General features: G+C 35.3%; 5 protein-coding genes and 1 long non-coding RNA gene across 7 annotated transcripts; 3 read left to right on the top strand and 3 right to left on the bottom strand.

Moving 5' to 3' along the window:
* Positions 1-30,043: 30,043 nt before the first annotated feature.
* LOC113727762 (importin subunit alpha-2-like) lies at positions 30,044-34,373 on the top strand. Its single transcript, XM_027252095.2, has 11 exons — positions 30,044-30,338; positions 30,834-30,930; positions 31,022-31,113; positions 31,212-31,343; positions 31,499-31,684; positions 32,032-32,195; positions 32,275-32,353; positions 32,943-33,071; positions 33,207-33,334; positions 33,427-33,801; positions 33,938-34,373. The coding sequence occupies exons 1-10, from the start codon at positions 30,132-30,134 to the stop codon at positions 33,797-33,799; spliced, it is 1,587 nt and encodes a 528-aa protein (XP_027107896.1). The 5' UTR covers positions 30,044-30,131; the 3' UTR covers positions 33,800-33,801; positions 33,938-34,373.
* A 2,624-nt stretch (positions 34,374-36,997) lies between these two features.
* Positions 36,998-38,272, top strand: LOC113723720 (GATA transcription factor 15-like). The gene is made up of 3 exons (XM_027246697.2): positions 36,998-37,257; positions 37,366-37,485; positions 37,596-38,272. The coding sequence occupies exons 1-3, from the start codon at positions 37,240-37,242 to the stop codon at positions 37,956-37,958; spliced, it is 501 nt and encodes a 166-aa protein (XP_027102498.1). The 5' UTR covers positions 36,998-37,239; the 3' UTR covers positions 37,959-38,272.
* Positions 38,273-43,209: 4,937 nt separating this feature from the next.
* LOC140035419 (uncharacterized) lies at positions 43,210-44,404 on the bottom strand. Its single transcript, XR_011839628.1, has 2 exons — positions 43,639-44,404; positions 43,210-43,507 (listed from the first exon to the last, which is right to left on the bottom strand). It is a non-coding gene; the product is annotated as an uncharacterized lncRNA (long non-coding RNA).
* Positions 44,405-45,675: 1,271 nt separating this feature from the next.
* LOC113727761 (probable galacturonosyltransferase-like 6) lies at positions 45,676-47,724 on the top strand. Its single transcript, XM_027252094.2, has 2 exons — positions 45,676-46,752; positions 47,257-47,724. Exons 1-2 carry the CDS (start codon positions 45,963-45,965, stop codon positions 47,598-47,600), a joined length of 1,134 nt encoding a protein of 377 aa, XP_027107895.1. The 5' UTR covers positions 45,676-45,962; the 3' UTR covers positions 47,601-47,724.
* A 2,080-nt stretch (positions 47,725-49,804) lies between these two features.
* Positions 49,805-56,801, bottom strand: LOC113727759 (uncharacterized). Its single transcript, XM_027252089.2, has 9 exons — positions 56,491-56,801; positions 54,978-55,079; positions 54,782-54,827; positions 54,478-54,553; positions 53,568-53,934; positions 52,299-52,548; positions 51,759-52,001; positions 51,558-51,677; positions 49,805-50,548 (listed from the first exon to the last, which is right to left on the bottom strand). The coding sequence occupies exons 1-9, from the start codon at positions 56,560-56,562 to the stop codon at positions 50,091-50,093; spliced, it is 1,734 nt and encodes a 577-aa protein (XP_027107890.1). The 5' UTR covers positions 56,563-56,801; the 3' UTR covers positions 49,805-50,090.
* A 1,762-nt stretch (positions 56,802-58,563) lies between these two features.
* LOC113727758 (tlg2p-like protein a) lies at positions 58,564-65,167 on the bottom strand. Of its 2 annotated transcripts, none has more exons than XM_027252088.2 (8): positions 64,523-65,167; positions 61,540-61,813; positions 60,930-61,019; positions 60,196-60,273; positions 59,517-59,594; positions 59,359-59,424; positions 59,194-59,274; positions 58,564-59,075 (listed from the first exon to the last, which is right to left on the bottom strand). In XM_027252088.2, exons 1-8 carry the CDS (start codon positions 64,726-64,728, stop codon positions 58,965-58,967), a joined length of 984 nt encoding a protein of 327 aa, XP_027107889.1. In that variant the 5' UTR covers positions 64,729-65,167; the 3' UTR covers positions 58,564-58,964. The 2 variants fall into 2 exon arrangements, with proteins under 2 accessions (XP_027107889.1, XP_027107888.1); XM_027252087.2 differs by having other exon boundaries at positions 61,540-61,816; positions 64,523-65,165.
* Positions 65,168-71,444: the final 6,277 nt, after the last annotated feature.

The following is a 71,444-nucleotide window of genomic DNA, read 5'->3' as shown; positions in this document are numbered from 1 at the left end:
GGAGTCCTGCAGCTATTCGATCTGCCATGATGATCACAGTGACAATACTCGCACTCCAATCAAAGACATGGGATATGGCTATGATATTGCTACACCTCTTGCCGTGGGGGAGCAGGACATGTTAATCCCAACAAAGCATTGGATCCAGGTCTCATATATGATGCTACCCCACAAGATTACACAAATCTTTTGTGCTCTATGAATCTGACTCATAGTCAAATTTCATTTCATCAATCACAAGATCAACTAGCTACAATTGCTCAAACCCTTCATCTGACTAAATTTATCCATCCTTTATTGCTTTCTACGACGAGGGTAGTATGAAATTGTTAGCGAAGACTTTTAGGAGGACACTTACAAATGTTGGAAGTGGTGCTAGAAAATATAAGGCCATGGTGACTGCTCCAAGAGGTTCCATTGTTGATGTCAATCCACAGAATATTAGCTTTTCAAGAGGCAAATGATAAACAAAGCTACTCCCTCACCATACAATACACAGGTGACAATAATGGGACGGTTAGTTTTGGCTCATTGACATGGACTGAGGTGGGAAGCAATCACACTGTGAGGAGCTCTATTGTAGCCTCTCCATATCAGATGTCCAATGGACTTAATGAACGATTCCGGGGAGGGTTAAGTACACTTATTTTGTCAGAATTTCAAACTGATTCCAGGATTAAGTACACTTATTTTGTCAGAATTTCAGTGATACGGTACTGAAAGGAAAAGGATGCTGCTGTCATGCAAGAACAGGCTTGTTTAACTATATTCTCATTGCAAAATGGGAACCAAAAAAAGAGGAAAAGAAAGAACAATCGAATGCTCCCTGTCATTTTCGTTTTGTATATTTGAATGTTTAATTAGCTAGTCATTCAGATTGCAGCTCTACTTCTTGTGAAAGTTTTCTTATGAAGTATTATTTGTTTCATCAAACAATACAAGCGATATTTACTCTCCTTCATGCATAGAAGCTTGGTACATTTCATTATAGCCTTTCTTTTCCAATTACCAATTACCCTTCACTGGTATGCTGCTTCTCAGGTGCTTTGCTCACTTCTCCATTTCACTTTCTGGTATGTCACAAATGTCAGTTCATTTCACTTTGCCCTTTTTTCTCAGATTCTTGTTTTTTTTTAATCTTGTTTTATTTGGGATGCCATGCAGTTTGCTCAAATTGATTGTATATATGCTTTTCTTGCACTCTTTTTGTTTACTTAAGATCACAGATATTCATGTTCATGGATCCAATTCTTGATCCACTGCCAATTATAATGGATGATGAATTCCTATTGTCTTTTCTTACTAGTGTAATAATAAATTAAACAAATAATTCTACATTTTTCAGTCTCCAAGCAAAAAGAATCACCACAGAGGCCGTCAATGCAAAATCTTTTATATTTGTTCTACTTTTGCCTAATTGAAACCCAAAGCTTTTTATTTGGACTATGCAGGTTTAAAATATTAAGCAAAACTAGGGGGAGTGCCTGCGCATCGCGCGGGTGTTTGGTGCCTGTGGGAAAGGAGATTTTTTTTGTTGAACAAACAATAGTACATTGTGAGAAGAAATAAAACTTAGTATGAAAAAATAAACGATATAATCAATCAATTCACACAGCGTTACAATAAAACTATGTCAAATTGAAGGTCGTTGATAATGCAAAAAGGTAGAGCAACACAGAAAACTAACCTTATTCCAAAATCTCCACCGAGAGCTCTTTATTGCTGTTACTCCAAACCTATAAGATTATAATCAACCAAGACTAATTGGAGTTAGGCAACGCGAAAAATACTATTTTGCAGCTAGACAATGCTATAAGAGTCGCTGATTGTAAGTACTAAAAACACACCGACAAAATTAAGGGAGGAACTGAAAAATTGGGGGGGTGAAATCTAACCTCACGTTGAACCACCAGGAGTAGTTGGGACTGAAAAGCATTCTGAACTGATTAGTATGGAACCAGATAAAATTATCCCAATCCAATGCTAACAGAGAGAAACTGATAATAAACTGTTTAGGTATTAAAATACAAACGGTTTGGTAATTGAATTGGGCGTAATTAATGACGAAATAATAAGTAATTTCAAAGTTGAGCTCAGAAGGAAGAGAAAATGATGAGGCAAATTGTTGTAGACAAAGGTAAAAAAGGAAAACTTAACTCCTCAACCTGAAAGGGAATAAAATGACCAACGTTTGTGGTTCATAAACGCAGATTATAAATGATATAGAAATGGCTTCTTATCATTGATAGAAAAATCGTTGGTTCATTTCCTAAATCCGATTGCCATTCAAATGTTTCAAACAAAGCAACATCTCAAACGGTTATCTGCGGCTGAAAATGGGAATTATTGATAGTTAAGGGATATTCTGGTAATTATACCAACATACAAGCATATATGGGTTGTACAAAATGCAAAAAAAGTTGCACACTAATTACACATTCCATCAATACCCAGATGGCTCATCAATGACAACTTTAAATGTATTAAAATGGGGTTATTTCAATAAACATACCCAAATACATGTTTCTTTAACTTGTACCTAAAGTTTTTAAACTAATATACAACATTTCACATTTCTAGAAAGCCCCCACCTATGCGGTTGAAATTCAACCTATTCTTTGACCAAAACTCAATCTTATATAGTATAAGGATATGTTATCCAAAAAAAAAAAAAAAAATAAGGGGCTGCCCCCCTTAGACTGCCATTCCTTTACCAATTGATTAACCCAAAAAACAAATCTTTGTATCATTAAAATTCATGCTATTAACAAATCATCTTATGTAGTGTTACTATATATGGAGAGTCCCGCTGCAAAAAAAGTTGTTTGTGTTATGAAACAACTACAATGTGGATGTCCCTTTGTATTTTCAAGAGAATTAATTCATGATTTATGGCTACATTATGTATAGAAGTTACAATCCATAAATCTATTCATGTAGTGGAGAAACCATTTCATAAGTTTTTTCATATTCTTGTAGTAGTGGGTGTTTAATAGAATTAATGTACCTTTACTCTTGTACTACCTATATATAGAGGTACATTGACACCCTTTTGGAAAACTTTTGTACTTGTTGGAATATAAGAATATCATTCTCTATTTTTCTACTTCTTTCTCTAATATCTCCATTCATACTATAGTAGTTTATTAGTTTTACAATATGTTATCAGCACGAGTTTCTACTTTTAAGTAAAAGGTGAAAAAGAAGGCTCTATCTTGAACAAAAGTGAAATACAAGATTTTGCTGAAATTCTGCCAGTATTTCTTCAAGTGACTTCTGAGGTAAATTTCGAACTCAAAACTTATTTTAATTTCTAATGGCTAATCTTACAAAACAAGAGTTTGTACCTCTTGATATTTTTGAAAAAAATTATTTATCATGGATGGTGGATGTTGAAATTCATCTTGAGGCAATGGGTTTTGATAACACTATTGTTAAAAAAAATGAATTCTCAAATCAAGACCGTGCCAAATCTATGATTTTCCTTCGTCAACATTTAAATGAAGGATTAAAAATAGAGTATCTTACTGTTAAAGATCCTCTTGTCCTTTGGCAAGATTTAAAGAAAGATTCGACCACCTAAAGTTGGTCATTCTTCCAAAAATCCGATATGATTGGCTTCACTTACAGCTGCAAGATTTTAAATCTGTTAACGAATATAATTCAGCCATGTTCAAAATCACTTCTCAATTATCATTATGTGGCGAACAAGTTACTAATAAAGATATGTTAGAGAAGACATTTTCTACTTTTCATATCTCTAACATGCTCCTGCAGCAGCTATATCGAAAGAAGGGATTTAAAAATTATTCTGAACTTATCGCATGTCTTCTCTTCGCTGAACAAAATAATTAATTATTGCTGAAAAATCATGAGTTCCGACCAACTGGTGCAAGTCCATTTCCTGAAGCGAATGCGACTCAATTTCAAAATTATGGTCGAGATCGTGGACGTGGCCTTAGAGGTGGCCGTGGACGTGATCGTAGTAGATTTGTACCACGTGAAAATTATAACCGTGGCAAACAAAAAAATATTTTCCAAAAGAGAGAAAATAACTATGATCAGAAAAATGGAGAAAACAAAGTATATGAAGAAAAATGCTACCGATGTGGTATGGAAAGTCATTGGTCCCGTACCTGTCATACGGCTGAGCATCTTGTTGACCTCTATCAACCATTATTGAAAAAGAAAGACAAAGGTGTTGAGACAAATTTTATTGATCAAAAGAATGATTATGATGATGCTGATATGACACACTTCGATGTTGCTGATTTTTTTGAACATCCTGAAAATGTCAACAAATATCCCATTATTATTTAGATATTTTTTGATTCTTTATATTTTTCATGTAATTTTCTTTCTATTTAATATTTATTTTCACATCTTTATTAATATTTATTTTTGTTTGAAATTTTCTTCCTGAAGAAGAAATGGATGTCAAATATTTGGGATTAAATAATGATGATGATGACATTTGTCTCATTGATAGTGTTACTACGCACACCATATTGAAAAATAAAAAATATTTTTTTGTTTGAAAATGGGAGAAATAAATGTTAATACCATCAATGGTAGTGCAAAATTGATTGAAGGCTCCAGAAGAGCCATTATATTTCTCCTCGAAGGGATTAAAATTATCGTAAATAATGAACTATTTTCTCCCAAATCTCGAAAAAACTTATTGAATTTTAAAGATATTCGCGAAAATGGATATCATGTCGAGACAATAACTGAAACAAATGGTGAATTTTTATTAATTACAAGTATCATTTCTGGGCAGAAATGCGTAACACAAAAATTATCCTCTTTTTCTTTTGACTTATATTATGCACAAATTAGTGCAATTGAAATTTATCACCTAGTAGACCAGAAGTCTACTCTTCCCAATAATTTTATGGTTTGACATGATCGTCTCAACATTCCGGATCTACAATGATGAGACGAATAATTGAGAATTCACATGGCCACTCATTGAAAAAATAAAAAAGTATTAAAAGCCAATGAATTCTCTTGTGTTGCTTGTTCTCAAGGAAAATTAATTATTAGACCATCACAAGTTAAAGTTGGGACTGAATCCCCTACATTTCTAGAACGAATTTATGGTAATATATGTGAGCTTGTAGACCCACCATGTGGACCATTTCGATATTTTATGGTGCTAATTGATGCATCAACTAAATGGTCATATGTATGTTTATTATCTACTCGCAACTTGGCGTTTGCGAGATTGCTTGCTTAAATAATTAAATTGCGAGCACAATTTTCAAATTATCAAATAAAGAAAATTCGTCTAGATAATGCTGGCGAATATTCGTCATATGCTTTTGACGGTTATTGTATGTCCATTGGAATAACTGTTGAACATCCTGTAACTTATGTTCACATATAAAATGGCCTAACCGAATCATTTATCAAACAGCTACAATTAATTGCTAAACCATTGTTGATGAGATCTAAACTTTCTTCATCTGCTTGGGGACATGCCATTTTACATGCAATAACACTTGTGAGAATTAGACCAACAAATTATCATACTTATTTTTTCATACAATTAACTTTTGGTTATAAGTCCAATATTTCTCATTTTCGAATATTTGGTTGTGCGGTGTATGTTCCAATTGCACCGCTCCAACGTCGTAAATTAGGTCGCCAGAAAAGATTGGGGATATATGTCGGATATGAATCAACTTCAATTATTAAGTACATAGAACCATTGATAGGTGATTTATTTACTGCGAGATTTACAGATTGTTATTTTGATGAATCACATTTTCCGACATTAGGGGAGATAAAAATCAATCGAAAAAGAAAATTACTTGAAAAATATTATTGAATTTTCTTGATTCTCATACTAAAGAACGTGAACTAGAAATTCAAAGGATTATACATTTGTAAAAAATTGCAAATCAATTGTCGGATGTATTTAATGACTCTAGAAGAGTTACTAAATCACATATTCCTGCTAAAAATACTCCGATTAAAATTAATACCCCTGAAGGACAAATTACAAGTGCTAATGAGTTTAAAACACGCCTAAAACGTGGGAGATCTCTTGGTTACAAAGATAAAAATTCTCGAAAGAAAAGAGAAGTAGATGAATCAATAATTAATGGAAAAATTCAACATCCTGAAGAGGTCTCTCTTAAAGAACCAATTTTTGAAGAGAATGAAATTATAGAAAATTCAATAAATTTTGTCACCTCAAGAAAAAATTGGAACTGGAAAGAAATAATTATTGATAGTATTTTTACATATAATGTAGCACTTGATATTATGGCAGAGGACGAGAATCATGAATCTAGATCGGTTGATAAATGTCGATGTAGAAATGATTGGCCAAAATAAAAAAATGCGATCCAATCTGAATTAGATTCCCTGGCTAAAAAAAAAAATTTTGAACTTGTAGTCCAAATACCTGAAGGTGTAAATCCAGTAGGATATAAATGGGTATTTGTGGAAAAAAGAAATGAAAAAAAATAAAATTGTAAGGCATAAAGCAAGACTTGTAACCCAAGAATTTTCACAAAGGCCTGGATTTGATTATAATGAAACGTATTCACCTGTAGTGGATGCTATTACATTTAGATATTTTGTGAGTTTTGCAGTACATGAAAAACTAGAAATGCGTCTAATGGACGTCATTACTGCATATTTATATGAAAATCTTGAAAATGATATTTATATGAGAATTTTCGAAGGATTCAACATGCCTGAAGCATGCAAATCAAATTCTAAAGATATTTATTCTATTAAATTATAAATATCTTTATATGGGTTCAAACAATTTGGACGTATATGGTATAACCGCCTCAATGAATGTATAACTAAAGAAGGTTATACCAATAATCCATTATGTTCATGTGTTTTTATCAAGAAAAATTGATCAAATTTTGTGATAATTGTTGTATATGTTGATGATCTAAATTTGATTAGAATTTCTGAAGAGATTCAAAATAGTGTTGAATATTTGAAAAAAGAATTTGAGATCAAAGATTTTGGAAAGACAAAATTCTGCCTTGATTTACAAATTGAGTATTTGAAAGGTGAAATTTTTGTCTACCGAACTGTTTATACTCGGAAGGTATTAAAACGATTTTATATGGATAAGCCACATACATTAAGTATCTTAATGGTCGTCAGATCTTTATATCCTAATAAGGATCCTTTTAGATCACGAGAGGATAATGAAGAGATACTTGGTTCTAAAATACATATCTCAGTGCAATTGATGCACTAATATATCTTGTTAATTGTACAAGACCTGATATATCATTTGCAGTGAATTTATTAGCAAGATTTAGTTCCTCGCCTATAAGACGACATTAGAATGGTATTAAACATATTTTCGCTATTTTCAAGGAACAATTGATCTTGATTTATTTTATTCACATAAATCCAAATATGAATTGATTGGTTATGCTGATGTTGGGTATTTATCTGACCCGCATAAAACAAGATTTCAGACTGATTATCTATTTACATATGGAGGTACAACCATTTCTTGGCGATTTACAAAACAATCATTAGCTGTCACTTTATCGAATCATGCTGAAATAATAGCAATTCATGAAGTCAATTGAGAATGTGTTTGGTTAAGATCAATGACCCACTATATCCGAAAGAGTTGTGGATTATCCTCCGAAAAAGAAAATTCTCCAACTATATTATATGAAAATAATGCAACCTGTATAGCCCAATTAAAAGGAGAATATATTAAAGGAAATAGAACGAAACACATTTCACCAAAAAAAATTTTTACTCATGATTTGTAAAAGAATAATGAAATTGATGTGCAACAAATCCGATCAGATAATAATTTGACGGATTTATTTACCAAGGCATTGCCAACTGCAACATTTGAGAAATTGGTGAAGAGTATTGGAATGCGACGATTAAAAGATCTCAAATGATGTTTGCATCAGGGGGGAATTAATACACAGGAATAGTGTACTTTTTTTCATTCACTAGAGTTTTTGTCCCGATGAATTTTTTCCTAATAAGATTTTAATGAGGCATATTCTTTGTATAATAGACATCCAAGGGGGAGTGTTATGAAACAACTAAAATGTAGATGTCCCTTTGTATTTTTAAGAGAATTAATTCATGATTTATGGCTACATTATATATAGAAGTTACAATCCATAAATCTATTCATGTAGTGGAGAAACCGTTTCATAAGTTTTTTCATATTTTTATCGTAGTGAGTGTTTAATAGGATTAATGTACTTTTATTCTTGTAATATCTATATATAGAGGTACATTCATATCCTTTTGAAAGACTTTTATACTTGTTGGAATATAAGAATATCATTCTCTATTTCTCTACTTCTTTATCTAATATCTCCATTCATACTATAGTAGTTGATTAGTTTTATAATAGTTTGTACATAATCTGTGCTCTTTTTTTCACATAATTTGTACTCTTCTCTTCTGATAAAAATAATTTTTTTAAAATGAAGTGTCTATGAGTTAAAAAACGATTGAGCCAAATCGTCCTCTCCCTAGAAAAGTATACTAATAAGGAAGTAGAAAAGATAACAAGGGAAATTAACCAGCTTTTGGTTTCATATTTGCTCTGCGAATTATGAGTCATATATGAAGACTAGAGTAAATGAATAATACGAAGAATTAATACGAAGAGTTTTCCTGCTTAGATTTCTGGGTTTCCCTTTCTGCTCAGAATAGTTTTCTACAGCGGCTAAATAGACTACAGAACAGAAGTTAAAAGAGCTTGTCTGATCGGCTAAACTAACTCATAATAGGTATATAGAAAATTGAGAAAGACAAGCAAATGAAGAACTTTGCTAACATATACTGAGAATTTCACTATGCTTCCAACAAATAACTTTGCTATCAACGACTGAGGTTGGTTTTGCAGGACGTTTATGAAACTATCCATGCATGACACTGGGAAACATCTTGTTCTTGTAGTGTACACCACTAAAAACTCAAAAATTGATCTCCCTAGAATGAATCACTCATTTTACTTGTAATATATATTTTGATGATTTGTAACTGACAGATTGTGGGTTCGAGTCATCTAGGGGGTAAGTAGAAAATCACTATTGATTCTTTTAAGTGAAAAAGAAAAAAATACTTTCACAATTTGATAGAATTCCTAATTATTATAATAATAAAAATATTTGTAACCAAATACATGACACAAATGCTGTGCATGACTAAGATCAACCATAAAGTGATTATCTAGAATTTTTCAACAACAATTCTAAAGTTGTATTGCAATTGAAGTAGTTTTTAATAATAGAAAACACAAATAGAAATTACAAAAATAGTAACTACAATTGAAAATAAAAAAAGAAACATATAGAAATAAAAGGAAAGAATAAAAGATAAATCCACCGTCTTCACTAACAAAATTCCAATTATGAAAATCAATAGCTAGCTAGAAATAATTTAAGTATGGTGGATTACTTACATCCCATAATTAACATAAATAGCACTAAAAAGACTACAAAGCATTCATATTCAAAGAGCACACATCGACTTTATTGAAAAATGTATATTCAATTATTGAATAGTTGCTCCATTCTAATCCTATATTACAAGTTGTTTGTCTTGTAAGAAATAATAAATATGCTAAAGTTGAGATTAGGGCTCGCTACTTCAAGTAATTTCCCTAATCCAGTTCTCAGCACAAAATATTGAGAAGATGTGCTCGATTATGCTTCAAAGGGTGTCAATCCTTCTGCTAACATAAAGATTTCAACAAACCATTTTGGGAACAAAGCCTGCACCAGTTGTGGCTAATTACAGTGCAAGAGGCTCTGCATCTTAGTTAAGCAACATCTTGAAGCCTGATCTGATGGTACCAGGAACATTGAGTTTGTTTGGATATGCTATTATTTGGGTTTTTTTAAATAGTGCTACAGAAAAATGTTTGGATAACACTTCAAATAACACAAATAATTGAGGTTCTATCCCAAAACTTTCCCTGCACACATGGAATCGGCTTGTCAACGCTGGTGCTAAAGCGTGCATCTGTATGTGGAAGACGGGAATTTGGAGAACACTGTGCATTTTTTACCGTTGGTGCTATTGAAGAAGAAGAGTAAAGGTAAAGCTGCTCTGGTTGCTTCCAAACCTGCACAGAATTTATTCTCTTAGCTTTTCTCCTCCATTTATGCACTGACTGTCTTCTCCCATCCAGAAGTAATCAGATACGCCTTTTATCTTTTCCCACGGGCAGATAGCTAGCAAATTCGGATCTTGGATTCGATTCGCTACTATCACAATCCAACTGAAACTAGGAGAGTAACCTACTGAAAGTGCTATTTTGAAAGCTATCCAACATGATACAGTACCTCTCCCTAAAGGTACTTTTCTCACATAAATCGAGCTGCTGGTAAATAGTTGGAGCAGTATTTTGGTGCCGGGTTGCATGTTGCACGGTTCATTACCATCTTCAATTGTTTTTTCCTTGTCATCAGCGGCGTTCGAGCATGAACACAAAGCTTGAACAAAGTGCTGTTATTTGAGGGGGTGTGAGAAATTGAATTCGGTAAGCAATCATTCTCCTTACCGACTGCAATTTTTTGTTTGACTTGTGTCTCTATTTGGAAGTCTGGACAAGTTACCATATGTACCAAAAATTGTGAACACGAAACTATAATCTGATGAAATTTGAGCTCTCTATGTTAGGATTTTGTCAATTTGTTCTTTTACTCATTACTTTCAAATTAATGTCAGTGGTTGTGTGGAAGAACACTTTCTAGATTTATGAAATAAATAACTAGCAAGCATACACTGGACTCTCTTCTCTAACCGCTGGTTCTTTACCAAGCTTAGGTTCTGAGGAAGTGAGGATCTCCCCCTTTGCTTTCTTCCTACATCATTGCTTATTTTGATAGGACTTGAGCAGAATTGTTATCTATGTAGAAGTTATTTAAATCATTTCCCTGCTCTGCTCGGCTCTGTTCATGAATGATTTTAAGTTTGCTTTGTAGTATAAACATTTGGTTTCTTAATTTCCTTGAAATTCTTGTATTCTGATAAATACTACTACTCCCTGTTTTAGAATTATCATTTCCTGAAAATTGTCATCATGCTCGTTTGGTTTGTGGGCTAAATTCCTATTACCTATTTTAGTACGTGAATTATTAGGATTCGTTTGAATATGCATTACTTTCTCCAGTTAGTACTCTCTCTATTTTATTGTTGATAGTCTTAACTGTATTACGGGGAAATAGTCATTGTACCCATAGTCCTGTGTTAATACTATTATTGTGTTTCCTTTCTTTGTGCATGATTCATGAAAGTGGTTTGATTGGCTTAAAAAAAAGTTTGTACTCTCTCGTGGTAGCCCTCAAATGACATTTACATATCTCAGTACAAGCACCTTCTACAGCTTGCATTGACTGATGCCTGCATTTCTAGCAATATGGAACGGTAACCCATCCTGCACTTAGGAGTGCTTCTATTTTTACATGTTTTGTGGTCCTGAAGTTGAATTATACCCCAAGAAGGAGCATCTTTTTTTGTCAGTTTCTTGCTTTCTTGAGACAACATGCTCTGCTCTATGTGTATGATGTCGATGAGAAAAATATTTGTCAATAACACAGTGGTTCTTCTGATAATGACTGACCTTGATGTTGAATTGGTTTAGGCAGAACTTTTGTCTAGCGGGGTAGATTTTGAGATTCTGCCTCTGGATTTGAAATTGTTTGGTCTTGATCCTTGTGAACGAGCCTACTGGTATCGTGGTTGCATACTTTTTAAAACTTTATAATCCTTAACCAGCTCATGTTTGATATGTTGAGATCAGGTTGTTGAAGGATGGTCATTGATGGCTGTTATCCAAGTAGGAGAGTGCTTCATTCCAGCGTAGCAACTTTTTGAGTAACTCATTGGGTTTTTGAATGTACAAATGCTATATCAAGTTTCCTTGCCTGTACTTTCATTACCCCAAGGTGTTTTCTTTTATATAGATAGGCTCTGTCCCTTTGATTTCCTGCAGCTTTCTCTAAGCAGCTGTCTTGTCTTCAAGTGCTTGTATGGGTACTAAAATTAATGGGTTGGGCGTCTTAACTTTATATAACTACATTTATTTCCCCGATAATTTTATGGACTAAAAGTATTAGCTTTTCAGTAGCCAGATATCCCATATAGAATGGACTAAAGCTTGTTTTTGTATACAAACCGTAGTTCAACACTAGAATCCCAGAAATATGTTTGATCTACTACTTGTTTGCGTTCTGCCTTTGAATCTTGTTCTGTTCTAGGAATACCATCTTCACGTGTTTCTTGTCATCAGCTTGCTTATGCTCCTTCGAATTATTATATATGTCACATTTTTGCAGAGTTGAAACTACAAAGTTTTCGAGAAAATAGATTTGATTTAAAAAGTGTTAATGCCCACTAGAAAAAAGGATAAAATTAAGTTCAAGTCCAGGTAAGCCATTTCTTTGTGACTTAACCATCTTTTTCGGTTTATCTTCCATTTTGAATTTATGTAGTTAACTCTTGTTAAATGCTTATTCTGTTTCTCATTTCCTCAGAATCCCCATCAAGTGTGACTAGTTCGGTCAGTGTAAAGTCTTGTTGCGACTCAAATGACTTTGAAGAAAGCCTAATCAACTACTTTGAGGTGTGCCCATAGTGTGCCCATAAATTCTCACCTGACATCTTATACTATCAAAATGAAAGCAACTTTGTTGTTTCCTCGTTATTTTGCATCCTGTGACTATTGAGTTTCCTTTTCTTGTCCTCAATCATAGATGTCTGAAAAGAAGCACTGGGAAGACTGGGAAGAGGAGATGTACATCCGAACGTATGTTGAATTGCAGAAAGATGGAAGGTGGGAGGCAACTCGGACCACCTTGGCAAATCACACTACATTGGCTGTCTACTTGACTCAAGAATTGGGGGTTATTTGCACTGGAACTCAATCCCAATCCAGGTTCTATCATGTGGTCGAGAAATGGAGACTTTTCACACACCTCCAAGGTGATTCTACCAAGCCAGAGACGGGGATAGGATGGGACGATAAACATAGATGCTTTGTAGTCAAAAAAGAGCAATGGGGATATTTGTACAAGGTATGTTGTTCGACCTCTAGATTCTACTATATTTGCAATTAAATTTGTACCTTTGTGCCTCGAAAGAGCTAATATGCCTTATGGTATTACACATTTTGGTTTAGTTGAAGTGTGTGTTTGTTCTTTATTTTGTTCATATCAGATTAAGTTTGGTGTCCTGTTTTAATGGTTTTAGTGCCATTAAGACAGGTTTTTTTGAAGAGTATGTATTTGCTTCGAAATACTACGCCGTTTGAAATACATTGGTCTTAACCTTGGAGTGATCTGTTATCACTTATTCAATCCAGTAGGTTATTAATGCAATACACCACTTTCTCACTGACTCACATTAAACTGTCTTTTCTTTGTTATGGCTTCTATTAGCAAGTGTTATGGTATTTTAATGAACTGTCTTTTCTTTGTTGTTTGTCTAATAGTTGGACAAAAGCTATATGGACTTCCAGCACCCAAATAGTGCTGATTTGATGATCCTATCGGATGAGGTGATGGACAGCAAACATGTCACAGGCACCTGTACTCAATCTTCGGCCCAATATGTAGCACCTCAATTTGTGCCTCCTCGTGCCCGTAGACGTAGGGGTGATTCGATCCTCAAAAGCAGAGTTGCCTCTAGTTCTGTCATCAATCCAGCAGATTCTAAGGGCACATCGGACGATACTGGCAGCCCAATTATGCGTAATCTTGGCAAATGACCGCTGGGTAGTGCTCCACAAAGTTCAGAGAATGAAGGCTAAAGAGAAACCAAGTCCTGAAGGTCGGATTCGGAGAACTACCAAGAGGCACTGAGCAACTTCAATAGATTTTCTTTGATTGCATGTTCCGAAAAGAGAATCGAAGGAGAAATATTCAATTGAGTTGCCAAGAAAGCAGTTGAGAGGGTTCAGTTGAACGATACTGTACGCATGTATGTCTTGAAAGAATTGTTGGATGGGGAGTTTCGAGCTTTATTTATTAGCTTCAGTGAGAGTGAGCGGATGATATGGATTGAGTTGTTCATCGTGCCGAAAATCGTCGGGAAGTAGGGGACCTCAATCGCCCGGGAGTTACTCTGATGTGTTTCTGCTGTGCCTCTATTATTGCTAATTTCGGACAATTGGTTTCCCTGTATTTATTCATTATTATATATTGTTGTAACAAGTGGTGGAATTTTATGAAGCTTTGACCACCAAATTCCTTGTGTGGTCATTTGTGTCATTTCGGATGACTTCCAAGCTGGTTATGTACACTAAGTATATATTAGTTTCAGTAGTGTTTAAGCAAGATGTCACATTTTCTTAACTGTTGTTAGCAGCTAATAACAGGTTTAGTTATTTATTGAGTGAGCTATTTTATATAAATGTCTTAGTTGGATTCAACGTGCATGTCGCTATATGTTAGACATCAGCTTACTCTGCAATTAGTTGGAAACTACCCAAGTTAACTTCCTGCTTGAGCCTCTCTAAACTTTCCCCTTTTTGGAGGTACCATTCTGATTATTTGCATGTATTTGTAGTTCTCACGGCCAGGCTGCATTTAGTTATTCCATGGTGCAGTTTGAAAGCAGGCAATTCATATGCTCAATACATGTTAGTGACTGAGCTTTTCACTTGGCTACCGTCTTTCTGTCTATTTCTCTTTTATGTTATTACAAATTTTTCCATTTCCCAATGTTTAATTACTAGCTATTTCTTTTAGTTCTGTCATGTGCAATTCCATTCCGTGAAATGCGAACCCCCCTTATCTTTAGAATTTGGAGTTCTCTGCCATCATCAGTGACTACTACAGGAGTTTCTTTTTATTTTAAGAGTTACTTAATTACATTTGAATTGGTTTAATGTACCCCCGCATGTGAATTGTACGACTGCAATGTCTTAGTTGTAATTATTTTCTAGTATTTGAGTAGCTAGTAATGAACCCAACTTCCATTATCAAATAAATGATTTAACGCAAATTAAGTGACATGGTTTGCAAAAAAAACTAAAAATAACAGTTTGTAGTAAAAAATCAAATTTCCAGTTAGCAAATTAACACCAAATTCCTTCAACCGAAACTTCAAAAGGCAAATTTCACACTCTATAAATTGCCGGCAAATAAATCCCGGGAAATTAAATCCTGAGAAAATTAAATTACTATAAATTATATATTTTGCAACCCAAATAAAAAATTATGCAAAATAAATGTACAATTACTGAAATTAATTATCAGTATACATCAGTTGAAATTAAATTAAATTATAAATATTAGGCTCAAAAACTTAATCATTAACTACCAAATTAATTGAAATCTTTTGATTACGGGAATTGCAAATTACTTTCAGTAATTTTTCTCATAAATGTTTGACATAAAAACTAAAATTAGCCTTTCATTTAATTGCTGAAAGAAATTTTTTAATAATAATTTAATACTCTGCATCTATTTACCAATCGCGGGTTTGTGAAAATCGAATAAAAAACATTCCATTAGTTGAACGCTTAGTCCAAAAAAGCAAAACAAGTAACTGTTCCTTATTTTCAAGAGGCCTTATCAATCACCTTGTAATGCTCGCTTTTCGTGCATGAATGTATCTAGACGGCAAACTAGAACACAGTCCTGCAATAAATTGCTGTTGGAATCATTAAAGAAAGCAATGAAGAAGAGGTTGCTTCATGCAGCATTACCTGAGGATTCAACAGGAAGAAAAGTCACGCGTGCTATCTTAACATCTCCTCATACACACATAATCCAAAATATGCTCTGCAGATGCCTTGGGTCCTACTACATACATATAGTCCTGTGTTTGTCAACAAAGTGGGATGAGAGGTGCAAACGCATCTGGGCAATTCAATAATAGAATGATTTTACCTCATGCATGTATATTCGACAACCTTTGTTTCAAATCACCGAAAATGAGCAGGCCTACTACCATGCCTACAATAATTAGAGCAAATATACAGGGGATTCCAAAGAAGGCACAAGTACTATGAACAGATTAGGCATCTCTTTCTCTGTTAGACATGGGAAACTAGTACAACTTTACAGGGGATGACAAATTTCTATGCAGGCCTCCGACTAAAGCTTTCAACCTACTAACTCAACCCTATATATATATCCTAACATCAAACCATATTCACACCACCTTTAGTTCGCAACATCTCCTGCAAAACGTTACAAGGCATCCAAGTTTCTTATTTTTTCAAAAGAAGTGCAAGCCCATTCCCGACCACCGTTACTGAAACCACATAAGGAGTAGGTTTATCAGCTTTTCCCTTCCCCAGCAAACAAGGGACTACTGCCACTACAGCTAACATAAAGTCCTGTCGTGGCTTAACGCTCCCCCTCCTATCATTCGGCCTTCGATTTTTTCTTGCATTCATATGCTCTATTTCCACAGTCCTGACAATTGCAACTGATTTCACTTTGCATTTTAATTAAGTAATAACACTTTATTATACAATTGCAGGATTTTAGCTACTTTTCGTGTATGCCAAACTTCAATCCGTACTTCGCTTCCTCCTCTTTTGACTCATGCTCTGAAGAAGACGAAGAGGCTATTCTCAATGCTGCAGTTATGATACTTTTTTCACCGAAAGCAGAACGTTACGATGGGCCTCTAATAAAAATACCTTGCCACAATTCTGACTGCCTGGTTGGAAGTGGGTTCAAGAGCTAATAACAGGTCACCCACTACGTATTTTGGAGAATTGCCGAATCACAGTAGACAATTTTATGCGGCTTGTGATGTTCTAGTAGGCAATAACTATGTACCTTAGAATCCACACAAGCATATCTCGATCGAGGAATCGCTAGCCATGACTTTAGTTATGTTAAGTCATAGCACGCGAACTCATGTAGTAGTTGAAAGATTTCAACATTCAACGGAAACCATCCATAGAAATGTAGCGGAAGTGCTGTTAGGGTTATGTCGATTTGCACAAAGGATTATTAAACCAAAACAAAGTGATGAACTACATCCAAAAATAAGATATAGCACCAAGTATTATCCTTGGTTCAAGGTATTCGATTTTTTTTCCACGTAGTGTAACTTTAAATTAATCTGATTTTTGGAATTAGTCAAAAGAATATTTTCTGGAAAATGAAATTTTTGGAAATAGCCAAACTCCACAAATAAATTCATCATTCACACCCGCATTTTTTCACCACCCATTGATTGAGGTAAAGCGAGGACTCAAAAGCAAAAAACTCCATTTGTTCCTCTTGGTGCAACCCCACATCAGAAGCTACGATGATTCAAGGCATATTTTGAAATAGTCTGGACAGTTAATTTATTGCCATATTATGGCCTTTTATAAACCATTTTTTGCATCTGAAATTTATGATCCTTTGCTTAATAAATGCAGGACTGTGTAGGTGCTTTGGACAACATACATATCCCTGCTCCAGTTCCGGAGCACGAGCAGATGGCCTACACAAATAGGCATGGGACTCAAAGCCAGAACGTATTAGCTGTATGTGACCATGATATGCGGTTCATATATGTCTATGCCGGATGGGAAGGCAGCGCACACGATGCACGGGTCCCAGAACATGCAATGAGAATGTACACCGATTTTCCATTTCCCCCCTAAGGTTATAAAAAATTTGATTTTTAATAATATGCCTCAAAAATTTTTTTGAAAGGGTAATTATTGAAGGTTCTCTGATGTCCTAAACTTCTTAATTTGGATGTAGGCAAGTTCTACCTCGTCGACGCGACTTATAGATGGTGTCCGATTTTTTAGCACCGTTCAAGGGAGGACATAACATAAGAGTTGGACAAGGAAGTGGTCGAGGACAAGGGCCGAAAGAGCTGTTTAATACTCGTTACTCTCAACTTTGTAATGTAATTGAACGATCCTTCGGTGTCCTGAAGCAATGGTTTGCCTATTTAAGGGGTCTGATTCCGTATTTATATATGCAAACACAAATCAATGTCGTTATTGCATGTTGTGCACTACACAATTTTCTTAGGAAAAATCAGCTTTCGGATGATCACTTCATGATGTACAAGCAAGAGGACATGCAATTCGAAGGGGAATGTGGAGCTCCTCCATATCCACAAATTCAACCGTTGACGCCCTCATAAGAAATAGAAGAATGGAAGGGAATGAGAGAAGAAATGGCTAATCAAATGCATGCCGCGTCACGAAGGCGGATGTAGACACCAAATTTTGAATAATTTTATGTAGCATCTATTTCATGATTTTTATTTTAGATTGCTTGCATTTTAGTTCGTTATTGTGTGTTTTGCACTATTAGTTGTTATGATATTTTAGTTTTATTCGTTTTCGCCCTTTTAGTTGACCTATTTCTTTTGCTGTTTATTTACTTTTAGTTTTAGTTTTTAGTTTTAGCTTTTAAGTTTAAGATTAGCATAGAAGTTTTTAGAAAAAAGAAAAGGAAAACATCAAAAACATGTTTTAGTCATTTTTGCTTTTATTCAAGGCTTTCTTGAAGGAAAAATGAAATGAAAAATCATAAAAAAGAGAAAAAAGAGGAAAAAGAAGAAAAATTCAAAAAAATAAAAATAAAATAGGCTTTAGTTGGATTGGAAAAATGGAAAGAAAGAAAAGGGAAAATTGGTCACAAAAATACGTTCAAATTCAATCTTTTGGCATTTTGATTTTGAAAAGAAAGAAAAAAGGAAAAATAGCGAAAACTGAGAAAAATGAAAAATGGAAAGTTGCGTTTTTGTTGTTTCTAGTTTATTTTTTATCTAACGTTAATTAAGTTATTTTCGTTATTAATCTTTATTGTTTATTATTATCTTTTTTTGTTGTTTAATTAATTAATTAGTTTCAAAAAAAAAAAATAGCGGAGCATGCACGCTGCAATTTTTTGCAGCGTGCAAAGGACAGCCACGGATAGCCATCGGATGGCTGGATGGAAAGGGAAGGACAAGCCTTCATCCTCACCATTGGGGTGAGGGTTTAGTGGCCTGGGGTTCCATATAAAAGGCAACAAGAAGGTTCAGCCGTGGAGGTGGGGATGGAGAGCACGGCTGAAAGAAAAATTCTGAAGGAAACCAGAAAAAGAGAGATTAGGGAATGACGACTATGCCTGGAGGCCGAGAGATAGAGAGAGCATAGAATCTGGATGGCGGAGGTTTAGAAAAGAAAAAACAGATTGAGGGTTAGAAGAAAAAGGGAGCCCGGAGAGAGAGTTTCAGACGGCTAAGAGAAAGAAAGCAAGGTTGAGAAAGAATTGAAGGGTATTAGGGAGGAGAGATTACAGAGAGTCGGAAGAACAGCAAAAAGGAAAACCACGAGGGAAGGAAAGGCAGAGTGTTCTCATCTGGAGGGCTTGAGAGGAGAGCAACAAAGGAGCATCGAGGATTTTATCGTCAAAACATTGGCTGAAGTGGTGGCGCTGCCGTTGCTGGTGCTGCTATTTTTCCACCGCCGTTGGGCCTGTCGCTGAGAGTACGGGTTAAACAGGTAACTCTGCAACCTTTTCCTTCTTCATTTCCTACCGCTAAATGGAGCCAAATTTGCTAAGCTGAAACTGGGTTTCGGTTCATTTGTTGGATCTATGTTAAATTAATATGCCTATTGCGTCTGTTTTGGCTAAAAACTGGAGATCTGATTTGGTTGAAGCCCTAGTTTGGTCTGTTTTCTTTTGTTCTATTTTGTTTGGGGTTCGTTTGTATGTTGATGGAAGAGTTTGCTAGATTTGGAAATCTGTCCGATGTTGAATGCTGTGAGACTGAGAGTGAATGTGGGCGTGTGTTTGGCTGGAAATGTTTCGGTTCCTCCTTGTTTCGCAGTTTGAACTTTGATGAAACTGGTTTCATCCTCATCTCATGGCCGAATAGGAGGAATGGCGAATGATCATGTCGCTTGGATTTTGTTTTGCCTTGAGTTTAAATATTCATAGTCACTTTGTTTTGCTGCTGTTTTTTCGTTTGGGATTAGAAGAACCTGTTCCATTACCTTGTTTGCGTTTCATGTTCACAAGTCCTATTGAGTCTTTCCTCTACCCGTTATCCTGAATTTTGCGCTTTATGTTTGTATAAGTTAGAGCTTGTATTGGGTCTTCTTAGTTGAATTTGTTGGAACTCTTGTCAGGACCGAAAGTTCTCCACTTTGTTGCAGCAATTTTGATAAAAATTTGATCTTTGAGATTACTGAAGCTTCTGGAGTGACTTGAAGGCTCTTTTGAGTTTTGCTTATTGCTTAATTGTAGTTGGGTTCGAAGCTATGTTTATAGTCTTTGTAACCCTCCTAGGTTGTTAATAAACGGCGAAGTTGCAGAGAAAAATTCCTGCTGCACTTTTCCCATTCTTTTGCTGATTAGTTCCTTTTATCTCTGACGGTCTGTTTAGATTTTTGTTTTGGACCTGCAACAAAGTCTAGCTATTGTTTTAGTTGATAGCTGAGAGTTAAAATCCTGGTATTCTGTGAACCTGCTTGCATGATTAAATGGAAGGAAGGTCACGGCTGAAATGGTGCAGAAATCGCAAAAGAGATTGCAGCAGCCTTTTGTTTTCTTTTCCTTTACATGTTTGCATGATTTTTCAGAATTTGGCATGAAATATTTCTAATTTTTTTACCTGATTGGATGGTGTGAGTATGAAGTTTGGGTCTAGATTAAAGCTGTGTGTTTGGGTTTGAAATCCGAGCTTGAACAATAAGCTGTGCGTTTGGTTTTGTCTTGGAAGCAAAAGAGAGCATGTTGCATTTTTAGTTGCAGTAGTCTCACGTAGCTTGCATGGCACAATGTTTGCATGAAATACTTTTGAACTTTGCATTTCTTACCCCTCAAGTTCCCCCTTGACTCACTATGGCCCAAGTAATTTGAATACTTAATCAATTTAATCCCTAAAGCTTCTTCATGTTCCACAAAAGCCCAAGCATGTTCTCATTTCTTTACAATTAGGTCCTAAGGTGGGTATATTTTGAGTCATCATTTGGCCTTTCATTGTTTTTGGGACTTTTGAAGCTCTTAAATTTTTCAATTGGTTTTATTTGGTTGATTAATGGTTGCTATTGAGTTTTAAAAAATGCATGTTTAAATCATTCATGGACCCTTGTTCATTCTTGGACCTTCGAGTTTCCATAAATGTTTGCTTGGATCTTGTTATTTACTCGGGGAACTTTTTGTGTTTTTAAATGTTTCAATTAGGTTCAAATGATTGAGTAGTGCTTGCTTTTGGGTCTTTAGTAGATGTTATGCTTGGGGATTGGATGATCATGCCTTTGCCTTGGTCTTTAAGTAGTTTTGACTTCATTGAGTTGCAATTGAGGGAAAGTTTGATGTTTTGGTGGATCCAAATTATTTAGTTTATATCTTATCGCTAAATTGGTGCATTAATCTTTTGTTTTTGGTGATTTTAGCCTAAGCTAGTCTTTTCTTGGGTGATTCTAGCCAAGTTGAGTTTGTTTACTTCCTTAGTATCACCAACGGGGAGGTATAATCTCTTTTACCCCTTTTGTTTCTCTCCTGTGTGGACTAATGTGCTAAGTGAAATTTGCATGTCTATTTCGCTTTCCTAGTTTTATTTTCATTACTTTCATTTATTTCATTTACTTTTGCTTTTCATTAAGTTATTCTTATAATGGGGTATGTGTACACCTCTTGGCTTGTAATAGATAGGGCTGTGGCGAGCAATTTGGTCCATTTCCCCCTTCCCTTTTGTTTTAGTTAGTGAATGTAATAGGTTCATTAGTTTGGTTGCATGCCTACGTGTTAAGTGTTTAATCGCTTTATTAGGTCCTTGCATCTAGTCAAGCATGCTAAGTGTTATGTGCTATGTGTTTATAAGTGATTCGCATGTCTACTCGCTTTTTATAGTGTGGATGAATGGAATGGATGAATGTGCGTCACCACACTAGTCCGACGCTAGTTGTGACTTCTTTTATGGTTTCCACTAGTCCAACGCTAGTCGGAATTCATAGAATGGGCTAGTCCAACGCTAGACCCTTAGGGATTTTCCCTCGTTAGTACATATTTGCATGTTCATTACATATCATGCATTTTTTTAGTTTTATCATTTTGCATGCCCCTCGAACCCCTTTTCCCTCCATTTTAGGATTTTTGCATTTCATGCTAGCTATAGGGTTCATTTGCTTGAGAGTCCCCTTAAATATGGGATATAGACGAGTGTGGCTTTTTCTAAGCCTTAGCACGCTTGTATTCCCTCTATAAAAGGGCAAATTAAGTCACGATTTAGGTCTCCCCGTACCCAATATGCATGAATTCCCTAGGCTCATGCATTTTTTAATCCACTTTATCATTTTACACTTTCACTTTGTCTCATTTTGCACACGTACACCTTTTATCCCTTCACTTGCACACTTTCACTTTTGTCTCATTTTGCACACGTACACCTTTTTATCCCTTCACTTGCACACGAACACTTTGTCTCATTTGCACATATGAATTTTTTATCCCTTTACTTGCACGCGAGCACTTTTGCCTTCATTTGCACACCTCTCATATTTTTCCTTGTTTGAGCATTCCACTTGCATTATTCGTGACTTCTTCGAAGGATCGTTATTGGGCTTCACAATTAATGTGATTGGCACCACTCAACCTTTGAAGAGAAATTTCCCCCAATACCCCTAGGTCTAGGGTTTGCATTCATGTAGTGCATCCAAATGTAATAAATTCTTTGGTTAAAACAAGAAAATCTTTGATTAAATCATGCAATTAGCCTTGGCTAGGTCAAAGGGGTGCTTTGGATTTTATTCTTGCCTTCCCCTTTGTCAAATGTGACTCCCGAACCTTTTTCTTTGGTTTACGTGGACTAGGAGTCGTTCAAAAGGGTTTCTTACTTTTTTCCTTAAAAAATTCACTTTTTGGGTGACTTGGTACACCCTAACTCTATACCAAGTGGCGACTCCATTTTTCATATAAAAAACCCTTTTTGAACTATTTTTTGGGTCAAATCGTCGCATTTTCAAAAGTCCCATTTAGACCCATTTTTATTTTTATCAAAAAATTCACTTTTTTCCAAACCAATAAAATCACAAAAACAATCATTCTATTTATTTTTCTATCAAAAAATGGGGCGCGACAGCGGAGACAGTAAGTGAATAAGAATCAAAAAATCTAATACCTACAGAGGTATTAGACGATGTGAGGGCCAATGGTGGAGAAATATTCAATAGTGAGGCTTAGGGTAGCAGTAAACTATTGAATGCGTTTCGTTTTTAACTCTCTGTAATCAAATGGTGGTTCTTAGTCTAAGTACTATACAAGTCTTCGTACAATAGGAGAAACTCTTGTTTGCAATAAATTGTGCTCCTCCGTGGCTTTCCGATGAATTTTGCATAACTTAAATCGGCAAAAATTTGCATGTACCTTCCAGAAGTCCTGGCCAATAATAGATAGCCACCGTAAGTAGCAAATTTGAAAATGGGTAGATTTTATGACTTTGCATTCCCACGTTAGTGCTTAGTTCTCCCAGAAGGACTAGTGGGCCTCGAGCGTATGTTTTAGGAATCCCAGCCTTCAGCATGCTCGTCAAAGTTACCAAGCACCTGTGGTTGTCCAAAAGAGAATAGCCAGCAAAGTTTTAACCTTACATCAACGTGGCAGCCGGGTTTACTGTCTATCGTCAGAGTAAATTCCCACGTCAGCAAGTAGCACCATTGACTTCTTTGAATAGGATGACTTCATGGTCCAAACATTGGGCCTGTTTGGAAGCTAGATTTTTGGACAAGTTTTTTACCTACAAGTTTTTTAACAACTTTTGCTATAGGAACCCAAAAAAATCTTCTCAAAGTTTTTTATTTACACACTTCAAAATACCTAAAACACAAAAAAAAAAAATTTCCTTCCCTTTTTTTCTTCTTCCACACCAATCCCAACCCACCACCACCGCCATTTCGTCCCTCATCCTGCGGAGATGCGTCTGGCTTGTTGATGGCTATGAAGAAGGCGCAAGCTGGGGAAAGGGCAGAAAGTTGCGCCTGGGTCAGGCTAGGGGAAGGGCAGGGGGTGGCAGAGGGAAGGGGTCACTGGCAGAAAGGGGTGGCGAGGGAAGGGAGTCGCGCTGGGGAAAGGGCAGGGGGTGGCGGTGAGAGGGGGTCGTGGGCAAAGGGTGGTGGCGAGGGGAGGGGGTCACTGCAAGGAGGGTTGGCGGGGGGAGGGAGTCGTGCTAGGGAAAAGGCAGGGGGTGACGGGGCACAGGGGGAAGGGGCACAAAGTAGGAGGGCAGAGGGAAAGAGAAGGGGAAAGAGAGGAGAGAGGGTGGCGGGAGGTGAGTTGGTGCTGGGAGGTAACGGGAAGGAAAGAAAGAAAGAAAAAGAAGAAAAAGGAAGAAGAAGAGAAGAGAGAAAAGAAAAGAAAAAGGAAAGAAAGAAAAAGAAAGAGAAAGAGAAAAAGAAAAAAAAAAAAAGGAAAAAAAGTTTTTCACCTTACAAAAATTTCTACAAAAAAATTTTTTACCTTACAAAAATTTCTACAAAATTTTTTAAAAAACTTCTACAGTGCACTACAGTAAAGTTTTAGACAAACTCCCAAAAAATTCAGGTTCCAAATAGGCCAATTATTTCAGCCATGTCTCATTATTTGAGGAAAAGGCCAATATTATTTGAAATATTATTCCAAATATCACCTGTCCAAACACCTCCATTTATATTTATCTTAGGTGCATGGCTTTCCAAATATTCCAGCAGCAAGAATTGGTACAAAAATTGGCTTGTCAAGTAATTATAAATTCTAATGTTCAAAGAGGCACATCAGTGGCTGCTCTACATGTTTCTGACGCTACAGCACTTCTTAAAGGTGCACATCCCAAATGGAGTCCTTCAACCATTCGATCTGCAATGATGACCACAGCCGATGTCCTTGACAATACTCAAAATCCTATCAAGGATATGGACTGCAGTCTTGATTTTGCTTCATCTCTAGCCATGGGAGCTAGACAAGTCAATCCCAATAAGGCATTGGACCTTGGTCTTGTATATGATGCTACCCCACAAGATAACATAACCTTCTGCACTCCATGAGTCTCACTCATAGCCAAATTCCAACCATCACACGGTTAACTAGCCCTGATGCTAACAAATCCTTCGTCTGATCTAAATTATTCATCCTTTATTGCATTGTACAATAATGAAAGTATAGGCACGTTAGCCAAGATATTCAAAAGGACAGTCACAAATGTTGGATATAGTGCTTCAACTTATAATGCACGCAATAGTGACAGCTCCGAGTGGTTCTGTTGTTGAAGTAAACCAGTAGATTTTGAGTTTTAAAGGGATATATGAGAAGAAAAGTTGTAGCCTAACCATCCGCGATGCAGGCGACAAAAATGGAAGGGCTACTTTTGGTTCGATTCGATGGGCTGATGCTGAAGGCAGATACTTTGTGAAGAGTCCAGTTGTCGTGTCCCCAACAGTCAATGCTTCAGCTTGACGAGCATACTCTGATTTCAAGAAACTTCTTTTTCCCTGTCAAGTTCCTATATGGAACACAGAATCCTTCGATTCTATGAACCTAATTAAGTAAGTCTGAATACCATCTTCAAATCCATTGAATAAGTATGAGAATGGTTTGGCTTTTTTCTGTTCCCCTCAAAAAGTTTCTGGATGCCTAATTTCTTAAAAAAGTTGTTTCAATTCACATCTGATTTCTCCCAACAAGTTTCTGGGTTCTGACCTTGCTCATTCCAACCCATAGTGATACAAAACAAAGTGGCTTTAAGACAACAAACTCTGAAACCAGTATATATACATTTTACCTCAGGCGCCTTCATCCTTGCACATCACATTCATTATTAATTCTTCTTTTCAAGAGTTCTATTGAACTCGTTGAATCAATGCTGAAACTGACCAATCACCTGATCCTCATCCCTAATATGACACTCAGTTTGACAACTAAGAAGACTTTTTTCCAAAGTACATTAAATATCTACCAAATAATTACAATTTACAATGATTCCTTTGTACTGACATGTCAAATAGTCAAAGACAAATTATTCAGATTGAATGATTCACCTTACATAGCACAATGAACATTGACAATACGGCATAAATTAGTGGAAGCTAGTTTCATCAACTCCAAAAACCAATGGATTCACTTTTCTTTATTTTTTTTTGACCTTTTTCCTTGAAAGTTTTTTTTTCGGAGACAATAAACCTATTCTATCCTACGTTAAGGGAGAGGGGACGGATCTAAGGAGGTTCAGGGGTAACTCGGAGGGGACTAAACCACCACTGGACCAGATGGGTGCACAACACACCCACTTGAATTTTTTAGAAACAAACCACTTAAATGTAGCATTTTTTTAGAAATCACCACTTAGATGTCCCATCCCACCCACTTAGGTGGGTGATTTTTTCCTTGGAAGTTAGAAAACCTGAAGTTTGAGAAATATTCGGGGCAAACGCTGGTTTCCACCTTTAAGTTGTTCAATGATTATTGATTAGCGGTTACCTATTAGATTGATCCATGCAAAAGGACAAGAAAGAGAAAATCTGTGAACAGAAGTCTGTCAAATTCATATTAGGCCTGTTTGGAAGGTAAGTTTTTTGGGTGTATGTATAAAACTTTACTGTAAATCACTGTAGAAGTTGTAGAAAAACTTTTGTAAGAAAAATTTTTGGGTGTTTGTAAGATGAAATTTTTTTCCTTTTCTTTTTTCTTTTTTTTCTTTCTTTTTTCTTTTCCTTCCTCCCTTTCTTCCCCTTCTCCCACTCCCTTCCCTCCCCTGTTCCCTCTCCCAAGACTTCCATGGCAAAGACTTCCAGGTGATTTTTTTTTTTTTGCTTTTTTTCTATTCCCTTCTCCCTCCCCCGCCACCCCTCCCTCTTTCCCTCTCTTTCCCTCCCCAGCCCTCTCCCTCCCTCGCCGTCCCTCCCCTCCTCTCCCCTCTCCTTCCTTCTTCCTCGACGCGATCTGGTCCGGACCCTCCCCTTCCCCTTCCTTCCCCCGCCGCCCCTCCCCTCCCCTTTCCTCCCCTCCCCAACCACCCTCTCTCTCCCCCGACGTGATCTAGTCGGGACTCTTCCCTCTCAGTTTTCCCTTCCCCCGCCGCCCTTCCCATTCCCCTTCCCTCTCATGCGATCTGGCCGGCAGCTGTGCATTATTTTTTTTTTTAGCTTTTTCCCTCCCTTCTTCCCCTCTCCCTCTTCCGCCACCCTCTTCCTCTCTGCTCTACGATCTGGTCGCCCGACCAGATCGTACATAGCAGGAAAGGGAGGGTGGCGGGGAAGGGAGAAGGGAAGACGAGAGAGGGCGAGGGTGATGGACAGAAAAATTTTTTTTGAGGTTACCGGCACCGGAATAGGTGACCGGCATAGGGAGAGGTGGTGTGGTGGTTGGGTGGGGGAGGAAGAAAAGTTTTTGAGAAATTTTTTGTGTATTTTTTAAGTGTGTAAGTAAAAAACTCTGAAAAGTTTTTTTGGGGTTCCTGTAACAAAAAATTGTTAAAAAACTAGTAGCTAAAAAACTTGGTAAAAAACTAGGGTGCCAAACAGGCCCAATGTCATATGCAAGCACGCAGTTTTATAACCTTTTCTTCCACTTTATTCCTTTCCCTGATCTAATGCATGCCAGGGAATCACATGTTTATTGTCTAATTATTCCTATCATTACTACTTTGTTTCTGCAAATATCAGAATACAGCTCAATTTGAAGGAGATTGTTGGTGGATGAGATCTACAATAATTACTTAATACGGGAGTTTATGCAAAACAGCATATTTAACAAATTCAAGACAAAGCTTCCAAGAAACTGCCAATATGTTCATGAGCCAATGTAGACCAATTGCATGTAATAGACATTTGTTCTGTTCCAAAAAAAAATTTTTTTTTGTTTGATGAAGGAGATAATGATTGTTTTTGGATAGAAGATTATTTGAAAAAATTTTTGCATTAATTATTTAAGCCAACTTTTGCTCTTTCAAAATGAGCAAGGTAAAACTCCTTGTTTGGATTGTGTTTTTTTGTAAAAAAATTTTTTACGTTTCCGTGAACATATTTTCTAATCATCTTTTTGCCTTATATATGTCAAATAATTATAGTATTTTTTTATATAAATTTCTAAAAATAACAATCCAAACAATATAGAACTCAAATAGTGGGTACCTAATAAGTATGAAAAATGAACTTGATGTATAATAATAATATTACATGTTCGAACAACTTTTCTAGTCAAAACCACAAATTTAACCAAAATGCACGGGTCAAAGTATATTTCCGAGTATAAAATGACATGTTTGAACAATGACTTGGGTTTTTGTTGTGTTTTATCTTTTTGAAAAGTAATAGCTTTGGCTATTAAATACTGGTTATGGGAGATAATCAAGAGATTGAATGATCAAAACTTTAGACAATATCTAGCTAGTCAACTATTGATTTAGTTTATTTGCTTGTATTATCAATATATTTTTCAATTATCTTTTTATTTTGCATACATTGCATCAAAAAATTACTATAGTATTTTTTCAAAAAAATAGTTAACTCAATTGCTTATTAATACCCGGTTTTCTATAGCAACAAAAGCCCTGTTTGGAATGTGAGTTTTTTGAGAGTTTGTCTAAAATTTTACTGTACCTTATTATAAAAGTTTTTTAAAAAATTTTTGAAATGTATAGATTTTTGAGTATTTTGAAGTGTATAGTTTAAAAATTTTGAAAATTTTTTTGAGATTACTGAAGCTAAAGTTTTTAAAAAACTTGTGACAGATAATCTTAGCAAAAAACTTGGGTTCCAAACAAGGCCATTATCGTAGTCTAAAAATTGTCATTGCCATTAAAACAAGGTTAACACTTACGATAATAGTAGTATTGTGTGTTCATTGCAAAATATAAGCAAAAAGTCGTCTTATTAATGAATTCCTAGATTTATTCGCCCTTCTTGTACGATTGTTATCAACCAAAAGCTCCAAGATTTACATTGACTTAATTAATGCAGGTTTTCTATGAAGTCAGAGGGGTGAATTTTACGCTTGTATTAAATTTTTAGACAGATAAGATTAATTAAGGAAAGTATATTACATGTAATGGAGTATGGTAATTATTAATATGTCTATATATTTATTTACACGATATATTAGATGAAATTTAAGTGTGTTAACGAGTGCATGCTCGACACTTGTAAAAAAAAAAAACGAACCCTTGTGTTAATAATCAGTTGCTCTCCTTGGTACTTCCCTCTTCCTTAATCCTTACTAAGGATGCATTTGGAAATGTCACCCACTTTATTGCATATGCAGCTCAACTTCTACTTCCAGATCTCAATTAGGAAAGTCGAATCTACATGTTAGGGCATGAACAGTTGCTATTGGTCAAGAAAATTGATGGTGTAAATTACACATACATCCAATACTTCAAAGCCCCAACCTCCCAAAAAAAAAAAAAAATAGCAATCCAACAATTAAATTGAAATCCAAAATTTAAATAGTATAAAATTTTCTTACAAGTAAAATTGAAACTTAAATGCCAACAATTACCTTCCCATTTTGCGTTATCCCCTACCCTTGATCCCTCCAAAGAATAAAAAAAATGAAAAACAAAAAGAAATCCATGGTTTGACTCTTGCTTGGTTAAATAATACTCCCTCCGTCCCACTTTAATAGTCCTGTTTTCCTTTTTTGTCTGTCCCAAATTGCAGTCCACTTTCCAATTGAAGAATGTAGTTGTATTTTCATTTTCCTAAAATACCCTTATTCAATACAAGTTGTTGTTGCTATAAACCTACCCCATTTAATGAGAGTTGATTCTTTTTTTACCATCAATTCAAGTTCCCATAAAGTTGTACTCTATTTAATGTGAGGGTATTTTAGAAAAATAGCAATCTAAATTTACTTTTCCAACAAAGTTAACTACTTTTTCTTAAACTGTGTGAAAAAAGAAACAGGACTATCAATGTGGGACGGAGGGAGTAGTAATGAATAGTGTGATGTTTTAACCCAATTTTAAAAGATGGATCCTCCAACGTTCACATACGGGTTTCCCACATCTTCAAATTCAAATTTCTGACCCATAATCGTAAATACCTCCTGATCCATGCCCTTTTTCGATACACCACGCCTCTCCTCAGTCGTCGTAAACCCTATTTAAGTCCCCTTTTCATCTCTCTCTCGTCTTTCATTCAAATTTCTATCCACTATCCCAAAACCCAGATTTTTGCCAGAATTAGGGTTTCGTCCAATTAAGTTACTCAAACGATGTCGTTGAGACCAGGCTCCAGAGCTGAACTCCGTCGCGGCCGCTACAAAGTGGCGGTGGACGCCGAAGAAGGCCGCCGGAGGAGGGAAGACAACATGGTCGAGATTCGAAAGAACCGCAGAGAAGAAAGCTTGCAGAAGAAGCGCCGCGAAGGCCTGCAAAATGCATTTGTTGTTCAATCGGATACCTCTTCTGTCGAAAAAAAGGTGTAAATAAATTAGAATTTCGATTTTGTTTCTTTGAAGTTGTTGCAGATGGTTTTAACTAGGGTTGTGATCGAATTCAAATTTGCGATTGTGTTGTTTATGGGCTGGATACCCGCAATATTTTTAGTTTTGTTGTGTTTGAATAGGGCTAGGGCTTGCATTTCAGCCTTTTTCGGCAACGGGAGATTTCGGAAAGCTTAAATAATTTAACCATCAGACCATAGTTCGAATTTTATAAAAAATAAACTTTGATGGAAATTTTGAAACTTGATGGGCTTGTTTGACTTCAACAAGTAGTTGTCATAGCTTTTTTGTTCGAATTTGTTGTGTTTAAAGCTTTTAATTGCATATGTTGATTACAGGTGTGAAGTTTTTTTTTTTTCGCTTCTATGCGTTTGATTAAGTTTTGTTACTTTGAACTTTTTTATATTGAATTGGAAAATATGTTGAGCATGTAACTCTAATGCTTGGAATGGTTATGGGTTTTGGTTGCAGCTAGAAAATCTACAAGCAATGGTTGCTGGTGTTTGGACAGATGATGGCAGTCTACAACTTGAGGCAACCACTCAATTCAGGAAATTGCTTTCCATAGGTTTGGATGCTTCTTTAGACTATTGCTATCATCATTTTTTGTTCCATATTTGATTCCTATGTTCCGGTGTTGATGTTAATGCTTATACCAGAACGAAGTCCGCCAATTCAGGAAGTGATTCAAGCTGGCGTTGTCCCTCGCTTTGTTCAGTTTCTTATGAGGGAGGATTTTCCCCAACTTCAGGTTCAAGATCGTTATTCCCCATTCTGTATACACAGTGAAGATTAGATTAGTTTGGTGTGACATATAAATATTTTCTTCCATCCTTTGCAAATTTGTAGTTTGAGGCAGCTTGGGCCCTCACAAACATTGCTTCTGGGACATCTGAGCACACTAAGGTTGTTATAGACCATGGGGCTGTTCCCATATTTGTACAGCTTCTTAGTTCTCCCAGCGATGATGTCCGCGAACAGGTATATCTTTTACAAATGATGAAATCTCCTCTTCTGGTGTTTGTAATCAAGTTCAATGCCTTGCATTATTTTATGGATTTTGAGTGTTGCATGATATAATTGAATTTTGTTGTTATTTATATTTTATTTCTTATTTTTCTTTGAACTACATTTAGGCTGTATGGGCTCTGGGAAATGTGGCTGGTGATTCCCCAAAATGCCGTGATCTTGTTCTTGGTCATGGAGCTCTGGGTCCTTTGCTGGCTCAGCTAAATGAGCATGCAAAGCTATCAATGTTGCGAAATGCCACCTGGACATTATCTAATTTCTGCAGAGGCAAGCCTCAGCCTTCATTTGATCAGGTAGTTCTTTCACCTTGAATGTTTGTTCATCTCACAGCTCTTTCAATTCTACATGATAACGTGCATGCTTAGCTCTTTCAAAGCTAATTTTGTCTGTAGTGGATGCAGAGTAGGCTGCATGTCCCCCATAAGAAATTGCTTTGACACTCCCCTTGTCCATGTTGCTACGTTCTTGTACTATGACACATTAAGGAGTTGTCACCTATTACAACTTATAAAGTTGATGAGATTATTACTACTGCCATTATTCCTACAAAATACCATCTTTTTTTAGAGGAAATAACCATGTCTTAGGTATAATGTACGTAAGGGCACGTATTTTGTGATACTAACAGCACAATTTGCAGACAAGACCAGCTCTTCCAGTTCTTCAGCAGCTTGTGCATTCAAGTGATGAAGAAGTTTTGACTGATGCGTGTTGGGCACTCTCCTATCTTTCTGATGGGACAAATGATAAAATCCAAGCTGTCATAGATTCTGGAGTATGCCCTCGATTGGTAGAGTTATTGCTGTGAGTATCTTGTGCTCGTATTGTAAGTTCCCTTTTGAATATGTTTTCTGTGTAAAAAATATAACATTTGGCATCTCAGGCATCCTTCTCCATCAGTGCTGGTCCCTGCTCTTCGAACAGTTGGAAACATTGTAACTGGAGATGATATGCAGACTCAGGTATCAACTAAAAGAATCTTAAGTACTTTCCTTTCTCTCTTATTACGTTTGCATAACGGTTTTTCTGCCTTTTGGGTTTTGGTCTCTGGTTTCTGGGGGATTGTGGGTTGCGGAGTATGTTGCGCATAATAGTTTTCTACTTTCAAATGAAGCTTACAGGGCAGGTCCATGCATGAAGCTCTGTTGCATAATCAATATTCACTAGTCAGAGTATCAATTAAGCTAGTCCTGTGTTCTCTTGGACCTGAATATTCACATATTTGGTTTAATGAGATGTCAAAAATTTAGCCATGCACTGAACTTATTCTTAAGGACATCATAAATCAGCGAAATTATCTCCTTTTCTTGGACTGAGCCATATTTTCTATTTTTTATACAATATCTGAATAATGATTCTGGTTGCTATGTTGTCATTGAGTGCTGCTATGCTTCTGCCTTTTTAACTGGCATAAGTGGCATTACCAATTAAGGCTTTTCAACTGTGATAATGATGTTTTCTAATTTAGTAGGTTGTGAACTGTTGTTGGTGTCAACTTGCATGCAATTGGCTAAAATATTTATTCATTACAATTTCCTTGCACATTTTCAGTGCATTCTTAATCATCAAGCACTAGGCCGCCTTCTGAACCTCTTGGCTGGTAATTATAAGAAGAGCATTAAGAAGGAAGCTTGCTGGACCATTTCTAACATTACTGCAGGCAACAGGGATCAAATACAGGTTAGCAGGCATTCATATATATATATATTGAACATCACGGGTCTGTTGATAGTACAATTCTTACAGGAGATTGAACGAATGTTTGTTTGCTTTTTTTTTTAATATGTGGATGCTATGTATCTTACATTTCTGTAGGCTGTTATTGAATCTGGTATCATGAGTCCGCTCATAGATTTGCTTCAGAATGGGGAGTTTGAAATTAAAAAGGAGGCTGCATGGGCCATCTCAAATGCTACCTCTGGTGGCAGTCATGAACAAATTAAGTACGCGTAGCTCTGGAATTTCTGTTTGCTGTTTTAGCTTGTGATTGTATATTTCCAGATATGGATTCATATTCATTTATGTTTTGCACCAGGTACCTTGTGAGTCAAGCATGTATCAAGCCTTTGTGTGACCTTCTTGTTTGTCCTGATCCAAGAATTGTCTCAGTATGTCTGGAGGGGCTTGAAAACATCTTGAAGGTTGGAGAAGCTGAGAAGAATTTGGGAATAACAGGAGATGTGAATCTCTATGCTCAAATGATTGATGATGCTGAAGGGTTGGAGAAAATTGAGAACCTTCAGAGTCATGACAACAATGACATTTATGAGAAGGCAGTGAAGATTCTTGAGACATACTGGCTAGAGGAAGATGATGACACAATGCCTCCTGGTGATGCATCTCAGCAGAGTTTCCAGCTTGGAGGGTCACAGATCTCAGTGCCTTCTGGGGGATTCAACTTCAACTGAAGGTTTCTGTCCCTCCCATGTTTAAAATGTTTTTGCATCTATTTGTTATACAGTTAAATACAAAGAGAAAAGTTATCGAGTTGATAGGATGTTGTGGTTCATAACTAAATGACGAACTTGTGACAATTTTATGTGTAGATGCCAGGAGTGTTCCTGCTCGTTTCTTGTCTGATAGTAGTTGCAGGAAGGTGCTGGGTATTTGGAACACCAAAAGTAGCTTCGGTCAGACAGCATAAGCGTTATTCCAAGAATTTTTTTGGAGATTGGGCTTCTAGCTAGGTACCCAAGCTCATTGCGTCAAGGTTGAATACCCTGAAAATTTTCTTCTCGGGCTTTCTTAATTTCTTCTCTTGTCCATTTTAGCGTGTGCTGGGTTATTTTGGCCCTCCCAAAACCTAGCTTGTACTTAACGGGGGTATTGTTTTTCCCTTGGTTTAGTGACACTGCTTCTCCCTATTCCAAGAGCTTCTAGTGTCATTATTTAACTTCCAAGAGCATTGATTTTTCTTCTTTTTTTTTGGAAGATGATTGAAAAGATGTGAATGCCAAAAGCGCTGAAATCTTTATTAGAAAATTCGTCTTGTATAATTGATCTCCAATTCTCTGTCATTGTGGCTACTGACTTCATTTACCCGGGACCCAGGAAAAGAAAAATCCAATCACGCTCATTCTGACCTGTGGAAGACATACTCCGGCCTGTTAGAGGGCAAACGGGACTGGTGATTTTTTGCTTATTGTTCTCACAGGATGAATAGAGCTTGGGTTCTTCACAGGTTGTTTTGTGAAGGATGAATTAGACAAGTTCTAGATGTTCTTCCGAGCTCCTCCTACATTAACCAATCTGTCATATAGGGCTGTTTCAGATGATCTTCTTCTATAACATTCATCGGACGACTGGATATTTAGCTCTGTTGTCGTTCATTGGCAAAAGCATAAAATGGGGTTCTTATGCCGACATGCCAAAAGCATAATTTGTTTGTCAACAAATTATTTGTAATTTTGTACGTATTGGCAGAAGGCATACTATTCTTCCTAACTTCTCCCACTAATTCTTGTCGCCCTTTTCCGACTGGCAAAACAGGAAGAATAAAAGGTGACTTCGAGTAGGTTGGGTTGTAAAATGTCCTCATGTTGTGTGTATACCCTCCAGGGTTTTGGGGGCATTTTGTCTCTCTGCAAATTCCAAATCCATGTATTGATTCATTGTGTATCATATCTTTCTTGCTTTTATTTTCTTTTATCCTGATTAGTTGAAGCATCCTTCCAACAATTTCTCTGAGAAAAGACTATGGCAACCGTGTAACGGGTACTTGTTACAAATATGTATGACTTACAAATATGTATGTATATTACCTTGTCATACATATTTGTATTACCAAATGTATGATTGCTCAGTCTTTATTTATTTATTTTTTTTGTCAACAGGAAGATTGTCCAGTTACGATCTCCCTCCAGTTTCTTATGGTGCAGGAAATGAGGGAAAGTGAGGGAAGGAGTTTATGTTGAGTTATTCATTTGGATTGTAGAGGCACAAGGTAAGTAGTGGTACTACTTAGGGTGCTCGGTGCATTTGATAAGATTGAAATTTAAAAATTGAAATATGAAATGTGTCACTAATTTTTTTTAGAGCAAGTTTTAATTAGAAAACTTAGTAGTGCTATTTACATAATTCAAATATTTTATTTTTTGTTATCAAATGCATTTAAATTCATTAAATTTAAGTGATGAATTGGATTATCAAACAGGTCTTAATCAAATTTTACAATACAATTATATCTCTACAAGATCAGGCCTATCTAAGTTTTTTTTTTTTTGCCTAGATTTGGTGGTTGAGACAGAAAAGAAACTAAAAAGTTTTAATAATTGATGAGCAAATTGCAGCTTAATTAATTTCATCATTTTTAGATTGTCTAGACGCCATAATTTACTCGGATTTGGCCTTTCCATGGCGAATGATGACGCTCACTGACACGGTTGAAAGTGGAAGGACGGACGTGGAAAGGCTTGTTTTAGAATTCTGACACGCTATAATGAGTCAATTACTCCACCAGACTACCTGAATCAATTCTAAAAAGCAACAACTAAGCTTTGGCTCCGTGGCTGCCAAAAAGGATTAATCTCTTTTAGATCATAAATTCGAACTTCACTTTCACTTGTATTGCAAAAAAAATTAAAAAAAAGTGTTAAAGTATTTTTTTGATTTAGTTACATTTGTATACTTACTAATTGCTTACATAAGTATTTTAGATTACTCCCCAGATATCTATAGAGTAGAATAGATTAAATTATAGAAATGATATCGTCGTGGCAAAACACAAATTTTCTACTATACGATCTTAAATAATTTGAGTGGTTATATACAACCCAAATTTTGAAGCTTCATGGAATACTCTTTACTAATAATAATGTATAAGTCAATAAAAATTGGGAATTAGAATACAATTAAATCCTAAATACTTATTTATTTTATAGATTTTATGTTTATGTTAACTGTTAGATATAATTGGAAAATACATATCTACTTTATTTGATCAAGGACTTTTTTAAGGGCGTTCCGTACACATTTAGACAATTTTTCAGATTAATTTTACAGGTTATTATTATTTTACCCCCTTAACGTTTGATGCTACTATCAATTTTTCCATTAACGTTATCTTTTAGTCACTTTACTCTCCCAAACTAACAACGTTATCTTTTGTGGACATATTTTTAATTACTTTTTGTTATATCACATATATCAAATCACTATAATATATTTTTCTACTAAAATTTTAAAAAAAAATAGCAATCTAAACGTACTCAAGTGACACTTCAATCAAGAAGAAGTGCATCGAGACTGGTGAGTTAAAAACTTTGACTAATTCATACACAAAATAAGTAGTCCATCCTTTTCCAATAAACAGGAGTAATAAAAAAATTATTCTGACACATACCAAGATAATTACTAAAAAATTAGTCACATAATAGGCACTTGTATTCCTCAGCCGTAGAATTGCTAAGTATCCCCCACTGGTGCATGCAAGCCGACACGTGGGTCACGCGCCCCACTTTGGCTCATTCCGACCAATTTTTTAACAATTCTTTGGCGGGCTACAGTGTAATCAAAATCTGATTTCAAGCCTATTTTCGTCATTTCACTCCAACCTCTAGGGTTTATCCGTCTGCGGTGGCCCGGTTCGACCAGCCAAGCACGTCGGTTCCCCACTATCTTTCCTTGTCGGTCTTTTATATTCCCCCCCTTCCGCCACTTACTCTTCCTCGACCTTTTCATTTTACTGCTACTTCTTTCATTCTTTCCAAGAAAATGAGATGATTTGATCATAAGCAACTCTGTTTTCTCAGGATTTTTCTGTTTGCTACCTTAAACTTGGCTACAAATACCTTAAGTTGCACATTTTTTATTTGGTTACATAACCTTAGAATTTGTGCAAAAGGGCATCATGGATCCAAACAAAAAGGTGGATTAATGGGATGAATTTCTTCATCGATCATTAACCATCTTGCATTTGTTTTGTTTATCCCTTTTCGCCATATTTTGACTGGTGATCTTGTCTTTCATTATTTAGGTAGAGGAAGAAATCTTGCCTCCTCAAGAAATGATCACAAGAACTGCGGACGAGAAATGCTGTGTTGATTGCAAGACTACCAAGACACCGTTATGGAGAAGTGGCCCTGCTGGACCTAAGGTAAAAGAATTGTTAAACTTTTTCAGTGATTATTTGTGGGTTTCTTGTTCTAGTAAACGGGTTGTTCTTAATTTTTCTCCTTTTCCTTTTGGGGGGGATATATGGTATAGTCACTATGCAATGCTTGTGGAATCAGACATAGAAAGAAAAGGTCAGCCACTGGCACAAGTCCGGCCACATCCACAGCCACAGTGGGTTTGGACAAGGAGGAAGAGAAGATCAAGAAAGAAAAACATGAAGAAACTATAGTGAAGAAGAAAAGAAGGGCTAATATTAGAGATGGGAAATGTGGTAAGCTAAGCGTGGGATGGAGGCAGAGATTTAGGGCTTTTGGTCAAGGGGTTGTGTTGTATCAGAGGCAGAGATCTCCAGTATTGAGGAAGCGGCAAAGTATCCATCATAGGAAGTTGGGAGAGGTTGAGCAGGCTGCTGTGCTTTTGATGGCTTTATCTTGTGGTTCTGTTTTTGCTTGATGTGGAAAGGCAAAATCTTGAGGAGTAAAAGGGGTTCAGAACATATTCTTACCCCAATTATACCTTTGTTCGTATGTTTGTTTGTTTGCCCTTTTTCTTCTTTTTTTTTTTTTTTTTAAATTTTTAGTTTGGACTTCAATTAGGACTTTGTCTATGATTAGGGCCTTTATTAGTGGATGGTTAAGAATGTTGGCCTTTACCAAGAAAGACTTACAATTCTTGGTCCTTTTTTGGCTGGTATTTGTACATAGTTAAAGGAAATGTACATATAATGATGTTTTGATGATGAAGAATTGAAGTTTCTTTATTGTCCATCCATAACCATAAAAGCTTCAATATGCCCTCTTTTTGTTTTTGGACGTTGTTGATGGTCATTGCCAAATCTTTCTACTTTTAACAGTCCAAAGGTTGTCATTAATTTCATTTGAACTGATTAACAATCCTGCTTTCTTCTGATTTTTAGTACTAGTACTTTTTTTTTTTCTAAGAAAATGTAATGTGTCTTTTAATTTTGCATCATATTAGAAAACCAAGTAATTTGTTCTGATCTTTTTTTTTTCCCGACAACGATAATAATTGTATAACCTATTTTATCTTAATCTACAGCGAGGAGGAATTTAAGAAGGATTGTGTATCAGGGATTAGTATGTATACAGCGAGGAGGAGCCTGAGAAGGATTGTGTATCAGGATTAGTATGTATATAGATTTGACTAGATCAAAGAGGTGTTATAACACCTTCATTGGAAATTGTTTTGCTGCGAACTCCCCTCTACACCCCTCCTTGGTGGCCAGTAATTTGTTCTGATCAATTACATTGCCATTGCCAACATAAATCCGGGGACAGGAAAGTTGCTTTACAGTGAGAGCTTTAGTTCATTATTTATTCCATGCGCCTACTAGCCATAGGAGACGTGCATGTTTCGAATTGGAGCTATATATAATCTCAGTGAGCATTTTGCTTAGAAAACATTAATGATCTTCAAATGTCTTTTCTTGATACTTTAACCTTGATTGCTAAAGAAACACGTGTGGTGTAATGGTACAAATGAACTAATTAAGTCAATGTCATTTGCTGAAGCTTGCAAAAGATCTTCCTTAGTTATGAATCATTGACACTATCTGTTAGGTGTTATACACTATTATCATACAGATCAACATGGCTTAACTACATTTTTTGGATTAGAAAGTGGGACTTGATCCTAGGCCTCCTGATTGATTTAAGCAAATTTCAAACCTTACAAGCGAAAAGGATAATAGTGGGGGGTTTAGGCTTCGTTTTAGACTTCGAGGATTCAGGCAGAAAAAGAAAGGGAAAGAAACGTGGGGATCTATTTGGATTCTTCCGATTTTCAAATAAAACATTCCAAAAAATTACTTCAAATAGACAATATCAAATACAACTAACAAAATAACAAAAAAAAGTTTTTAAATATAACAAAATCTAGTGCCTCTTTCTTCTTCCACCCATCATTGCTGATAGCCATCACCCCTTCCTTCCTTCCTACTCTATTGTCATCACTGCCCTTCTCCTATTTCTCATCCTCGTTGCTTTTCCTCTTCTTCCCTTTCCCTCCTTTTTTCTCCTTCCCTCCTTTTTTTCCCTTCCCTCATATCCCTTCTCTCCTCCCTCTTCCTTTGATCGTGTCACAACTAGAAGGAGAGAGAGGAGATGAAGAGGAAGAGAATAAGAGGGAAGAGAGACGGTTGTATACGATGAAATATTCAACAATTTTTTAAAAGTATTTCAATAAAATTTAAAACTTAAAAAAAATCTCAAAATACATCAATAGTGACAAATTTTTTTTGACATACAATGCTACAGTATCGTTGAAAAACACTCTGAAAAATATCTAATCTACACGAACCTACAAACTTTGGCTTGTTTGGAAGTTTTTTCGGAATAGAAAAGAAAAGAAACCGGCTGATTTGGACTAATAGTGTAGATGCTTCAGTTTGAAAATGTTTTCTGCCCAATCTAGGTGAAAAAAGGACGAAAAGTTGGCTGGAACTTTTATACAAACCTTTTGAATGTCAATTTTTATCTTTATATGTCTAGAACACATTTTTATCTATGTATACATCCAAAATCAATCCATTTCCTTCCTACACTTTTGAATAATATCAAAATCTCTTTCCTTCTCTTCTCTTCTTTTTGTTTCTTTCACAAATTAAAGTTTTTGTTCTTTTCTTTTCGATACAAAACTCTCAAACGAAGCCTTGGAGCTGAAAGGAGAATGGGAAGAGCGTGGAATTTAAGAACCCACTTGGACTGCTATTTTAGGAGTTTTAATAGGGAAAAAAATACATATATATATATATATGTATGTATGTAAGATAAAAAAATGATTGAAAAATATATTTAGTGAAAACTTTTTGTAAAAATTTTTCTGTAAAAAATAGCAATTCAAGAGAGGCCATAATTTTTCTTTGGATGATAGCTTCAGATGCCAATTTCCAAAGCCCAGGGCAGAAATTTTTTGACAAATATCCGGACCTAGCTTGTCGAGCTGGATCATGGGCTTGGACCCTTGGTTGTCCTTCGTTTTTCTTGGGCAGAATCAGAGTTAACCTTCTATTTTGGGCTTCGGTGCGTGACTTTGAGTCAAATAATATGGGTGGAGATGATATTTGGGCCACAGGAGTAACGGGACAAAAAAAGACTCGCCAACTATGATCAGTCCTTTTCTCAGAGCTGAACCAAGTTGATGCTATTTAATTAAAATGAGCCTTTAAATAAGAAAAAGAATTCATCAAACAAAAAATTACAAAGTTAAAGTAATTAAGAAGACATTTGCTTGGTCAGTTTAGCCGTAGTCCACACTGACAATGTCAAAAGTCTTTTTAACACTAGAAACGGGCTCAAAAAAAAAAAAAAAACAGAGTTTAAGTAATAATTATAATACGTATGTATATCAATTACTGGGGTCGGCCTAATTGCCTCTCCACTAGGTTCAGGGTTCGAATTCTATATTTGACAATTAGGGGTGAAAAACATGTGAGGAGGGGTGGGAGAGTGAAAAAAAGAAAAAGAAAAAGAAAGAATTAACAAAAAGTATATCTATTATAGTCTAAATTATTTGTGTTTCATTGTTGTGAGGTGGAAAGGATGTGGGGAGCGAGGAGATTTAAGAAAAAGAATTTTAAAAAGTAGATATATTATATTCACTCCGACCTAATTATTTTGTCATGTTTAGGAAATTCAACCTTTTTAAAAATAGTAATTCGATTGGGATGTTTGTGCTTCTATTTCTAATTTTACCTTCATAATTTTAAAAGTTTAATTTAAATAGTTACACGTATATGATTAAAGGGCGGGATTATATTAGAAGGAGAGAGAGTAAAAGCTACATTGATCTTCTCAAGATGACAAATAATTTAAAATGCTTCAAAATAGAAAGTATGATACTTTTAATGAAACGAGGAAACGAGAAGAGAAGAGGGGGAGTACTCTAAATCCTTCGTGTCCCCTGGTTGTGTGGTGTCTACATCATGCGGTAGGTGAAGACTCTTCAATTATGAGTGCTAAGAATGACTACAATTTTTGTCTTGTGGTCATTCGTGTCGGTGTGAAATAAGTTTTACCCAACTTTAAAGTCTTGACATCTTTAAAAAAGAAAAGAAAAGAAAAGAAAAGAAAGGTCTTAGGCTCATCGTCTGGAAAACCTGAAATAGACAGTTCTTGATTTGGATTTCTTAACATACGATGATTATAGAAGTGAAGAAGGAAGTGGTTGAAGTTTGGACTTTGGAGTTTCCCGTAGCATCCCTCCAATCGTCCTTGTCAACAATTAAACAATAAGGTCTTGCCTAATATTAATGCTATTATTCATCTGCCACGTGAAGCATAAAATTTCTACATAACCTTCCCCTTTGAACTTTGAAGTGGGCGATTGGTATGTTTGTGGACATGATAAGTGATTGGTATGTTGTGAATTTAGAAGTGTCAAGTGTGAAAGGCTTAGCCCTAAAGCAATTTAGCTAGTTCTATAATCCCTAGGTGTTCGGATTTAGATTTTTGAGAGTTTTTGTAAAAAAATATACTACTATAACGATATGATGTATATGAAATAAAAAAAATTTGTATACAAAAGTTAGCAATCCAAACCTGCGAGTATTCCTTTTCTAGTACCTTCAGCTCTGAAGTATACGCACAGAACACACACACACACACATATATATATAACCACTTTACTCCAAAATATATAAATGCAGCAGAAAATCAAAGGTGATGTGAGTAACATACAATAATGATTTTCATAAAAAAAGAAGAAAAAAGTACAATGCTTAAATTGACTTTAACAAAAAGAAAGGAAAAGTATTATCGTACGATTAGTTAGCCAAGATTTTTTGTATTATTATTTTTTCTTCTATCTCTGAAAGTTGTACATAGTTTGCCTTGCCCAATTAACCAATCGACCTCATCGCTTTGAAATTTTCTTGGGATTAATCCATTGCTTAAGGACGAAGACATCAAAGAGACGTTGGAAATGGTCTGAGAATTTAGATGTTAATTGCCATCGGATATTATTAAATCCCTTACGTCAAACTCCACGGATCCATGATGCTTAGTACCATATTTTTTTTTCTTTCTCGGTGGGTAAAAGTTGTTAAAGATTGTTAGAAGAACGTTTCCTCGTAGCAAAAGCATCCATCACTCACCTTAATGCTTCCATGCCAAAATATGTATTATAACATTATATACCATTTTATGCACTAATGACTTTGATAATAATAAATTCGAGATTAGGATGAAACAAATTGAAATGGAATTTTTGTTCTTGGGATTTTTTTTTTTTTAAAAAAAAAGATCATTGGGCGTGTAGAACTGAGAAGAATGCATAAACAAAAATTTGAAGAGTAGGGAAAAAAGGGGAAAATTAAAAAGAAAAAAAATAAATTATGAAATCCCTAAATTTTTTATGTGAAAAATAAAAGAAAGAAAGTTGATATGTGTTGATATATGCTGCTATTTTATGTTTTATGTCCACTGAGTTTGGTGACTAGTAATTTGGTGTGTCTTTTGATTAGTTTAAGGGTAAATTCCCTTTTGACCCCCTAAACTATACCCTATTTTCCCATTTCAATCCCTAAACTTCTAAATGGGACACTTAAGTTCCCAAACTACTGAATCCATTCCAATTAAGTAAAATCGTTGACGGATTTCACAAAATCACCAAGGTTTTTCGAGCGTGCAAAGCAAGCGCCGTTAGTGAGACTAGATAAGCCATGAAAACTGAAATAGCCAGGACATAATTGTAATTTCGTCGTTAGCTTTAAGGGAAAAAGAAAATAGAGGGAAACAGCTTTGTTCAAATCCACAGTGAAGACGACAGAAACAAAGCTATTTGCGAGGCTATCCCCCTGTTTTCTATCCAAAACTTACGCACAATCGTCCACTCTAGTTATACCTTCCGCTCCTTCACTCTGTTTTCCCTTTAGCTCTGAAACCCCATTCTCCTCCAAATGTTGATAATCTTTGGAGATATTCAAAGTTATGTCAAAATTCCTCATCAATGAAATCCGATACTCTGCATTTCACAAAGTATACCTGAATAGTTTGGACCCGCCAATTTGAATTAACATTTCGCCACCCAATGGAATCACTAAGCAGTCCAAAGTTCAGCTTTGGAAACAAAAAGTATTTATAATCAATTAGAGAGCGAAGATTAAAGCAATTACCCACTAATTATGGAGGAAACAATAAGGCGGTCGAGAGGGCATTTGGGAAACCAGATGGTGACGGAAAATTGATCGGATGGGAGCAGGCCCAACATAGCAGAAATGGTCTACTTCTTCGAGTCCTTAGCAGAGTTGAATACACCTTTGGAGATGACGGAGGTGTCGAGTGGCTCAATTCGCTTGAGCATGTTAGCGATAATGGAGAATTCGCGGCTGAATCCAAACTTCCTAGTGGAGACGAAATCGTCAGAGACTCCACCACCGTCCACTCCGGAAATTAGGCAGCTGACGGCGGATGAGGAAGTCGACGAGAATCCACTACGTTTACCGGGGAGGATGGACGGAAGCCACGGTCAGATGAAGAGGTGGAGGTCGGCAGAACGAGAGGGTGGCGGTTGAGGAGGGGATTGAAGCCGTTGAAGAAGTTGTTGTTGGTGGTGGTGGTGAAAAGGCCTGAGAGAGAGGTGGGTGGCCGGATAGACGAAGAAAGCCCTAGCTGTTGAGGCCGCCATACAAGAATTTCCAAGAGAAGCAGCTGGAGATATATAATAAAAAAGGTCCTTTGAGGTATTATCTCATAGCTGTTTCTGCAATTGTAAAAAAATTGTGTGGCGTCCGGTGGCGGAGAACTCCCACTTACGCAGCTATCTCTGTTTTTTAGATTCTCTTAGCCCCTCACGGATGGATCGGGATTTCTCATTTTCTCTCTGCCCACCAAATTTTAGTTTGGGGATTTGTTTGCTTTTTGTACTGGGTCAATTGAGTGCCACTGGTGAAGACGACAGAAACAAAGAAACAAAACTGTTTCCCTCTATTTTCTTTTCCCCTTAGAGCTAACAGGCGAAATTACAATTATGTCCTGGCTATTTCAGTTTTCATGGCTTATCTAGTCTCACTAACGGTGCTTGCTTTGCACGCTCGGAAAACCTTGGTGATTCTGTGAAATCCGTCAACGATTTTACTTAATTGGGATGGATTCAGTAGTTTGGGGACTTAAGTGTCCCATTTAGAAGTTTAGGGATTGAAGTGAAAAACAGGGTATAGTTTAGGGGGTCAAAAGGGAATTTACCCTTAGTTTAATATTGAGTTGAAGACTTCTTCAAATGCGCATTGCGCTGTGCTTTCCCTTTCAAATCTGCCCTCATCCTTCTCAAAGAATAGAAGAATAATGCACTCTTCCAAGTTTCTCTTGAAATTAGAATACATTGGATCCTGTAAACATTGGATGGTGCAAGAAAATTATATAACATGCAATTCCATCATCTGATATAAATATGCAACTTGTTAGGTCCAAAAAAGAATAAATCTAGTTTGAGAAGAATTGAAAGATGTAGAGGTGGGAAAAAAACTTAACTCATTTCCTGAAAAAATAGCTAATAATAATTAAGAAATCAAAATACCGAAATGTATAAAACTTATGGGGTCATAATTTTGGCTTGCTGAATTACTTGACTAGACAAAAAAAATTATGGGTAATGAATTCCTGACATCTAGAAGAAAAATCCAACTTAAAGAATTAAATGGAGAAAAGAGGCACTTTATTCTGAAAATGTACTAGCATATTTACTTGGATTGATATCATCATATGAATTAAATATAGGTGATATTTAGATAAGCTCCCTCCAACCAGCTATTACTTTGGTCGAAAATTCTAAATATTGTGTATTACATGAATTTTGTGGATTAGAAATCCATTCAATTAATCTCACAATTGTTAAGAAATTTCGAATTTATGACGGAAAATTTAATGTCAATCTGGATCAACTTATGACAAAATGGTTTTAAGGCTGCTAAGATTTGCAGATGACATTTAAGTCAACTTAAATACTCTATTAAAGAACTTGTTTAATGTTAAGGCATTTTGAAATAGAATTCAGTTTATTAATATATATATATATCCATCCATTTGTGATCAATTAAAAAATGTCTGTTGGGATGGACACATCATAAAAAATAACGGTTAGTTTTGGCATTCCACATTTCCACTATTTCTCACCTTCTCAGTGGGGCGAGAAATTGTCAAGAATTTAAAAGGTAAAGACTCAGATAAAGTCAATTCATCCCCTAGTAAGGACTCCACCACTCCACATATGTCTGTGTACTAGTAGTATCTGCTTTTGTTGAGTTATATATGATCGATCACCTTAGAAAGATTGAAAATTGGATCAAGAAGAAAAGAACGTTGAGAAGCAAGCAGTCTCTAATTTGTAGCTTGTGTTCTTTTTTTTTTTTTTTTTTTGAAGATTGATTGATTTCTTGAAACATTTTCTGTTTCTGATATAGGTCTAGAAGAAATAGACACCAAGATTTTCTGATAAAAGAAAATGTTGGCAATCGTCAAGGTTGCCAATTTAGTGACCATTTCAATCGGGATCATCCTATTTTGTCCATCTTTTCAATCATCTCCTCCTGCAGAAGCCATAAGATCAACCTCATTTTCAATCATTTCCCAGAAAAATTCAGTTCCCCACCTGCAGTTTTCCTACAGGAAGTCGGTGCCATTCAACAACGGAGAAAACAACAAATGCTTGTCTTCCACTTTCAGCAGCAATTCTTTGATGATGATCAATCATGGCCATCATCCAATGCAACTGGCAGTATGCAATCCTTCTCTTATTCATTTAGTAATGACTCTTGATACTCAATTCCTCCGTGGCACTGTTGCTGCTGTTAATTCCATTCTGCAGAATGCTTTCTGCCCACAAAACATTTTTTTCCATTTCGTACATTCGGATTCTGATCATCATCTTCAAACCCTTATTAGAGATATTTTTCCATCCTTGAATTTCAAGGCATACTATTTTAACCCTGAAACGGTACAGAACAAGATATCATCCACTATAAGAGAAACTCTTGAACAGCCACTGAATTATGCAAGAAATTACTTGGCTCATCTTCTTGAGCCTTGTGTGGAAAGAGTCATATATCTTGACTCTGATGTAGTTTTGGTTGATGATATATCAAAACTATGGAGGACAAGTCTTGGACCAGCAACTTTGGGATCACCTGAATATTGCCATGCAAACTTCACCAAGTATTTCACTCCCAACTTCTGGTCACAGAAGAAATTCTCCAGAGTCTTCTCTGGCCGGAAACCGTGTTACTTCAATACAGGTGAAATGTCAAGTTTTGTTACTTTTTTCTTTATTCTGTTTACTTTATCTTTAAGCCTGTTAAGACAAAGACACCTGAGGTGCAGACTTTAATGCATGTCGTTATTGTTCCAAGTTTTCTCCTTTGCTTAAGTGCAGGTATTTATGGTGGATAAATAAAACAGTAGTGTCTCTTTAATTTTTTTTTCCCCCATTTTTCTTCTAATTCTGTCTTGAGTTGGTAGTGTACTATAAGTTTCATTCACAATGCACCACCATATATGCTATTGGGGTATTTTCCACAGTTATCCCTTATTTTTTTATCGTAATTCTACATCAGTCTTGGGTGGACACTGTCAATGTAGAAGAACTCTGCAAAGACTCTAGAGGACTTGCATAAAATATTCTTTTAGGACTTGCTTCTAAGTTTAAAACAGTTACCTGAACATATGGCATTGTTGTTAAAAAGGGGAGGCTCTGAAAGTTGACTACGTGCTAATTTGAGCTGCTGATGACTTTTTCTCAGGTGTAATGGTGATTGACTTGGTCAAGTGGAGAAAGTTTAAATACACAAAGATGATTGAAAGATGGATGGAGATTCAAAGAAATCAGAGAATCTATGATCTTGGATCATTGCCTCCATTTCTTTTGGTATTTGCAGGAGAAATGGCACCAATCGACCACAGATGGAATCAGCATGGCCTTGGTGGTGATAATCTGAGTGGTAATTGTAGGCAACTGCATCCTGGTCCGGTTAGCCTGTTGCATTGGAGTGGAAAAGGCAAGCCCTGGATCAGGCTGGACTCTGGCAAGCCTTGCCCACTTGACATAATCTGGTCTCAGTATGACTTGTATGGCCAATCATTGTAACCAGTAACTCAAATACCATACATTTGTACTTTCAGCTCAATTTTCTTCCTACAGCAGGTTCTTCAATGTGAATTTCTTATTGTATCTTGAGCTTGTCTATCTCATCTAAAAATGTTGGATTTCATCTAACGCGAGTGAGAAGTTGAGGAAAATTTCTTAAAGGCAGGAAAGGAATAAGATGTCATTCTTCATTCAGGCAAGACAAGTTCCAAAGTTATTGCCTTTAGACATTCCAGTTACAGAAATGATTTTTCCCACCAAGTAATTTGCCTTGCATTTATTCTTAGTACTGCATATTTTCTCTCTGTTTTGCTAGGATTGGGTTGTTGAAAAGTTCCCAGCTAATGCCTCAGATACATTGGCAAAAAGTTTAAAAAGTATTTAATTACTGCAGTTAAGGTCAAGAAGTACAACCATGTTTGCATGCACTGCCTGCATCAGAGAGACAGATAAAGAGTTACCTAAGCATTTGACCATTGTGACAATCTCTTTTGACTAGTTAACAGGAAATTCGGTTAAAAACTGAAGTCAAAACCACTTGTTTCCTTTTTTTTTTAACTGGCTTTGGTTTCATGCAGATGAATGTTATCAGGAAGTGTTGGTAATGCATGTCATGACCCCGCTGGGTGATAAAATGTTACTTTATTTACACACCCGGTGTTTCAACCTTACTACTAGCTACTAAGTTACCCTCCCCCCCGTCCCCCCAACCAAGTCCACTGTCCATCTGCCCTTGTGTCTTCGTCTGGCTCCAATTCAATTGCAAATTAGCTGATTAATCATCAAGTTTGCCGCTTTAGTATGAAGCTAATAGATCATCCTATTTTTCAGACATCACATAAAGAAATCAGCTGTACTTTGAACAATTTTGCTACAATAAACCGCTGCTATTCAAGAATATACAAGAAACCAATGAATGTTCGTCTGCAACTTTGTTCAGCAGCAAACCCTTAGACACAAATCGTCCAACTCAAGTAGCATGAAATCCCTCTCTTGTTCATATAGCCTCTCTTGTTCATCTATTCTGATACAAATCCTCTTCTTCAGTCTCCTCTTAAATGGATTTTGCCATCACTGAAGTACAAGGCACACTACTTCAGTCCTGATATTGTAAAGGACAAGATGTCCCCCTCTGTGAAAAAAAAAAACATGAACAGCCACTTAATTATGCAAGAAATTACTTGGTTTACCTTCTTGAGCTTTGTCTGGAAAGAGTAATCTACCTCGATTCTGATGTTATCTTGGTCAACGATATCTCAAAACTTTGGAGGATAAATCTGGCCTCAGCAACCGTGGGATCACCAGAATATTGCCATGTAAACTTAGCTCAAATTTTCACTGCCAACTTCTGGTCACAGACGAAATTCTCCTGAGTCTTCTCCGGCAGGAACCCGTGTTATTTCAACAAAGATGAAGTGCTATATGCGTGCTGTAGTTTGTACAAGTTTGCTTAAATGCATGCCTACTATTGACACCATGCAGAAGTACTACAAGGGTCACAAAATTGGGAAAATTATCTATCTAGATGGCCTTACCCGTGCCTTTCCTTCTAAGATGCGCATATATGGTCTTGTATTAGTTACTTCTGTAGACGTCCCGTGGCAATTCTTTATCTACCTTACATTGGTATTGTGCAGACAAGCCTAAGATGAACCTCTTATAGAAAAATGCAATGCCACATTATTGTCGAGGTCCTAATTCAACTTTAGCTGCTCATCCATTCGGGTGTTACGGAGATTGAAGTGGCTAAATGGACTAAGTTTCGACACACTCATATGATTGAAGAATGAATGAAAGTTCAGAGAGAATAGAGGATCTATGGCCTTAGAGCCTTGCCTCCATTTCTTTTGGTATTTGCTGGAGACATTCCCCCAATCAACCGCAGATGGAATGAGGTTGGCTTTGGTGGTGACAACTGACAATCTCAATGGTAATTGTATGCAAGTATCCCCGAGTCCATTTAGCTTGCTGCATTGTCATGGAAAAGAAAAGGCCTGGCTCAGCTTGGACTCTGGCAGTCCTTCCTTGCTCCATTGATATATAATCTGGTCTCAGTATGACTTGTACGTTCCTGCAAGGCCATTTAGAGATGCATATCTTTTCTCTCAGTTGCATCTCTAGTTATCGGAATTACTAAGTTATTGGCTCTCTAGTCTTTGAAACATGCCAAAACACCTTCAGATAATTGTTCACGAAAGTAAGCATATGGAAACCTAATTTCTGCATTGGTTCAACCACCTCAAAGGTTAAACAGTCAATACCACTTCACGTCAGTTGATACTTGAGGCTACTGTTTTTCCTAGTCTGCTAAAGATTTGGCTAATGATCAGCTCAAGATTTCATAAAACAAGCGGTAACCTAGAAATCCCTTTTTTTTTGGCTTCCTCCTTATGGGCAGTGAACTTAAAACAAGTTCAAATTGTGAAAGCAGTGAAGAAAATCTATTTAACTTCACAAACTAGAGAAACATTCACAAAGGGCCTGAAAATCCTAAGCCACTTCATCTGACTCGGATGATTCTTCAGAATAGGGGCTCAAAGTCCTGACCATATTAGACAGTGCCTCTCCAGCATCTACCAATTCCTCCTTGCCAAAACCCCAACTTCTAAGAAGTTCGGCTCCGAGCGCTCCTCGCTGAATGCCAAACCTTTGAAGATTGTGCAATCTACTTTCCAGAAATGGCAAAATAGCGCTGCTGGAACGTAATCTTGCTGCCATGGGAATGGAATGGACATCAAGGGATCCCCTTGATGGAGAACCTAAAATTGGGGTTCCCAACAGCTCGCCATGTTGACCAACAAGGTTTCCAAAGATTGAGGGAAAAGGCAGAGGAATGGGAAGAGGGCATCGAGACACAGACAACTGTGAGAATCTGGGTCTTTGCAGTGCCTTTTCATAAGCATTCTGAACAGCACTTTTCACCTCAGAAACTGTGGCTTCGTGCAGTCCTAAAAAGAAAAGAAACAAAAATAAAGATAAAAATTAAACAAACTGACTCTGTAACTCTCTCTCCCACGAAGCAGATTAAGCATCAAACCACAAAGCAGCTATTAACTACTTGTGAAGGAGTCCAAGTAGAATATGCTTTCATCTTGGTAGTCTAAACATTCTTGCTAATGCAGTTCGTGGCCTCAAATATGTGGAAACTTCATGATATACTGGCTAGTTTCCTTGCAACAATTTGTCCATTCAAGCATAAATTAAATTATTTTATGGTCACACTAAGGGTAGGTAGGCCTTCTAAGCAACTCTGGAATCCCATGAGTAACAAAGCTCAACCGGACCTTCATTCATTGGCTTCGCAAAGGCTTACAAACTCCAATATAAACCTCTGCATATTATAACCAAATTGGAAAATTAAATAGTTTTGATAATGGGTTAAAATCTGAATCATCTGATTAGATAATTTCTTCTTTTTTTTTTTTCCTTTTTTCATCTAAATAGACAATTAAGATCAATGATTAGCTGCAAATTTCCAACTAGTTCCAGATACATGTGTTTTGCGTACAAATAAAGGTGGGGAAAAGGAAGATGATCCTCAGGATGACAAGAAGTTATCGGCTTATAGCAATGGAGAAACAGCTAAAGAAACCTGCATCTTATTTAGAGATCTTGGAAATCTCTACATTTCATCAAATAAAATTGGAGGGCATAATTTTTATACTACGTGCTGGACATGTTTAAGAATTTTTCTTTATTTGCTTGTAATCTTGTATATAGCTTCATGATTTACTGATTCTTGTCACATTGAAATGGTGTGGATAAGTGTGCTGTTGAGTAGTCCATAGTCCAAACATCCTCTTAGGAAACCAGACAGGAAAGAGAAATTATTGCACAGCTTTCAAATATCAGTATAGTCTAGCACAATATGGACAAACTTAAGGCAAGGTAGACTAATTCACATATGTTTGTTTGACAAGACGGAGATAAATAAGTTAAAGCACACCAGCCAAATACCTGTCCCAAGTACTCCATGAACTGACATGGCCTCCACTGCTTGCAAGTCCTCAAAATTTTCAGCTATCTCAGGCGTCAAAGGTTCCAAATTTTCAAGCAAGGATTGCTCAAGTTGGTTCCCTATGCATAAGAATTAAACTTAAAAAGCTAAAGAAATTAACAACTAAGAAAAGTCAAATTTCAACAGGCAGAACAACATACCAATCAAAGAAGGTGCTGGCATAGCGACATCCAAAATAGTGACCATATTCTGTCTTGCTTGTCCAGCTAACATATGTATGATCTCGTTCATATCCAGTGCACCAGATGCACAGGTCAGATCTGTAGTGGGCCCAATAGGTTCCATTCGAAAAGGGAGGCTGATGGAGTGCATGCCAGAGGCATAAACTGCACTGGAATGGTAAGGCTTCTCATCGTCCATGCAAAGATACCTGGAAGCTTTACCTTCACAGTTTTCCAGGCAGAAGAGTCAATGCAAGTTTTCTAGAATTTGACTAACCAACTGGGCAGCCGTTAACATAAGCAGAGTACATATAAAGTTCTGCAGACATTCATGTCATTATTCAAGTAGAAGAGCTAGAACCATAAAAAAAAGACTGCGCTGATTTTTAGTTCTTAAATAAGCTCCAATGAGCTCAAGAGGATCATCTGGTATTCCACAAAATGTATATGAATGAGGAGACAAGTATAAGAGAACAGGTCACATAAGTAAAACTCTTTTATGGAATGAGGACTGCTTACTTTTACTCAGGGAGGGTAGTCCAACAGGGACGATCAGTTTACAGAAGGTTGATAATCTTGAAAATGAAATTGCATCATGAAGACTACTAGAGATTGACTGCTTCTGACTTTTGGTGGTCATGTGCAAGCGAGGATTGCGGGCTGAATATAGTAATACAGGGATGTTGGTGTAATCATCTGCAATGTTCTCCAGAAACTCTGCAGCTACACCAGAAAACCCTCCAGAGTCATCAACAACAAATTGGATTCCCTATTCAGAAGGGTATGGAAGATCGAAGTAAGACATTCTGCCAATAAAGGAAGAAAATGCACAAGCATGATAGCAAGATATGTGAGATCCATGTCAAGGATCTTTGCCCCTGAAAGTGCAGATATTTAAATGATAACCGACTGTGATTGTCAAGGTTGCAGCATAATTTTAAGGCTCAAAGCATGCGCCAAAGTGCCAAATTTAAAGCTTACAATCAGACTCAATTTGCAACTTTTAAGTCTTAAAGAGAAACAGAAGAAAAATGTAAACTTAATTCTCCTTTCCTTGAGGACAAGAAGGGAAATGTAAAAAATTATAGCTGATAGACCCAAAAGAAAGGCAAAGGAAAGAAACATAAGTTGTGTGGCAGAGACAGACGATTTGTATCTCATTCGAGTTTAAAGGCCAAAGCAAATATGGGAATTTCCTGCATTGGACAGACCAAGTAACTATGAAAAAGGATCCTACTGTTTCAGAATTTCCATGATACAAAAGTGAGAAGGCAGTCTAATTACTGGATGAGCCCTTAATTATACCTTTGTGTGGCATAAGTATCTAAAGAAATGTTTAATTAGAAAAGAACATGAAGGTTTACACCGACTAGATATAAGTCCTAATTCGTTGGAACAAATCACAATCTTCCAAAAGGTCCAACCAAAGCCAGACTCCTTGAACATTATCCTTTCAACACAAAAAAGTTAAAGATATGTTGTACAAATGCCTCCTGTGAAGATTTGGACATATTAAATGGGTTCAATGCGACTATGATGTTATTTCTTCAACTTTCTGCTCATAACAGCGGACTGTCTTTAAGGACCAAACCCCCGCAGATAGCAAAAACAACACCCAGGTACCAGCTCACAAGCTTGAATTGAAGTTTTGACACAGACAAATCATATCCTTTATTCCCTTTACCACTTTTACGTCACAATGAGGAAAGACAGACAATACAATATTTAATAAGAAGAGGAAATATTGCCAAAACAGAAATTAAACTAAAGTATACATTTGATTTTTACCTGAATATGGTCACACTCTTCGATGAAAAAACGAAGCCTGTCATTTATTTCTTCTCCATGTCGGGCCCCAACAAATGCATCCCTTCCAATTCCATAGTTGTCAAACCCTTCACCATCCATCCACAGCCCATTTAGTTCATATAAGCTCTGTGGATGATAGTGAACTTTCGAAAAGTCTGTCCAATATTGAACACCATTTTCTAGACATTCAACAATGTCCTTGTCCTGGATTTCATTCTGAGATTCATTCTTCCCTGAGTCAAATCCGTTCACTGTATCCATCTTTTCCTGCTCTTCTTGATATAAACTCTGAAGGAACAGGTTTTTCTTTAGAGGCGCGGAAGCCTGAGTTGTAACTTTTCCACTCCTGCAGATTGGTGAGAAGACATTCAGTCTTTAACCTACTCATCTTAGAAAAAAAATTTTACTTAGAAAGAAAGGGAGATGAGCAGCAGTCAAAGTTCAGGATCATATTTTCAAATGCTTCCGAGTTTCAAATTTCAATAGAGTCCAAAAACTAGTTAAATGACTATTATGTAGCAATACCATCGAAGATCATATCCATTTACACAATGTCCAACTCCAAATTGCAAGGTTATCCTACTGTTAAAGTTGCTATCTGTATAAAAATGGAAACCCATATGAATGTAGCAGTTCTACACTTCACCAACACCATGTAAAATAAAAAATAACAATCAAGCACTGGAAAGCTACATTCTAGTCATTTTTCACTCGCAGTTCAATATGCAAGAGGAAGTAAAAATGTGCCTTTTTCACCAGTTTATCATCTTTTAAGCAATGTCATCAAAGACAAACCATAATGTGAAACAGCTATTCAGTTTAAAGATCGCTCATACAACAAAAAACTTAAGAGAAAAAAAAAATAAAGCATCTAAGCTCAAACCCTTACCATGAGACAACATCCATTGGTCTAGAAGGAGCCTCATTGTATAAGGTTCCACGTGAACTCATCGATCCCAGTGAGCCTGTCAAATCACATATTTGAATAACAGTCTCAATCACAATGAATTATGCTTAAAGAGACATAATTGACATGAAATTAATATCTTTTAGTTTAATTCCCTGAAAGTAAGGTGTAAGCCACAGAATAAGGACTTCACAAAAATTCCCGATTCACTATCAGATAGTCCTACAACTTAGACCAAACAGAGGTAAGTATGAATGACCATCAGCATCACAATTAAATAATATACCTTGAAAATCTACTGAAACCAGGCGAGGGGTGTATGTTAAAATGCCCTGCACGTGATTAACATGAATGATAAATATCAGAAGATTTTGCCAGAGAAATGAGAACTAATAAGAAATTTGTGGTATCAAGCTAGGCATTTCGAATATGAAGGTGCTTGAACCAAAATGTGCTAGCATAAAAATTTCAGCTACATTCACCTGCTGTGTTTCACCAGTTCGATAGAGAACATCCATATTAAGACCATGATTCTTGAATGCTGGATTAGTCTCAGAAGTTTCAGCCAAACCAAGCAATTCATCCTTCAAGAAGGAAAGGAAACTAATTTCATGATTCAGGAAGAAGACAACACTAATACTGATCCAATAAGAAACACACCAAATTCTATTCATCATTTAAATCCCACCCTAAATCTCCATTACCCCTAACAATTTTTGAGATTAAAGTAGGTTATAGTCCAAATATATATGTTTCAATAGAAAAGAGAAAATCAACAAAGTAACAATGAATAACCTTTTCTTTTTTCAGGCAACAAGGAATAAGCTTTACTAGAAGAGATGCATCAAAGTTCTATTACTTCCTAAATCCCACCTAAGTCTCCACAAACCATTAGAACAATTCCAAGATTTCATAGCTTCTACAGTAAAACTGACAGACGTTAACCAATACAACTAAAAAAAAAATTTAATGTCAAAATGTGCCATTAACATTCTATGATATAACCAGTTGAATCAACTTTAATATGATCTATCGAATCATAACAGCAAATGGTGCATTTAACTTATTTGTTAATGTTTTTCTTTTCCCTTTTTTTATTTACTCCACACTCCACAACCAACATCACTCCAAATAGTGACCAGTCAAATAAGCTCTCCATGTCCAAGAAGACAGACATACACACACATATAGTTGAAAAGTTCCAACCAGGTCATGTCTAATGCTTGAGATCCAAACGTAAATAAATCTTGCACCCTTTGATCAACTACAAACCATCAAGTTAACCATGCCAGAGCACCCAAACTATTGACTAAGTACCATTACAAAAAGAACATATCCTACTGATGAGCCCTGAAGCATACCGTGTACTACACCTAATGACACAACTCCTTCAAATTCAAATGTTCCATCTGACCATTTCCCAAAACCAACCTATAATCCAAAAAATTTGCAAAAAATAATACCCCATCTGTTCACTAGAGCAACCATAAATCGGCGAAGTTCATGATTACTCATTACCCCAGATCATCAATCATGATCAAATATCAGCTTCAACGCATGTATTCATCAAAATATACAATTCTTCACCCAACTATTCTCAACATCACACCAAGTAGCTTTTGTCTACTAGATATCAAACATCACTGGTAACAGCTTCTCATTTATGAACCACTAAGATATCACATAATGAAAGAACCATGATTTCTTGCCCCCAGCAAGGTTCATGGTCAAAGTTTGAAACTTTAACGACTTATCAATTACTTACTATGCTTTTCCAAAGCCCCACCTTGAGAAATAAAGTTTGCACCATTAAAACTCAAAACATTATTAAGTTAATTTTTTTCTACACCCTTCAACCATGTTAGTTAAAAAATTAGCCTTTTCAATAAAAAAAACAACAACAAAAAACAAAAACAGATAAGCCCATTAGGATTTCATAATTTGTGAACTTAAAGAACCCAAAAACAGAAGCAAATTGACAAGATAAAGAATTACCTGAAAATTCCAAAAATGAGAACCGATGAAGTTCGCATAGCCCCCAACCTGGATGGTAACGATTTCCCTCATAGCTTAACGTAATTAATCTTCAGTAACTAATCAGAGTGTAAAAGTAAGCTTTTATTCAAAAAGACAATTGGGTTCGTCGCGCAGGGTGAACAGTATTGTGGCTTAGTTTAGAATTTGGCGGCTTCAGTAGTATTTCTCCGTTTAAGTAGGGGTGGGCATGGGTTGGTGGGCCCGCCCTTCACCATTAAGCTAAATAGCTAATTCGACCCACATCATACGGGTTATCCATTTTCTGATTTTTATCCTGTGTATATAAGTGGATATTCGCTAAAATAGAGTCGGATCAATGAATATCCGTCTCATTTTATTTATTATTTAATTTTTAAAAAAAATGATTTATACTAATTTTACTTTATATTTTACATATTTATCTAAGATTTATTAAATATTTTTTTCAAAAAAAGTCCCCTACTAAGAAACAAACATGCCAAGAGAATACAAGAAAAAAAAATTAAAGAATTCAAAATCAATAAAAATTTAAAAACAAGTAGCACTCTTTTCTAAAAAACATAAGATCATAACCTCTACAAATAAATCTCGTAAACAAACTATAGTATCCTATATTTGTAATGCAATTTGTTCAATGAAATTGTTTATTTAACTCTAAATATATTATTTTATAGTATGTGTATAAAAATTATATATATATATATATATATATATATGCGGGGCGAGTCGGATGCCTACGAGTTTTTAATTCTGTGATCCTAACCCGCCCCACATCTAACTGGGTGTCCGATCCTCTTTTGATCTGATCAAATAATAGGAACGGATATACTAATTTTCTGATTGGATATGGCGGGTTTTTTCAGGTTAACGGATATTTTTGTCCACTCCTACTTCTCCATGTTTTTTTTTGATTAATTACATTTAACTCCCCTGAAGCTTGGCAAATTGCGAGTCAGTATTTTGTTTTTTCACTTTCTAGTATTGCTGGGTAGGCTTCCAACGCTAGCCATTGTCTCCATATTGTTATTATTAAAAAAAAAAAAAAAAAAAAGGGATTATGAACAGGAACAGTTTCTCCATAGGCAAAATTTTTATAAAAAAAAACCATGGATTACAAAAGAACCAATGAATTGATACAGATTAAATATCTGAGAAATTAAATGCATGTTTTTTAGATAGATGATATTGGCATTCTTGAAAATAGTTATGGCACTCCATCATTTTATTAACAGCAAAAAAGGAGTTGAAGCGCTTGAGTTCGTTTTTCTTTTCTATTTTTCTCTAAAAAAATTTTTACGTTTTTTGTAGACACATTTCCTAACCATTTTTTTTATCTCACATACATTAAATCGTTACACTACATTTTTCTACAAAAATTCCAAAAAAAAAAAAAAAGGCAGCCCAAACCGCCTCATAATTTGTCTCTTTTAAAACTAAATTCATTTGTGTTTCAGTTTTTAATTATCAATTTCAAAGATGCACAAATTAATGCAAGAAAAGGTCTGGTTTTTTATTCTTTTTATTGAGTTTAGCTAGCGAGTGCCTATGAGTACGGCCATGTGAAGAATATTTATTTTTTGTAAAAGCATGATTAATTTTTTTTTAAAAAAAAAAAAAAAAGTGGTAGATGTAGAGACACAGAAAATGTAAATGTTTGTATTTATATGGTAAATTATAAGGCAAATTAAAATTGAGATAAAACTCCCAACTCGAAATGAACCTTTTAATAACTCCACAAACTCGAGTTCAAACTCGTTCGTTCTTAGATATTTTAACTCGAACTTGATTCGATTCAATTGCAGTGCGAGACCGAGGATATCCAGGGCAGAGGATAGTCACATGACAAATTCCTCAGGCTCACTTTTACGAAAAAACACAGATGTAATCATCGAAACAGTTGAGGATGAGAAAGAGCCAGACGGCTCTGTCCTCCCCGTACAGCCACATTCACCAGATCTACTAATGTAAAAGCAAAAATGAGCATATATCTTCCATTAAGTAGAGTTTGCACAAAGCGATTTACTAGCTCGGATGTTGGAACTACTACAAAAATTCAATGAAAAACGATTTTCTTCATTTTGCATTTCAACAATTTATAGATACAGACAACTGATGTTACCCTCATCCCAAAAGATGAGCATTACTGAATAATGCTACAAAATTCTCCCAGGGAAAAAAATTTAAGTGTAAGTTTTTCTTTTCCAATCTACCGTTGCCGAATAACACCAAATGCCTCTATACAGTGTCCCTGGAGCTGTCTATAGAAACCTTTTAAGAATACCATCCTCTCCCTCAGGCCTAGGAAAACAAAACATTAGAAAAAAAATAATAATAATAAAGCAGTGTAGAAACCGAAATCAGCCAAAAATCCCAGAAGTCGAGCAATATTCTTCCACTGTAAGTGCGGGGGAGGGTTCCAAAAATGGTAGAGGGTGTAACTGTATCTTCGTGGATCAAATATGTAATATCGTCTTCAGAATCAGGAGGACTAGCATGATAAAACACATGATGACAAGGACAGTGGCGCACATAACCATCCCCCCTTGTTTTTGTGTTCTCTCGGCCTGCAAATTGTTATAGAAAAGGAAAGGAAAGGTGAAGAGTCAAGAGTACAGGTAACGGGTCATAGAAGAAACACCATATAAGACGAGTGGGAAACTTAAAGCAAATGGGGATAGAGACCTTCTGCAACTGTTTAAGGCCCTCCTCAACTGATGCAGCGACATTTTGGATATTGTAGTCTATCCTATCAACAATTGTACCCTGCTTGGAAAGAAATGCAATCCATCACCATCCACTATGTATTTGAGTGCATCTACTAGATAAAACATATCTGTGGCTTATTACCTGGTCAATCACGAGGACCGACAGATCCTTCATTATTTGGGCAAGTTCATTAACTGATTCCACAACCTACAGATCCATGGAAAATAACATTAGCCCAAATGTAAAAGCAAGGTCATTCAGGGGAGTGACATTCAAGAAGTCCAAAACATTCAGTTTACCTGTTGAATTTCTCTCTCCCTCTCAGCTGTGAAAGCCTCACTTTTCTTTAATCTGGCCATTTGATGTTCATTAAATCCCTAAAAATACCAGTTAAATGGTGAAGAAAATTACTCAGACGAAGAAAAAAATGTGCAATGTAGATATCCAGTACCAACATCTCAAGAGCATGTGGTAGATGATTTTCGGAACCTTATCAAGTCAGGAGATCTTCTATAGAGACACTTTCTACAGAGAATTTACTGACACTTTCTATATAGTAACACGAAAATTAGTCAGAAACATATTATTACAGTCCTATTAATATACAAACCTCAGGAGTACAAGTTATCAAAGGTCCTGAAAACAATCAAGTTCATACTAAACCCAAGAGCAGGTGTATACCATCTGGTTGCAAAGAGAAAATACTGGGACCCAGAAGCAATGTGGAAACATAGTTTGCCTTTGTTCTTCAATTAGCACTTGTGTTGCTTGAAACATTACTCATATTTCACATGGACTTAGATTGTAACTTACTGGTATACTTAATGCACCACTTCTTACTAAGAGACATGAAATTGAAGAAAAGATGAAAGTAACAGTTAAATGGCACACAAGTCAATTTGATATATTAAACTACTAATTTACAGGGAGAAGTAGAAAAACCTGGATCTCAATACACAAAATTGCATATGAACATACCAGGTCATCAAAATCATCTTCAAACTGTCTGGAATGGCTTCCATTCAAGTTCATTTCCAAGTCAACTCCATCAGGACCCTACATAGAAAGGAACTGAATAAGAAAGCTTTTATCTATTAGAATAATTGTCAGGGTCAAATTAAAAAACAAAGTAAAAATCCATAGGATTTTGAAAAGGCTAATCCATTTGCTATACAGAAGCGCAATAAAAGTTTAAAAATTTTAAAATTTTAAATTAAAAAAAGTACATTTTCAAGCCAAGCACAAAAAAAAGTAAAAATCTTGGCTCAACTCAAATAAGCTCAAGATTGAAGTAGTGTATCAAGCAAAGGGCAACAACCGTGGCACACAATTCACCTCTAAAGGGATTTAACTAGTAGCCTGTTAATCTGCAATTCAATATTTCACAGAAACTAGACACTAGAATAAAATCTAGACCATTGATATCATCGTTCTCAATTGAAGACATCCATCTTTACGTACTAATATATCCGGTTTTAGTTAAATAATTCTCAAGGTCAAGCCCCCCTTGGAATTAATAATCCAAATTGATAACCAGTCTAAACAATAAGAGGTTGTTTAATTACAAATTAGAACAAGTCCATTAATTTTTTATCAATGATCCATGATATCAACTGTGCAGTATGTTCAGGTCAATTGGAAACCCTACTCTACATATTGCAATTTGCAACTACCAAATTAAGTTTAAAAGTTCCAAGAAATCAGTAGCAAACCTCTTTCTGCTGTTGCAATCGCTTCAAATATGTTGATTGTTTCTTACGTAGTTCCACTGACAGACTCTGAAGGTCAGTAGCAAGAGACCTCTGTTGACAAAAGAAACCAAACATAAGCACAAAGCTCATAGTGCTTTTTTCAGTTTATGCACATACAAGCTGTAAGTGCAGACCTTATAGAACAACAAAAGCAGGTCAGAGAAAGAAATTAGTAAATCAGTAAGACACTGAAAAAGTACATAAAAATGACAGGAGTCAAGGTCTTTCATCAGTGTGCAACTTTAAGTTCATTTTGACTACTGCTGCTTTCACAAACATCATATCTGTCACAATTTTCGATTCCCCTTTCTCTTAGGAGCAAAAAGAGGTAGTTAAGCTATATGCTTCCAATTTTTTTAATCGAATGTCTCAGTATAAATTTCTGGGAACTATAAGCAAATTCAATGACAAGAAAAACTTAACTAACAATAACTCCGCCACCAAAAATAAGCCATTTGGTTCGAATTTCTACCAAATATCACTTCTACAACTGTAGTACATGATATTTGACTGCAGTAGTACATGATCTTGTAGATAGTTGAAACGATGGTGTCAGCTATTTTAGCTATACCTGCACATTTTTTCGAACATTTGAATCCTCAGAAGGCCCACCTTGAGAGAGCCTCTGTAACTTCTTTTCTGACTTTCTTAAAAGATCAGTTATTTCTTGGGTAAGAGACTCAATTCTGCGTTGATCTTCTTTGCCATCCCCAAATGAGGGCATTAAAGCCTTTGCATGAGCCTTGGCTAGCTCTGCCATTTTTGCTCGAACACGTTGCACATTTGCTGCAATCTCTTCTGAAACATCTACCCAAGCTGGTGGCAGACCAACCGTTACTGCACCTCTACTGCAACAAAGAACAACAAACAATAATAAATTGCAGGGATTTACCTCTCCAGCGCAGAGTAAAGGACTTGCACAACAAGAGTACATAAAAGAATGAACTACAGAAATAGAGGATGAGCATCAAAGAACTTTTAATTGAAAAAAGATAACGGCAAAGGATACAAAGTTGCCACATAAAATTTCAGAAACAGAAACACCTAAGGAAACATTATGTATTGCAGGCTTTCAGTCACAGAGAGAAAATTAGGAATGCATAGAACACATTTTGGTTTTTCTTTAAAAATCAGCATCCTTATCAATTCCATGAGTCAGTTGTCTCAGGTAAAGCAATGCAACAATTAAACTAGCATATTTGACCTTTCAGAAAAAAAGGACCTGAATTATATCAAAGCTTCCGCAGGAAGTCTACACTACTAAACATACTTGAAGCGTATAACAGATATAACCAAGAATTGATACCCTCATTGTCTTAAAATTATGAGATTGCTTAAGAAAATGCAATATGCACTACATAATTCTCCAAGAAATATCCTAGAAGTCAAACTTGACTTGCACTCATAAAAACAACGGCATAAAGTCCAAATATACATAGAGGCCTCTCCAAGTTTTATTGGATCTATCCAGCCTACCCGTCTTCAGACCATCTTTTGTTCAGACAGACATCAACAACTTTCTAACAAGTATTGGCTGTAGATTCTAGTAAAATAATTATGCTCATAGGATAAACTGAAGAAATAAAAACAGGGGGCTTTTGGCATACTTTTCTTAGTTAGGCCACTGCATGCTACAAGACTTTTCTTCATAGACTGTTTAAAGCAGTCCTAAACAGCATAAAAAGGTCAAGAGGAATTTGGAAAAAGGATTTTCAAGGGTATATTTAGAAAATCAAATTCGGGGGTAAATTGGTTCCTTGATGATCTGAAACAGGCAAATGATAAGTAAAGTTTCAAAGCAATAGAGGAAAAGACAGAATTGATTGAAGGGTTGACTTGAAAGATGATAGACAGTGCCAAGAAAGAGGAAACGTTTTGTACTTGTTCATTTTTTGTTCCAGTATTCCTTCTTTACATTTGCTTGTTTTTCTAAATCATCCAATCAATTATTGATGCACAGAAACTGAGATTTAAAATATATAATGAAGCCAGAAGAAATTAGTGAAACTCACAGGAATGGACCTGCGGTTAGCATATAGCGGCTGAAACAGTAGGAAGAAGATCAGAAGGAGAAAGAGGGAAGATCGAAAACCATCAGATAGCACGTATTGAGCCTCTGATATTTAGGAGAAAACCCCAAAGGAAATCATTTTGGAATTCTTACTATTCACAAAGGAGCTTGAGTCTTTGACTCTTACATCATCAGAAAAGGACCACGACATGCATCCTACACCTACAACAAGCTGATGCACTGGCCAGCAAAGTATCAGATACCCCATATAAATGTTCTGATATTAAGGAAAAAACCTCAAATAAAATCATTACGTAATTTTTATAATTGACTGATACTAAAGATCCACTGCCAGCTGTTTAATGAATCCTGTGGCCATCTTTTAGTATAAATTGAACATAAACGACACCAAGTGGCCATGTTTTCTTGATCTCTACGTCTCCCTTTTATTCTCAATCTCTAAGTTTGGTCCACAACTTAATCAGCTTACTGAAAGCATCATAATCCAAAATTCATGAAGTTTCATATAAAGTACAAAACTCAGCATCCGGTCCCACCCTTTGCCATAGCAGAAGGCTGATATCCTTCCATATCCATGGTGTGTGTGCATACAACATCCACAGTCACCCGCAAATATAATGATCTAAAGGATAATTTGTCATTAACTATTATTCGTCCTGAAATATGTATGCTCATGTACTATCTTTTTCCCACAATGGACAACAGTTGGTTTCCAGTTGCATTCCATTTCTTTCATTTCAACTTCTCTATACTATTACTATACCACAATATGCTCTATTCTTGGTTTTGTAAACCTAGCAAATCATAATGCACTAAGGGTAGATAAAATCTTAAAAATCATAAGTACAGAAAAACACCATAAACCTCATAGTTGCCGATACGACCTCACATCAAAAGAACACCGTGTGGGGTGAAAGGCAAAGTAGAAAAACTTACAGACAGATTTGCATTGCAACTAATCACTACTTCTGGCCATCTAATCAAACCCATAGAACTGAATTCTTGCAGTTTCTGAATTACATTTCTAAAGTCACAAATCCCAAAGCCCACATTTAGACAAAGCAGTTGCAAAATTATCTTTTACCAAAACCGAAATAGTCTAGGAGTTTCCATTCAGCTAGTACCATTATACATCTTTAATCCTAATCCCCCTACATTCTTCCATCCTCTTACCCAAGAAAATCTAAAGCGCTTACAAAATACTGTCTTCGGAGGAGAATACATCACATCGGATGATGTCTTTCTTCCACAATGGCAAGACGGTTCAATTCTCACTGTTCTCCTCCTCTCCCCGCCCGTTTCTTCCCTCCCAGACCTACCCTTGCAAAACAATATGTTTTCATTTTTTTTTCAAAAGGAAAAAGAAAAAACTACAATCTTGGTTGCTCATTTCTCCATAGAACATGAATATTAATTTCAAGACTAAGCAATCATTCAATGACCTGAAAATTTCATGGAATCACGCAAAGAATAGGCAAAAAAAATTTAAATATAAAGAATAGAAAGACGAACGTACAATTACCTAGAGGTTCCAGGATCTTCAGTGCTGAGGGGAGTATAAGCCCGATTGGGGTGGAGCAACGACGTCGTAGACAACTCGATCACGGGGCCACCGCCGGAGGAGCTCGACGAGGGTGACGGCAAGGAGCCACCACCAGCCGGAATTCTAACGCTCTTTAATGCATCCCTATATTTTCTAAACAAAATCGTCCTATTTCTCGTTGCCATTGAGAATAATAAATCCCACAAAAGCAAAAAAAAAAAAAATTACGAATTACAAAAAATTATTTGATTCCAATTAATGGGTTGTTCTAATTAGATCTGAAAGGGGTATGGTCAAAATTGAATAAGGACGGGTTCATAATTCGGGCCAAAAAACGACCCGGTTGGGGGCGTGGCGTAGGGTGTTGGATCGGGTTAGCAAGAGATCGTTGAGTCGGCGGGGTTCCGGCGAAGTTGGAAGAAAAAAATTTTTTGCTGGAGCTGAGTTAGGGCGGGGTTGGACCGAGTCAAGTTGAGCTGAGTTAGAGTGGCGAGTTGGGGAGTTAGTTGCAGTATGAGTAATTCTCCATTGTTAAGGAAGATGAGGATGACGAGTGAAATGAAATCAGAAAAAATGGGAATTGGGGAGGGAAGTTGGAAGTGGGGGTCGAGTGGGGGCCACTTCAGCCAGCTTAGACTGAGGAATTTGGGAGTTCCTCAATTTTAAATTTTGGGATAATATCAGAAACCTCCCTTGAGGTTTCTCTTAATGTCGCTTGACACCCCTGAAGTTTTAGAAATATCACTTACACTAATTTCATTCTTTGCTCATATGACTAGTCTACAAAGATTGAAATTTATATTGTCTTATTTGCTGTACATTTTTTCAAAACTGATCAGTAAATATTTGGACAGTGTAGTTATCAATGCATTTACATGGGCAAATAAGGCTGTTGGTTCTCTTCATTGAGAATTTTGTAGATTATAAATGAGTCAAAAGTTAATTGTATGAAAGTATTAATTCATTATCTCTGCAATTTATTCTAGAGGCATGTACTTTATTAGATTTTGAAGCATATTGGATATCTTAGATAATGTTTAAGCAAATAGATGATGTTGCTCTAATTTGTCATATACTGGGCAAGAATTGATATTTGCAATTATAAGATTTTTCTTAAATCTCTGCAATTTTATTATTTTTGCATTTCTATTCGAATTGAGGCCCTATTTGAATCGGAGTTTTTGGCCAAGTTTTTCTCCTACAAGTTCTTTAATAACTTTGGTTATAGTAGCCTGAAAAAACTTCTCAAACATTTTAAACTACACATTTCAAAATATCAAAAAACGCATACAAAATTCCCTTCCTTCCTTTCTTCTTCTTTTTCCCCTACCTCAACCCATCACCATCTTTACCGGCAACGACGCCAGTGCCAGCACCGACGCTAGCACCAGCGCCTCTTTCTTTCTTTTTTTTTCTTTCTTCTTTCTTTCTCCTCCTTCCCTCTTTTTGCTTCCTTTCCCCTTCTCCTATTTGACTATATCTAGTCACGTTAAGGGAAGGGGGAATGGTAGGGTGGTTGGGAAAGGGAAGGAGCAGGAGATAACGAGGGAAAGGGGAATAGAGGGGGAAAGAGGAGGAAGAGAGGGAAGGAAAGAAGAGGGAGGAAGAAGAAAGAAAGGAAAAAAAGTTTTGCGACCGGGGACCGGTTAGTAGAGAGGGAGGGAGAAAAAGATTGGAGTAAGGTGGGGCAGAATAAGGTTCCGTTTGATAAAACTGAATTTGAATTCTGAAGTCTAAATTCTGAAATTTGAATATTGAAACAATCAATTTGCTGAATTTTAAGTACCAAAAAAAATATATGAATGTCTGAATTTTAATGCTAAACCTATTTATACTGTTTGATAAATACTTATAGCTGAATACTTAATAAGTTTAATTTGACAATTTTGTCCTTATATCCTTTCATTCAAAAAAAATAGAATTCATAATTTAATTAGTTTAAAATTGTTAAGTATGAAAATGACAATATTTATTTTTAAATAAAATTAATATAAAAGATGAAATATATTATATGAGGAGTATGGAGAAAATGTGAAAGTCATTAAAAGGGAGAAAAAAGAAACTAAAAATCATTAGATAAAGAATATTAGGTTGTTTAATTATATATGAATTTTGAACATAATTAACAAACAATGGTAGATTTGATAGATAAGATAAGGTAGTTGAAATAATTCTATTGATTCTTATCAGAATTAAGCATTCAGTTAGGATTCTTGTGCTAAAAAAAATACACACAGGTTTAGCACGGCTTAACAAGTTCAGCAAATAGATTTTCATTTATCAAACACTCAAAACATCTGAAAGTCTGAAAAAAAATTCAGATTCAGCACTTTTTTATGTCATTAAACATACCCTAAGAGGAAAGGAAAGAAGAGTAAGAGAAAAAAAGAAAGGAAAAAAAAAGGAAAAAGAAGGAAAGTTTTTTTAAAGAAAAATTTTTACACGCATCAAAAACATTTTTTCTTAAAATAAAAAAAAATTTACAAACATCAAAGAAAAATATTTTTTGATATGTGTAAAAATTTTTCTACAAATTCAATAGTAAAATTTTGGACAAACACCTAAAAAACTCACTTACTAAATGGGGCAGGCCTTAGTTTACAAAGCTAGAAAGGTGTTTGGTTGATGTTCCATATTCGGAATTGGAATTAGCATCACGTACCGTACTATGAGTATAGATTTTGGTCATTTATCTTTGTATGTTTAGGTGGCGTTTGGTTCGCGTATCGGAATCGAATATCCTGGGTTTGAATGAGGTCATTCATTCCAATATATTTGTTTGGTTCAATTACCTGGAATGTGTATTATTACTATAGTTGATATTTGGTTCGTCGACTCTTTCGGAATGAAATATAATAAATATATTATAAATCACATCGTAAATGATAGTTATTGGCTCTTTGTAAATGAGATATAAGAAATTTTTACTAATTAAATATATTAGTATAAATATATTAGTAAATTTAGTCTAACTAATTAATAATTTCTATTAGTAAACATGTATAATTATTAGTATAATTGATAATATTAATTATATTACATAAATTAATGTACATTATATAATACATATAACTAATAATATTATTATTATAAGTTTGTAACTAATTAAATTAAATATTATATATATAATTAAATATAAATATACAAATATTATAATATAAATATAATTATATAATTATATAATATATACAAATATTAATTATACTAATATTTTATATAAATATAATATATATATTACATATTAAATATAGCTATTATTATGTATTATTATATTTAAAATAATGATTATATAACTTATTAATATTACATACATGTATATATTATAATTATATGCACATATAATATACATTTATAAATATACATATATATTATAAATATACTATTAATAAACTTATAATATATATTATATAAGTATAATTATATTTAACTAAATAATTATAATATATAATTATATAATATAGTAATATCATTATTATTAGTTTGTAACTAATTAAATTAAATATTATATATAATTAATTATAATTATACAAATGTTATAATATAAATATATAATATATAAATATTAATTGTACTAATATTTTATATAAATATAATGCATATTAATATTAGATATAGTAATTATTATATATTATTATATTTAAAATAATAAATATAATTATCATTATATAATTTATTAATATTATATACATGTTTATATTATAATTATATGCACATATAATATGCATTTATAAATATACATATATATTATAGATATATTATTATATAATATTAATAAATTTATAATATATATTATATAAATATAATTATATTTAACTAAATAATTATAATATATTCATATAATATACTACTATTATAATAAAATATTATAATTATGTATATATTATAATATATATAATATATATAAATATTAATTATACTAAATATTATGTAATCGGTAAAGATTTTGGAATCACACTTGGGTTTTGGACAAAACCCACCCTTTTACTAAGGAATGGAGGGATCCCAAGTTTTTAGAAATCATTCCAAGATTTCAATTTCCATTCCAGTGAACCAAACACTAACTATGGAATTTATTCCATTCCTTCATTTTGATACCCTTAGTTTAGTTGGGAGTGGAATGGGTTGTAATTGATTTAAGAATTAATCGATATAAAACTTGAAATCAAACTGTAATTGATGAATAATAGGGGATAAGATGTAACATTTTCCATACGATAGACATTTTTGCCCTTTTAAGATTGATCGTAGGTCATGTACTATTTCAGACCAAAAATTGATCAGTTTTAGTGATTTGGACCATGTTAGTGATTTGGACTACATTGGCCTAATTTGCTTTTGTAAGGGATATAAATTAAGCAATCAAAATATGAGGGTCAAAAAAATTATTTTGGCAAAATGTGAGAATGTTTTATGAGATTTTGCCCTTTTTATTTGGCTAATTCTTTTTCCTTCTCATTTCTCTCTTTTTTGTTGGGGGGGGGGGGGGGTGTTAGTGGTTCATATGGTTGATATGCTTTGTATTTTTGTTATTGTTTTGACGAGCAACACTTTTAGCATAGCAAAGTGGAGAATGGTTTTCATGTGATTTGTTTGCTCTATAAGGCAAACAATACTTGAAAATTGCACAGATGAGTACTTTAATTTTCTAAGATAAATTTATAGATCTTATCAAAAAAAAAAAGATAAATTTATAGATTTTGTTTGTTCTTCCATGAATTTGGTGTTGTATTCATTACATTGGAACAATGTTTTCTTTCAATTAAGTCAAATATTTTACTCTATCTTTCAAACATCTGTAACTAATTTTCAGTCATCTTTTCCTCTCAGAACTTCATAACACTGCTATCGTACAAATTGAACCTGTCTCGTTGCATTAATAAATTTTATTCCCGACTGACATGGAAAATAGTATAAAGTAATATCTGCATACATTTTCTATTTTTTTCCCAAGTAAACGCATAAAGGGAACATAGCTGGGGGGTGCAATTGTTGAATGGTGGTTTCACTGAACCAAGATTCTTCCCTCTTCTAGAATCTTTTTAGCTGCTTATTCCTTTCCCATGAATTGACCTAGTATCTCGAATTTTGCTATCTTAACTGGTCGATCACTGGTTCCATGAATGACAATTATGCAAAATTTGAGTTTGGAATTTTAATTTTTGCACATGTGTCATTGATTAAACGGTGATAGTGTATGCATTGTTAGTATATATAAGATTTATGCTTTTGATAAAGTGTAATAAAACAATAGTTAATCTTATATACACTGATAATGTATACATTATCACGGTTTTACATATGATACACATATAAAATGGATTAATCTTTTCTACATTGATAGTGAGCGTTGAATGAATAACCACTGTGTAAATTTTGTACATGTGTCATGGATCTAATGGTGATAGTGTATGCACTGTCAGTGCATATGAGATTTATTCATATAAAATTTTGATTTTAAATTTAAATTTAAATTATGTGTCATGCGTTTAATAATGAAAATATATACACTTTTAATCCATAAAACAAAAGAAATAATAAGTAATAATCTACTTTCTTGTCATCTTCTCATTTTTTTTACAATCCCATCCCTACTCTCCTCTGCTAGGTTTTTTTTCTTTTAAAAGTTAATAATCAAGGGAAGATTCTTTCCGCTGGGTGACTAATTGTGGCATTTTCTAAGCATGTTTAGTCAGGCATGAACATATTGTCCAAACTAATCACAACATAAACCGTCATCAAGTAAGGAGATTTTTTATGAAATAAATAAAAAATTCTCATCTAAAAACTTATTTGATACATTTTCCTTATACTATTGGTGTACAACAACAACTTTCTTTTTTCTTTTTCAAAATTGTGTAAACTAATATATGTCCAAGTAATCCATCTGATAATTTTTTTGATCAAATTTTTGTACATTATAGATTTATTTACAAGCATATTAATTAAAAGCATTACACATAATTTATGTTCAATTTTGAACTACTTTCACGTTCATGTGTCATGTATCTAAACTTGTATAAACGTTTACACTATCTACAAGGAAAATTAATTCAAATATCTGACCCAAAAAAATGTAATAATAATTTAGGTTCTTTGGAATAAGTATTATTTGAAATAATAACTGTAACATTTTTTATGATGTGATGTATGTGAGATAAAAAAATGATTGAAAATATAAAAAGGTGAGTTGAAAAATGTATTTATGATGCAAGAGAAATAATATTTGGAATAATTTTACTATCCAAACAATTAAAATGTCTCTTGACCCTTTATGAATAACGATTTCTTTAGCACAGATTTACAACAAAAAAAAAAATGGTACATTGCTAGTATACTTCCCTGTTTGTGATCATTCTGTCGGACCAAGTGATTAAACCAACCTAGACAGTCCAGTTATAGGATTGTCAATGGGGCTGAACAAGCTCGAGTTCGACTCGATCGGCCCGACAAAAAGCCCGATGAGCCCGACATTTTAGTAAGTCGATTTGAGTTTGAATCTAAAAATTAAGCTCAAATTAATTATGAGCAGAGTTTGGGCCCTATTAAGCTCAAACCCGACATAGGTCCGATCCTTTAATTATCTATATATATAATATTTATATTTTGATATTATGTATAATTATATATCCAAATATATTATTATTAAATACTAAATATATATATATTACAAAATATAAAAATACATATAAAGACTCTTCCATGAGCTTTCTTGAGAACCAATATTAGTGATGAATAACTGAATCTCTAACTTTTCTTATTGGTTGAATAAAATTTTGTGTTGGCATAATATTGGTCGATTTCTTTTTTATTTACAAACACAAATTATCAAGCATGTTTGGATTCAAATCACAAGATTATAAAAAAAGTTTCAACTTTTAAAGATGTATTGACTTATGATCGC

This window comes from Coffea arabica, chromosome 2c, assembly GCF_036785885.1.
Source record: "Coffea arabica cultivar ET-39 chromosome 2c, Coffea Arabica ET-39 HiFi, whole genome shotgun sequence".
Classification (NCBI taxonomy): Eukaryota; Viridiplantae; Streptophyta; class Magnoliopsida; order Gentianales; family Rubiaceae; genus Coffea; species Coffea arabica.
Note: the sequence above shows the minus strand (reverse complement) of the source record. Positions and strands in the feature narration are given on the sequence as shown.

Bases quoted from the DNA above. Each gene is read 5' to 3' on its own strand.
- LOC113727758 (XM_027252087.2), bottom strand. From the start codon at position 64,728: ATGGCAACGAGAAATAGGACGATTTTGTTTAGAAAATATAGGGATGCA. The intron at 59,425-59,516 runs GTAAACTGAATG...ATGGATCTGTAG, and splicing joins GGGAGAGAGAAATTCAACAG to GTTGTGGAATCAGTTAATGA. The intron at 59,076-59,193 runs GTCTCTATCCCC...AACAATTTGCAG, and splicing joins GCCTTAAACAGTTGCAGAAG to GCCGAGAGAACACAAAAACA.
- LOC113723720 (XM_027246697.2), top strand. The intron at 37,486-37,595 runs GTAAAAGAATTG...TATATGGTATAG, and splicing joins GTGGCCCTGCTGGACCTAAG to TCACTATGCAATGCTTGTGG.
- LOC113727762 (XM_027252095.2), top strand. From the start codon at position 30,132: ATGTCGTTGAGACCAGGCTCCAGAGCTGAACTCCGTCGCGGCCGCTAC. The intron at 30,931-31,021 runs GTTTGGATGCTT...TGCTTATACCAG, and splicing joins CAGGAAATTGCTTTCCATAG to AACGAAGTCCGCCAATTCAG. The intron at 33,335-33,426 runs GTACGCGTAGCT...GTTTTGCACCAG, and splicing joins GGCAGTCATGAACAAATTAA to GTACCTTGTGAGTCAAGCAT.
- LOC113727759 (XM_027252089.2), bottom strand. From the start codon at position 56,562: ATGAGGGAAATCGTTACCATCCAGGTTGGGGGCTATGCGAACTTCATC. The intron at 53,935-54,477 runs GTAAGGGTTTGA...ACCAATCTGCAG, and splicing joins CCAATGGATGTTGTCTCATG to GAGTGGAAAAGTTACAACTC. The intron at 50,549-51,557 runs GTATTTGGCTGG...TTTTCTTTTTAG, and splicing joins TCATGGAGTACTTGGGACAG to GACTGCACGAAGCCACAGTT.
- LOC113727761 (XM_027252094.2), top strand. From the start codon at position 45,963: ATGTTGGCAATCGTCAAGGTTGCCAATTTAGTGACCATTTCAATCGGG. The intron at 46,753-47,256 runs GTGAAATGTCAA...ACTTTTTCTCAG, and splicing joins ACCGTGTTACTTCAATACAG to GTGTAATGGTGATTGACTTG.